General features: G+C 42.5%; 2 protein-coding genes across 2 annotated transcripts; both read left to right on the top strand.

Annotated features, from left to right (window-relative positions):
- The first annotated feature begins 7,989 nt into the window (after positions 1–7,989).
- Positions 7,990–9,877, top strand: LOC110803166 (uncharacterized). The gene is made up of 2 exons (XM_056839240.1): positions 7,990–8,510; positions 8,611–9,877. The coding sequence occupies exons 1-2, from the start codon at positions 7,990–7,992 to the stop codon at positions 9,875–9,877; spliced, it is 1,788 nt and encodes a 595-aa protein (XP_056695218.1).
- A 1,092-nt stretch (positions 9,878–10,969) lies between these two features.
- On the top strand, positions 10,970–12,572 carry LOC130469773 (uncharacterized). Its single transcript, XM_056839239.1, has 2 exons — positions 10,970–12,413; positions 12,478–12,572. The coding sequence occupies exons 1-2, from the start codon at positions 10,970–10,972 to the stop codon at positions 12,570–12,572; spliced, it is 1,539 nt and encodes a 512-aa protein (XP_056695217.1).
- The last annotated feature ends 48,376 nt before the right edge of the window (positions 12,573–60,948 follow it).

The following is a 60,948-nucleotide window of genomic DNA, read 5'->3' as shown; positions in this document are numbered from 1 at the left end:
GGACGGAAAACTAGAAATTTTCAAAGCTAGATTGGTTGCAAAAGGATACAGGCAAGTCTACGGTGTGGATTACGATGAAACCTTTTCACCAGTTGAAATGCTAAAGTATATTTGGATAATGTTAGTAATCGCTGCATATTACGATTGTGAAATATGGCAAATGGATGTCAAAACCGCTTTTTTACACAGCGTTTTAACAGAAACTGTGTTTATGACACAGCCTGAGGGTTTTGAGGATCCAAAGAATGCTAAAAAGGTATGCAAGCTTAAGAAATCCATTTATGGATTGAAGCAAGCATCAAGGAGCTGGAATATACGTTTTGATGAAGCAGTCAGTGACTTTGGCTTCGTCAAGAACGCAGACGAATCTTGTGTATACAAGAAGGTCAGTGGGAGCAAAACTGCTTTTCTAGTATTATATGTCGACGACATATTACTTATCGGAAATGACATTCCTATGTTGAACTCTTTCAAGAGTTGGCCTGGGAAATGTTTTTCAATGAAGAATCTAGGAGAAGCAGAGTACATACTGGGCATCAAGATCAACAGAGATAGATCTAAAAGGATGATTGGACTTAGTCAAAGCACTTATATCAATAAGGTGCTTGAAAGGTTCAATATGGCAGACTCCAAACGAGGCTACCTAACCATGTCTCATGGAATGACTCTAAGCAAGACTCAGTGCTCAAAAACACTGGATGATCGTAGACGAATGAGTGATATTCCATATGCATCATTGATTGGTTCAATAATGTATGCTATGATATGTACACAACCGGGTGTTTCGTATGCACTCAGTGCTATGAGTAGATACCAAGTCAGACCCATGAGAGGCACATTGGACTGCTACCAAGAACATTCTAAAGTACCTGAAAAGGCACAAAGATGATTTCTTGGTCTATGGTGGAGATGATGAATTGATTATTAAAGTTAACACGGATGCAAGCTTCCAAACCGACAAAGGTGATTTCATATCATAGTATGTGTTTGTTTTCTGCCACAACGGAGGAGAAGTAAGCTGGAAAAGTGCCAAGCAAAGCACTATTGCGAATTCTACAACTGAAGTGGAGTACATTGCTGCACATGAAGCAGCATAGGAAGGAATTTGGATAAGGAAGTTCATTGGTGAGCTTGGTGTAGTTCCCTCCATTAAAGGACTAGTAGCTCTATATTGTGACAATAGTGGAGCTATTGCACGGGAAAAGGAGCCTAGACACCACCAAAGAGTCAAACATGTACTTGGTAGATTTCACTTCTACGAGAATTCGTTGAAAGAAAAGAATTAGAGATAAGCAAGATTTGAACTGATGACAACATCTCAGATCCATTGACAACACCTCCGCCTCAAGTGAAGCACAACTCGCACAAAGAAGCTATGGGAATCAAGCATATTGGAGAATGGCTTTGATGTCGTTTAATGTTTTAAAGTGTTAAGTTTTAAATACTTTGTAAAATATTATGATTAACCATTCATAGAAATGAATTAAACTTCATTCCTCCGTTTGATTTTTATGGTTTTATTAAATGATGAGTCCTTTCAATTTGACAATATTCAAGATAGACTGCCAGGACCAGTCATGTGACTAAGAAATGTCTATCAAGTGGACTTGAATGTCAAAAGTTGAAAATGGTCCCTGGTCGGAAGTTTTCTATAAAGATGGATGCATAGAAAATGCTAGACGACTAGAATGAAAGATGACTAGTAGTTATGTTTCTTGAACTATGTGGACATGGCAATGTCATAATCATTTGCATAGATACTTACTTGACAAGACTAGTATCGGAAAAGACCTATGAAACTTTACTGTAAGAGATGAAAATCTGTCATAAGTAAATTTCATTATCTTATTAGACACCAATCCTCAATACCTGAGTGATTTGAGCTTACTTGTTTGAGAACTGGTTGCTTTGACGTTGTCAACCGCCGTACCGTAAAAAGAGACCATAACGACAGCGTTCGGGTAATCACCTATAAAACGAATTCTAAGCTCAAGATCACAAGATTGGGATTTTCCTCCCATAAATCGGGAAGAGATGCCAAAAGTTGTATAAGGCCACTCGGAGAGCCAAAAACTGTAATATGCATGGTCGTGCTCAGATGAATCATAGGCTATGATTATCTGTTTATTAGCCTTGTTGAACTCTGACACCGAGGAATACCTCTGACCGTAATAAGGATGACCAGTCTTACCTTGTGTTCATGAGCAGGCATCGAGCGACAAAGGAATTAGGAAATGACACTTGTCCCTAAGGACAAGTGGGAGACTTAAAGAAATAATGCCCTTGGTCCAAGTTTGCATTTAATTCATTTAATTTAATGCTATGTCTAATAAATGCGGTTCAGTATTAATTATGCAAGTTAATTATTCAGTGAGATCAAGTGATCTGAAGGCCTAGCTAGAGGTCGCTTCAGTTCTAGTGGAATTCATATAATTAATGCCACAACTTACACTTGACTAAACCCGTAGGGTCACACAAATATTTAGTTAAATATTATATTCAATAAATACTCTATTATAGATATCTTGAAATGACGGATGTTGGTTTCAGTCGGAGCTAAACAAACTGTCAGAAGGCAAAGAAAAAATATTTGCCGGAAATGAAGATATTGCCGGAAATGAAAATATGGTTCATAAAGGAAATATATAAATATTATCGAAGTCGAAGATATTACCGGAAACGGAAATATGCTTAGTGTCGGAGATATTATCGGAAATAGAAATATTGCCAGAATCGGAAATATTACCGGAAACGGAAATATTATCGGAATCGAAAATATTGTCGAAATTGGAAATATTGTTGGAATCGGAAATATTGTTGGAATCGGAAATGTAAATATTGTTGGAATCGGAAATAAATTCAGGAATCGGAAAAACGAATCAGAAGCACGATACAAGCGACGGACTATTGCACGAAGCAATGGCCCATCGCTCATGGGCAAAGGCACTCGCACACGGCAAGCCACAAAGGCCAGCGCTATTGGCCAGTGGGCATGGGCCATCGTAGTTGTGCCTTGCACACGGGACAGCGTTGCTGTGCATGTTGCTTGGCCAGCGCGCATGGGCTTCGTGCAAAGCAAGCATATAAGGGTTTGGGTTTTTGGTATATTCCTAAAACTTTCCTAAAAATTTCTAGGGTTTTGGCTCCCTAGGGTACGTTTTTCCTATTTCCTATAAATACATGGCCTATGGTCATGAATAAACACATCAATTGATCACAATTTAATACACTTTTCCTATCACCTAAAAGTGAGATCCCGAAATCATAAACCTTATATTATATCCTAGTTGGTACGATCTAAGGCGGATCCAAACGTACTGTGGACTTTCTACGGAGGGACGACGTTTGGCGTTCTAACTTGTTCTTGTCCGGTTCGGGAGCCGCTAGGGAAGGCACGTATCACAAAGTGTGTTCACTAAATTATGCTAGATGATTATGTGCATTTAATTTGGATTCTGACATTTATGGTTTTTCCGCATGACTTTAGATTGTTCATAACCTAGCACTGAACTTGTCTCTTCTAGCCTTGGGGTCAAATGTAGGCGTCTACAATGAGCCCCCACATTGATTGTGTCTGATTAAGACAAAGATCAAAGTATTCGTAGACCGAGTGCATCCAGCGTTGGGAAACTGATTCGGGTTTGAGGATCTCACAAACCCCTGAGTGATAACATTTGACTAAAGGGTCATCACTTGGAATGTCAACGTTTCTCCTCGCGAGTCATTGGAGTTTTTTTGGCCGAACTTATACCTCCTCACGATGTCATTGGAGGTGTTCGAATAGGGATGGAGTTTAATATAACTAAGGACCTATTGTGCTCATTATCCTTCGCCTTTTCTTGCTTACTTGCCATTTACATGTTTAATATAATTAATTTGAGATTTCCAAGACTCGTTCCAAGCTATTAATGCACATCTAAGGCTCGTTTGGGTCGTTATAGGTCATATGTGGTCTAAATAGGCATTTTCGCTCCCAACTTTCAACAAATAAAACTAATTGAACATTCTAAACCATTTACATATTTAATCTGATTAGTTTGAGGTTTCCAAGACTCATTCCAATCTATTTATGCACATTTAATGCACGTTTGGGTCGTTATTTGCCATATGTAGATTAAAATGGCATTTTTGTTCCCAACTTTCACAAAAATAACCTAACTAAAAATTCTAAAGAATTTAAAAGTTAAATATGATTAGTTTGAGGTTTATTATACTTTTCCAAGCTATTTATGCACATCTAACGCTCGTTTGAGTAGTTATAGGTCATATATAGGCAAAAATGACATTTTTGCTCCCAACTTTCAACAAACGAACCTAAGTAAACATTATAAACCATTCACATGATTAATACAATTATTTTTAGGTTCCTAAGACTCATTTCAAGTTATGTATGCACATCTAAGGCTCGTTTGGGTCGTTATAGGTCATATGTGGCCTAAAATGACATTTTCGTTCCCAACATTTACAAAATGAACCTAAGAACTAATTCTAAACCTTTAACATGCTTAATAAGATTACTTTTATGTTTTTAAGACTCATTCCAATCTATTTATGCACATTTAAGGCTCATTTGGGTCGTTATAGGTCATATGTAGCCTAAAGTTGGCATTTTCGCTCCCAACTTTCACAAAAAGAACCTACAGACTCATTCTAAACCCTTTACATGATTTATATGATTATTTATAGGTTTCTTAGATTGATTTATAGTTATTTATGCACATATAAGGCTCTTGGGTCGTTATAGGTCATATGTAGGTAAAAATGGCATTTTCGCTCCCAACATTCAACAAACGAACCTAAGTAAACATTATAAACCATTTACATGCTTTATATGATTATTTTTAGGTTTTAACAAGACTAATTTCAAGTTATTTATACACATCTAAGCTCATTTGGGTCGTTATAGGTCATATGAGGGAAAAAATGGCATTTTCGCTCTCAACTTTCACAAAACATACTTAATGACTCATTCTAAAACCTTTACATGCTTTATATGATTGTTTTTAGATTTCTAAGACTTATGTAAAGTTATTTATGCATATGTAAGGCTGATTTGGCCCGTTAAAGGTCATATATGTACAGGGACGAAACCATAAATTATACATAGGGAGGGCCAAAACTTAATATATTTATAACAATGTAAGACAAAAATAAATTAAAAATCCAAGTAATAAAAATGAGGGAGCTAAGATTTGAACCTTGCACCTCCAACAATCTCAAAATTTTATGGTAAAATAACCACTGAAACTATATTAGATATGTGCTTTTGTTGTGCATATTTATTGTTTAATTATTTGGCCAAAGTGTGACATATTAGCCCATAAGTAAAGACTGTTACGAAGGGGAGCAATTCCAAGATCTCGGATCGAATCAATAAGGTAGTTTACTTCAAAAAGAATCTCATTTAGGATCTCGCCTCTTTCTCTTTCAAAAAAAATTCGAGCGATCCCCGTAGATTAGAAAAAACCGGGAAATAGAAACTACTTAGGAAGTTTAATTTGACGTTGTCCATATAGCACTTTTTATCGCCGGAATCATAACATTGTCAGTAAATCCTGTAAAGAGAGAAGGTGCCCTTATTGATCATTGGGGGCCTGGCGGGGCCAACCCGCCAGCCCCCCTAATTCCGCCCCTGCATATGTAGGCAAAAATAGTTTCCCGCGCAGGCCCTCTAATTCCTCCCCTGCATATGTAGGCAAAAATGGTTTTCTGCTCACATGTAAGGAGAAAATGTGAGATGGTGCATGTAATATGTTCTAAAAAGTCATTATAGGTTTAATTTTTGAAAAAGTTAGAACATTTATAGGATATTTATCAATAATTATTGATTCCCGAATAAATCCCAAAACAAAAAAAATGCATGAAAATTATTAGGTGCATTCCGGTAAACCGTATATCCTAGGCTAATTATGTCCATTAGTGCGTCTTATCACAATTTTTGCTCACTTATAAGGAGAAATGTGAGAGAGTACATATAATATATTCTAAAAAATTTCATGCATCAAATTATATTTGCTCTTGTTGAAGATAGATAATTTAGGAATATACGAAGTACAAATTAAATTATACTTCTCATAAAAAAAATTGTTGATATAGGCTTAAACGAAACTATTACAAATTCAAGAGTAAACTAAAACTACCACTATGACCTTTTATTAGCTCTTACACACTGATATACAAAATAACAACATAAGCTTAGTATCCTCCGAAAGGTCTTGCATGTATAACGTATAGGATAACCGTTACCCAGTTATTTATAACTTTTACCTAATTTTTTTGTAACTTTTAATATGTATCGATTAATTTTTATATTATAAAAAATTAATAGATAAACATTTTAAAGGGTTGAATGATTAATTTTATACATTATGTAGTGACTTTGAAGAAATTATTTTATTAAAATGAATACTTATCACTAAAAAAGTAGATAATTTTACTCTGGTGTACAATATTTAATACACTACTTATAACTTGTAAGGGTAAATGTTAAGCATTTTAAGTTAACTTTTAATCTGATTTACAATATTTATTGTAAAACACTTGTAAATAAGAATTTGTGAAATCATCTTGATCGAGAATCATCGACTGCTATAAGCGAACAACGCTTACCTTTGTACATAACACCTACAAAAACAAAGATAGTCTTTGACTGTGCGATGCTAAACAGAGACACAATTGGGGAGAAGATAGGGGTAATGGAGTTTCTTGGATGGCCAAACATAACCCAACAAATTACTAACCCGCGACATTGAAGAGATGGAAGAAGGGGTAGGATTGATTCGTCCTGGCCTGATTACGCGATGCTAAACAATGTCATAATGACTTGTAACTTGGTACCCTTAACACAGGATACTCTATGTCTCTCCTCAAACGGACATGGACTCGTTGGAGTGCCATGAACCCTCAACATTTTCTGTTGAGAGCCTCCTTCGTATATGAAAATTTCAAGGCAATGAGAACCAACATCATTGCGGAGCGAAACCGAGAGTTCAAAAAAGAAACCTCTTCACACACTATTTGACTTGAACCTTTCAAGCTAATAGACCAAGACATCAACTTTGTTATCCCACTTTTTGGACTAACGACTTAACCGCTCTGACGTTTGATCATGTCGTGTCAACTAGGTTTGATCGTGTCACAGGTCGAGGTCGAGTCAAGAGGACATGTCAGACGCGACGTCGAACAACGAAGGATAAGCGATAGCCTATAGGCGACATAGGACCGACGACGTCGATGATTAGGACAAACAGGACTAGGGCAAAAGCCAGGCCCAAAGCCTAAGATCCACAGCGCCGTCATAAGGGAATAAAAGGTCCAAGAGACGGTGAGAAGATCACGGAAGTAGTTGAAAGGAATAGAAAATCATGGACAACGGATAACCCCTATCTTTTAGGGATTCTCCTAACCAACCAAGTGAAGAGACCAGCGTATAAAAGAAGAAGACGGTGACAAGCAAAGGGCACGTTAACTCAAGCTCTCATACTCTCAAGCTGTTAAAGCATTCATATTACTCTTGTATTCGCTCTTTAATTTTGTTACATTGATTTCTAGAATAACACACAAACAATCATATAGGAAACTTAGTGGATTGATAGCCTCATAGCTATCCGCGGTTTTTTACCTTATTCATGGGTTTTCCGCGTCAACACTTCTCTGTGTCGTGTCTCTTTTATCTTCCTTTATTTAATTCTTGGTTAGTTAGTGTCGACCCAAGCCAAAGGTCGCCCCTAGACCAAATTTGGCATAAACAGTTTGGCGCCGTCTGTGGGGACATTAACTAGGTTTCACACAAAATCACCCTACACACCATGACTACTGAAGAGATGACGCTCGCAGAGATGAAAGCGGCCTACGAGAAGGCCCAAGCAGAGCTGGCCCAAGAAAGGGCCTCCATTGAAAACCTCCAGAAGGTAGCTCGAATCTGTGAAAAGTACCAAGTATCAATCGCGTTTCAAGCCAGGTGCAAAACCGAAGAAATTGATATTCGAGATGACTGACGACTCCGAGGACCTGTCCGACGGCGAGGAGCCACGTGGGGAAGAGGATGAAGCAACGCTGGATCCCGTCACCAAGCGCCTAAATAAGATGGAAAATCACATGAAGAAGCGATGCTCGTTGATGATGAAGCTGATGACCAAACTGCCAGGAGCACCCACGCCCGTGGAAACCGAACCGACCGATGGATATGCAGCGTCGCCGTTCTGTGAAGCGATCGCTAGGGTGACGGTACCACACCAGCTCCGACTCCCTACCCGGACCACCCTGTACGACGGAACGTCTGATCCATACAGACACGTCAACTTCTACAAGCAGCGAATGTGGCAGATCGGCATCCCCTACGACCTGATCGAGCCCGTCATGTGCAAATCCTTCGGAGGAACCCTCGACGGAGCAGCCCTGGAATGGCTCATGAACATGCATAACACCTGGATCCATCTTCTGCCTGTCCGACCTCATCAACGCCTTCTACCAACAATTCGCCAGCAATCGCCAGTTGGAGAAACAAACAAGTGACCTCTATCGGTTGGTCCAAGGACCTACCGAGTCGGTACGCGATTATTTTAACCGTTTTAATTGTGAGAAAATTAGTATAAAAAACTGTGATGTCAGGACAGCCATCGAAGCATTCAAGAGAGGTCTCGTCCCCAACTCGGAGCTGTACCGGGAACTAACCAAATATCCCTGTGCAACCTTCAAAGAGGTCAGATCGAGGGCCACTGCCCAGATGCGGATTAAAGACGACGAGATTACGCGAATGGCTTCTCAGCGACCAGCAGGGGGCAGCAGCGACATGAGGTCGTACACCCCAAGGAACAACAGCTGGAGGCACCAACCATACAACCGCCAGAATCAGGAACAAAATGTTAATCAATATGATGATACTAACAGTGTTTACAGGAATGAACGGGTCGTCTATCCCCCCATCTCCGAGTATGGCTTCAACGTCGACATCGGTGGCGTGGTGAACGCCCTTCAAAGTGTAGGTGGTACCGTCAGATGGCCTAAGAAGAGCGACAGACCAGACTCTACGAAGGACATGAGCAGGTGGTGCGACTTCCACCGCGACAATGGCCACACAACCGAGGAATGCATCTCCCTCAAGAAGGAGGTAGCGTATCTACTGAAAAGGGGCCACCTGAAGGACCTACTGAGCGACAAAGGAAAGGAGACGTACAACAAGGACAGCAACTCCCAACCCAACCCAGCACTAAGCGGCGACCGACCGGCCCCGCCCACGTTCGAAAAAGTGGTAAACGTTATTTCTGGTGGTTCAGATATATGTGGACTAACTTCTTCTGCAGCTAAAAAAATCAACAGAGGCGAATCTGAAGCCGTCAAAGAGGGGCAGACCGAAGATGAAATAGCGCTCGACAAGTCATTAGCAGCGATGATAATAACCTTCAACGACTCAGATTCAACCGACACACAACAGGAACATCATGACGGTCTAGTCATATCGCTCCCAATAGGCAACGCTCTCATCAAAAGGATATTGATCGACAACGGCAGTTCATCAAACGTATTGTTCCTAGAGGCTCTGCAAGAAATGGGACTAAACGAAAAGAGTATAGTCAGAAGATCGACAGTCCTAGTAGGATTCAGTGGAGAATCGCTACGAACAATAGGAGAGATATCGCTGCCTACATACGCAGAAGGTGTTAATGTGATGACCAAGTTCAACGTCGCCGACTGCCCATCAGCATACAACGTCATTTTGGGACGACCATGGATCCACAAAATGAAGGCGGTGCCGTCGACGTACCACCAGTCAATCAAGTTCCCAACCAAATGGGGAGTCATGGAAATCAAAGGACAACAAAGGGACGCAAAGAAATGTTATGAAACGGCGCTGAAACCATCAAAGTCATCCATCTAGCAATTACAGCCAGGGTCGACGGTAGACGACCCCGACGACCAACAGATCGATGAGATAATACTAGATCAGGCAAAGCCAGACCAATTAGTAAGGATCGGAGCGTCGCTGCCTGACAACATCAAAAGTCAGATAGTGTCATTCCTAAGAGAGAACTCAGACTGTTTCGCTTGGTCGCACGAGGACATGACAGGAATCAGTCCAGACGTCATCACCCACAAACTCAATGTCGACCCCAACTTTAAGCCAGTGAAGCAGAAACGACGAAAATTCGCACCTGAGAGAAATAAAATCATAGACGAAGAGGTCCAAAAACTGATAGACTCCGGGAAAGTCAGAGAAGTCAAGTATCCAGATTGGTTAGCAAATGTCGTCGTCGTCAGTAAAAAGAATGGAAAGTGGAGAGTCTGTATCGATTTCACAGACATCAACAAAGCATGCCCTAAAGACCCATTCCCACTGCCGCACATCGACGCCCTGGTCGACGCCACTGCTGGGCACGAGCTACTAACATTTATGGACGCCTACTCCGGATACAACCAGATCCTTATGCACCCAGACGACCAGGAGAAAACAACTTTTGTAACAGACAGAGGAATTTATTGTTATAAAGTCATGCCTTTTGGTCTTAAAAATGCAGGTGCGACGTACCAACGATTGGTCAACAAAATGTTCAAAGACCAACTTGGAGACACGATGGAGGTCTACATCGACGACATGCTCGTAAAATCAAGGAAAGCTGACGACCATGTCGAACACCTACGACAATCCTTCGACATATTAAGGAAATACGGTATGAAACTTAACCCAACTAAATGTTCTTTCGGAGTGTCTGCAGGGAAATTCTTAGGTTACATCGTCACCCAAAGAGGAATCGAGGCCAGCCCCGACCAGGTGCGCGCAATCATCAACATTCAATCCCCCAGGAACATAAAAGACGTACAACGCTTGACAGGAAGAGTGGCGGCGCTAAATCGTTTTATCTCGCGGTCGTCGGACAAGTGTCGTCTATTCTACGACGTCTTGCGCAAAAAGAAAGGTTTTAGCTGGTCCGACGACCACGAAACAGCCTTGCAAAACCTCAAAAAATACATGATGTCGCCACCCCTCTTGTCCAAGCCCAAAGAAGGCGAAGTCCTACAACTCTACCTAGCAGTCAGCTCCACATCAGTCAGCGCGGTCCTAGCTCGAGAAGATGAAACGCAACAGCTACCTATTTACTACATAAGTAAGTCGCTATTAGAGGCGGAAACCAGGTATTCCTCCCTCGAAAAACTCGTTTTAGCACTCCTTACTGCAGCCAGAAAACTAAGGCATTATTTCGAAACTCACCAAATAGTGGTGATGACTAATTATCCAATCAAGTCTGTGATGCGTAGACCAGAACTAACAGGTCGAATGGAGGAATGGACGATGGCGCTAGGAAGCTTCGACATCAAATACCAACCAAGAACGGCGGTGAAATCGCAGGCCCTAGCAGACTTTGTGGCAGACTTTAGCCCCGACTTGGAGAAAATAGCAGACGACGAAGTCAAACTCATCAATAACGTAGAAGAGGTATGGACGCTCTTCGTCGACGGTTCGTCTAACTTTCGCGGTGCAGGTCTAGGCGTCGTGCTAAAATCACCACAAGGGGACATGATAGCACAAGCCATATGCTGCGATTTCAAAGCGACAAACAACGAAGCAGAATACGAGGCCTTAATCGCCGGATTGACGCTAGCTGAAGAATTGGGGGCAAGCGGACTCAACATATTTAGCGACTCACAATTAATCGTCAACCAGATCAACGGCGACTATGAGGCTAAAGACCTGAAAATGACCTTATACCTCGAAAAAGCAAAAAAGCTAGCCTCCAAATTCAAACCCCTCTCCATCAAACAAGTGCCACGAGACTTGAACACACAAGCCGACGCCCTTGCCAATCTAGGATCCGCACTCAGAAAGTCACCATTCTCGACCATACCCCTAGTACACCTATTGTCACCCGCTATTGAAAAAGACATACCACAAGATGCCAGCCTCGTCCTATCAGCCACAAACACAGACAGCTGGACCAAGCCCATCCTCGACTACCTAACACACGAAACCCTACCCGACGACAAGCTCGAGGCCAGGAAGATACTTTTCAAAGCGTCACGATATGTTATTTTGCAGGGTATACTATTTAAAAGATCAGCGAACGGAATGTTGATGCGATGCGCAGAAAAAACAGAATGGGAAAAATTACAAAAGCAATACCACGAAGGAGAATGCGGCGGACATGAAGGAGGACGAAGCCTGTCAACCAGAATCAAAAGAAACGGATACTATTGGCCAACAATGCTCAAAGACGCAATGAGGTACGTAGCTAAGTGCGACAAATGTCAACGACACGCAGGTATGACACATAAACCATCTGAATTCTTACACCCCACCTTAACTCCGTGGCCTTTCATGAAATGGGGGATGGACATCGTCGGTAAACTACCCGTCGCCCCAGAACAAAAGGTCTTCATGCTAGCTCTAACAGATTATTTTTCTAAGTGGATAGAAGCAGGTGCGTTCCAACAAGTAAGAGACAAAGAGGTATGTTCGTTCATATGGACTAATATTATATGCAGATTCGGAGTGCCATCAGAAATCATATGCGACAACGGATCCCAATTCATCAGCGACAAGACTAGGGCTTTCTGCAAGACGTGGAACATCGAGCTAAAGACGTCGACGCCAAGATACCCCCAAGCAAATGGACAGGCGGAATCCAGCAACAAAACAATCATCGCATCACTAAAAAAGCGACTGGACGATAAGAAGGGACGATGGGCAGAAGAGCTGCCATCCATCCTATGGGCCAATATGACGACGCCTAGGACGGCGACGGGACAGACTCCCTTCTCACTCGTTTACGGGTGCGAAGCAGTACTACCCCCTGAAGTGACACTGCCCAGTGCACGATATGGACTCATGACACCAGAACAGAACGACGTCGAACTTAGTGAAAATCTCGACAACACAGAAGACTTCAGTGAAGCAGCGTTGATAAGAATGGCGTCGCAACAACAGATCGTGGCAAAATGCTTCAACAAAAACGTCAAAGTAAAAATGTTCAAGGAAGGCGACTGGGTGCTGCGCAAGGTATTCCAAAATACAAAGGAACTAAACGCAGGTAAGCTCGCACCAGCTTGGGAAGGACCGTACTTGATCGACAAAATCGTCGGAAAGGGGGCATACAGACTCGCCACCATAGACGGCAAGTCAGTCCCCCGAAGCTGGAACGCTACGCATCTTAAACTCTATCACTTCTAAACGTTCGTCGTATCCAGTTTTATCAGTTGTCGTACCATCGTATTTACCTTTGTCATTTCTTTTTATAGCTTTATTTTTTTTAGAACCATTACTGACTTAGGCATCGGAGGGCCGTTGGCATCCCCAACGGCCAATCCTCCTAGCAACCCATGTTTTCTTTTTGCAGGAAAGTGACACACAACGAATGTCAATTAGAATCGACGACGTACGATGGAAAGTAAATCCCAAGTAACAAAACGATGGACAAACGACACAGGTACTGTTTTACATGCATATAATTCTACCACCTTCAATACATGTTTTTCGTAAAACACACGTTGCACGACACACGACAAAAACTGTGAAGCACAAATGCAAAAGCCACACACAAGAGAAAAAAGAACACACTTATATCACAAATTACAAACTACGCGACCCCTGGGGCCACGACCTACAAAATGCAAACACAAATACCATCCAAACACCTCGCCGCCGCCACCGACGACGAGTAAAAACATTCAAGTTACGAAAATAAAACACAAGTTATCCAAACCACCTCGTCGTCACCATCGACGACGAGTAAAGAAATTCACAAACAAAACACAAAAAACCAAAAAATATTCAAACTACGAACTATTACATCCCTTCTTCTTGGGTGGAAGCCTGAATCTCCACCTGAATCTCTTCCTGGGTAGAAGTCTGGCCTGGGGGCACGACGACGTCAGTCACGTCCAACGTCTTCTCCAAAGACACCTCCTGAGCGGCGACGACAAGTGCGTCTCCCTCATGCTGCCCATCTAAAGGTTCCCCCCTTGCTCCAACATAGGAGTGCCCTCGACCAGAGGAGTAACGTCGGCGTCAGTCGCGGCAGTATCCGCCTCCACCTCGTCCACGTCCACCACAGGAACCGATAACTCCGCCATGGTACCACCGTTAGCCAGAAAGTCATCCACCTCCTTCTGACATGGCCAAATACTGGTCTCCCCTATCATACAAGAGTACATCATTTGCGCCCTTGTCCTCCATATGGCCAGAGCCTTGACATCCTTAGCCTCTTCCTGCAAAGCTTCATACAAACTCCGCAGCCCCTTCATCTCCTCTGAAGTCGAGACCAACTCCTCCTTCACCTTCTTCAACTCATTCGTCGCGTCAGCTAGCTGCTCGTCCTTGGTCTTCAGCTGCTCGTTCTTCGTTTTAACCACTGCAGTCAGGTCGACCACTTTCTTCTCAGCAACCTTCCATTTAGCCTCCCACGACGCAGCCGCCTTCTTCGTCGCCGCCAACTGCTTTCCAGCGTTGGTCAATTCGTCACACAGTAGCGAACATTGCCTACGCACAGCCAACGCAGCTTGAGACGCCTGCGCACAACGCATACCCAAAACAATATCAACACAATGAACATTTTACACACGACAAACGAAAATAACATAATACTCACCCGCAAGCTAAGTTCAGCAGCGTCCGACGCAACAGGAAGAGGATCCACCTCGTGGTATCGCTGATATGTCGTAGGCAGAATCAAACGATCAGCGTAAGGCCAAATAACGGTCGCCTCACCGTCGCCCAAGAAGTATGAGGGCAAGGAAATAACCGTGTCCTTGACAACGCTCTTCTCGACCGAACACTTCTTGGCCGACCCGGCAGACACACCACCAACAGCAGCAGCGACAGGCGACAGCGCCTTGAACGGTTTCGGAGGCGACGACGAAGCAATAGGATGGAAACCTTCACCACCTATGACGACGGGCGTATCAGGCGACGCCCCAATCTTAGAATGGCGAAAGACGACAGACATGGCCCGACTGCCAGACGCAGCAGACGAACCCTGCCCACCAGCGGCAGCCGTCAACCTCAGATGCTTCCTCGCCCTCTCCATCACTTCACTCTGCGACATCCGCGACACTGGCCTACTTGACAACGTGTGCTCTTCAAAAAACAAAAACACAACATCATAAAACACAAACCCCCAAACACTTAACCAAAAAGCCAAAAAATACACAAACCTGAAGTGTCAGCCATATCTTCTTCTTCCTCAGCAGACGACGAATTTGCTACCACCTCCTCAGCCAAATCCAATTTCTTGCGACGACGAACCAAGGGAGCTACCTCCTCCTCTACCTCCTCCTCTGCACCTTCGACGTCGTCTGGCCCAGCCTCCTCCTGCCCGTCTAGGAAACCACCGTCGCGACTAAAAGATCTAGCCTCGACACGATAACTTAAAAACTTCTTGTATTTGTCGATCGAGTCAGCGTTCAACTCAGTCAGGGACGATGCCTTGACAACTAAAAAAAAAACCAAGTAAGGCAACGTTCAGTAAAATAACGAGAAACAAAAACAAGAAAAACCACCTTTACCTTCCATCGTCCACCCTTCAACCAAAAAATGCCCTTTATCTCCCAAAGAATCCTTGCTCACATAGACAAAACGACTTTGCCAACCCCTGTCGTTCACAGCTAAGCCAACGCCTAAATTCTTCTTCCCCTTCTTTGTGACTAGTGTATATCTACAACACTCCTTCAGCGCCAGGCCGTAAGAAAACATCAAGTCAGACAAGTCAAAAGGCACTTGCCAGTCTGCGGTAACTCCTTGCACCACCGCGAACACCCGCCAGATCTGGGGCATCAACTGACCCGGACTCAAATGAAAAAGTTCAATGAAGGACCTAGCTAACGGAGTGAAAGGAAATTTAAAACCGATTGTGAACGGATACTCGTACATGACGACGTACCCCTCAGGACAGTTAAGAGCTTCTTCGTCTGAAGCTGGAATCCTCACCTCCGCCGACGGCGGCAAACCAGCCAGCTCGATAAACGCCGCCGGATCCAGCATGGTAGAGTATATCGGATTAAGGGACTTAACTTGAACAGATCCCGACTCCCCCTTCGCTCTAGCTACAATGGATTTAGATCTAACCATCTTATTTATGACATTCTACAGGAAAATCGAAAAAAACAAGTGAACTTTACCTGAATTCAGACGAACTCAGTGCGAAAACCGAATTCTTCTTTCTCCTTTTCTCTCTCTCGTTTTCGGATCTGGAAACTTTTTCGGAAACTCTTTGTGAAGAAACTTTATTGCATGTCATAGATTAGTATTTATTGCTCTGGAATTTCAAACGGTTTTTGTCCCACGAACTAAACAGTTATAGACGGTTTATTTTTCAAAAATTGAAATTGTTTCTTTGGCTTTGAATGGCTCCGCAAAATCACAATTGGGGGCAAACTGTTATCCCACTTTTTGGACTAACGACTTAACCGCTCTGACGTTTGATCATGTCGTGTCAACTAGGTTTGATCGTGTCACAGGTCGAGGTCGAGTCAAGAGGACATGTCAGACGCAACGTCGAACAACGAAGGATAAGAGATAGCCTATAGGCGACATAGGACCGACGACGTCGATGATTGGGACAAACAGGACTAGGGCAAAAGCCAGGCCCAAAGCCTAAGATCCACAGCGCCGTGATAAGGGAAGAAAAGGTCCAAGAGACGGTGATAAGATCATGGAAGTAGTTGAAAGGAATAGAAAATCATGGACAACGGATAACCCCTATCTTTTAGGGATTCTCCTAACCAACCAAGTGAAGAGACCAGCGTATAAAAGAAGAAGACGGGGACAAGCAAAGGGCACGTTAACTCAAGCTCTCATACTCTTAAGTTGTTAAAGCATTCATATTACTCTTGTATTCGCTCTTTAGTTTTGTTACATTGATTTCTAGAATAACACACAAACAATCATATAGGAAACTTAGTGGATTGATAGCCTCATAGCTATCCGCGGTTTTTTACCTGATTCCTGGATTTTCCGCGTCAACACTTCTCTGTGTCGTGTCTCTTTTATCTTCCTTTATTTAATTCTTGCTTAGTTAGTGTCGACCCAAGCCAAAGGTCGCCCCTAGACGAAATTTGGCATAAACAAACTTCATTAACCCACTAAACCAACAAACGAGAGTACCTGATAGGAGGCAAATCTTGCTGGAAAAGACCTTCTCCTTCACCTTCCATTCGAGACCTACACACACCTAAGTTACACTAATTAAAACCTAACTTTTCCAAGTAAACTTAATCAACCCACCAAACCAGCATCATAGTAAACCTAATGATATTAATCAACAGAGCCAAATTGTCTATTTCAAACACGATTACTATTTCCCTTATCTCGCCCAACACCTACAACAAAGTTGTATCTCGTCAAGAACAAAAGTAACTATCTCGATCGGTTCTAACTCCTTCGAGAAAGATTAGCAACTCGATCGGTTCTAAGACATACTTTAAGCTAAATACAGTTGTTATAAGAATTATATTGTATACTCCCAAAATGACGGTAACTCAAATTCTCCGATATTTGAGAGATTGAGACCTTAAGGTCTCCTTTTGGTTTGGTGTTAAATTTTAAGTGCGAAATGATTTTACATGAAACACATTTTTCAAGGAAAAATATATTTTCAAACTAATTTTCTTTGTTTGGTTCCTTAAAAGAAAAGGGGAGAAGATGGTGAATTTTGAGGGGACGAATAAAGGAGGTATGGATGAATCTAGAGGTGAGTCTAGAGTATGAGTCTTGGGATAATGTGATGAAAGACTACTTCAAGTTTGGAAGATATTTAATTCAAAACACACTCAAGATCATTCAAGGCTCTATTTTTTTCTCCCACCAAATCAAATCATGACACATAAAAATAGATATATACATAATTTATAATTTGAGGCCAAAGTTAGGTGATTCCGAGGTGAGTCTGGGGGATAAGGGTGAGTTTATCCTCAAACTCAACCCAAATTTTCAGACTTTGTCACATAAGCTTTCCACTAACTTTCACCTATTTTTTCATTATTCGGACTCACACAATACTTTCTCTATTTTTACACATTATTCCTAGATTGAAATGTCAGTGGGGCGAGTTTCATGGGAGAATCATCTCGCATCCGCCCCCAAGTAAGCGGGGATGGGGAAGGGTTGGCGGGTGATGGTGTAACGATGAGTATAAAATTTTATCCGCCATGGGTGATGGGGCGGGTGTGGATTTTGTGTTGGACCCGCACCATTCCTCCCCCCCGCCTCGCCTCGCCTCATCCGCACCCACCCTCTCCATCCCCTCCCACCTTGCTTTATACCGTCAAGCTAACCCAAATCTCATATAGTAAACGAAATTAAATTTATTTTAAAAAAATCTAAGTTGAACACTTTTTTTTTGTGTTTAGATGTGTTTGTATGTGATAACATAAATTTAAGTGATACTTTTAAGTTTGTTTGGTTGGATTTTTCTTTATGTAAAATAACTTTTTTCCATTATAAGTAATTTTTAGTTGTCAAGTATTTTTTTTCTATTGCCGTGGGTACGCCCGGGTGGGGATGGATACCCGTGTGTGGTGGGGTGGAAATTTATTTTTGTTTGTATCCATCGGGATGGGCATGAATTTTGTACCCGCCATGGGTGATGGGGCAGGGACGGGAATGGGGATGAGGATGGGGATGGAGAGACCTACGTCTGCATCTGTCCCAGGCAGTCTTACGGAAGACAGAAGGATACTAGAAGATAGTCTGAATACTCATAAGGTTGGGTCGACGCTCGCCACCAGAAAGAAGCGATGAGGGCTGTCTACGAAGCTCCTCTCTGACATCCTTAATTATCTCCAGACTCTCCTCATACTCAAATAAGCTCCTAAAAGAAAGATAATGAAATAGGATAAAGTATGATGATGTAACATAATTTGATTTGGTTGGAAAAAAAAGTGGAGTTTTACGTGAGTCTTGAGCGAGTCTTGTATTTTCATACTTGCCTTTAGACTTGTTGCAGTCTTTTACTACATTATCCCAAGAGTCTAACTTCAAACTCTCTTCACATCCCCTTCAATACTAGGGATAAATTCACTTGTGTAAAATTAGGGAGAGTCTTGTATGAGCCTGGATAATAAAAAGTAGGAAAAAAAAGTTAGTACAAAGATGAACTCGCCCTAAGGAGGAAAGGAGGAAATGTGAAAAAGTAGGTTCCCTCCCTTTCAAATGGAAAAGATTTTCCACCTTTGAGAGAATTACGGAAAATTGTTTCCATCTATTGCCAAACCAAACAACGTAAAATGGTTGAAAAGGGAAAAATCGTTTTTCATGAAAACATTTTATACCATACCAAACGAAGCCTTGACTAGAGCAATAGCTGAAGCTTGAAAATAGAGTTTCTTTATATACTTCTATTGATTAATTGTTTAACAAATTGTTCTTCCCCCGTTTCATAAGTCTATCACTTTTATTCATGTGATAAATGTTTTTAAACTTTAACCGTAATTAGTATTTGAGATATTAGAGAAAAAATTATTGTGTATATCATTAAATTCGATTCAATAATTTTGAAATATGAATTTTTATACTTTTAAGGATATTTTGGTATTTACTACCTTAAAAATACACCTCTTTTGTATTTACTACCTTATAAAAATTTTATTTTAAATTACTACCTTAAAGTTCCAATTTATTTTCATTTACTACAACTTTACAGTTTGCTCATTTTAAAATTGAGATATCTCTTTCGTTTCTTAATCATTTTAAGTGATTCAAAGCCCATTCTTCTCATTTATGTGTAAGGATTCCATAGGGATCTAGGTTTTAAAATTTTGTAAAAGGTAAAAAAAATTAAAATATTATTTTTAAAAGTTTAAAATATATATGAATTATCAAACTAATTGTTTTGAAATGTCGTTCTCAATGAAATCCCTATAGAACAAGGAAAATAATGAACTTTGAATCACTTTAAATAATTAAGAAACGGAAGAGATATCTTAATTTTAAAATGAGAAAACTATAAAGTGGTAGTAAATAAATAAAAATTGGAAGTTTAAGGTAGTAACTTAAAATAAAAATTTCATAAGGTAGTAAATACAAATGTGGTGTATTTTTAAGGTAGTAAATACCAAAATTTCCTACTTTTAACTAATACAAATTATATAATTAAAGATGTTAGTGACTAAAGGAGTGTAATGGAGACCGATCATATATAATGCCGAATTTTATGATCAGATGAGATATTTTTTTTTTTGAGGGGATCAGATGAGATAGGTACTTCATGACATTATAATAACTCTCCCATGAAAGATAGGGTTCCTCTCCTTTGAAGCGAGCCGAACCTCCGTCGCGAACGACTCCACTCCGGCAATATGGCCGATGAACTGGCTTTACAATGCTCTTCGTTAAGACTAAATGACGACGAAGGCGGATTGATTGATGTAGGAGATATTGAATGTGAGGAAACAGATGAGAAACTGGCTTTATTATTGGTGGGGAAATTGCTTACAGAACGTCCATATAACATTGAAACTTTCAAACGAACTATGGCTAAGGTATGGGCAACTTCGAATAATCTGATAATTAGGGTTCTTGGACCTAATTTTTTTTCTTTTCAATTTTTTCATTGGAGGGATAAGGAAAAGGTTATGAACGGGAGGCCATGGTGTTGGGAAAATAATCTCCTAGTTCTGGAAGAGGTGGAAGGGGATGAACAACCTGAAAATGTATTGATTAAACTCTCACCTTTCTGGATTAGGGTATGCAAATTATCGCTCAATTGTAGGTCGAACAACTATGTGAAAGCCCTAACAGAAGATATGGGAGATTTTTGGAAATAGAAGACGATGTTTTGGGTTTGGATAGGTATCGACGTATTCGTAGGATGATTGATGTTAGCAAGCCATTATGTCGTTACCAATGGATGAAAGATAGGAAGGGGAATGAAGTTAAGATTGAATATAAGTACGAGAGGCTCCCTTATTTCTGTCTTGCGTGTGGCATATGTGGCCACTCGAAAAGGGATTGTGTGAATGTATCTGAGGAAGATAAGAAGAAAAGGCTAGGGTGGGGCCTAAGTCTTCGAGCATCACCTCCAAAAGGCCATGCACGAGACTTTGAGGAACTGGCTCAAATTACATCGGGTCGGCAACAGCTCTTTGTGACGAAGGAGAAGGATACTAATGCCCCGAGACTGGTGGAGGGTGTAATTAAAGAAAGGGTGGGGGGAGAGGATGTAGTTGAGGGAAGTAAGAACATGAGAGACAAAGCTGAGATTGAAGGGTTGGATGGTATAGTACGGAAGGTGGTAATTATAGACGATGTAGTGGGGAAGGTAGGGGAGTTAATGCTTAAGATGGGTGGTGAAGCAGTGGGTGGCAATGTGAGTGACATTGTGAATGAGGGTGAGTTACTTGATCAAAGAAGAGTTGGTGAGAAGTATGTTAGGGAGGTGGGAGCTTTTAATATGGGACATGGCACTAACCCAACTGTCAGGAAGTTTAAGAGAGTAAAGAAAAGTGGGATTGAGGTGGTCGTTAATAGGGGGTCAGATGAGAAAGAGTTTAAATGTTATAAGATATAAAGGAAAATATGGAAATTGATGGTGAGGATGATGGGGGTAAGAGATTGAAACAAGCAAGCTTAGCCGGGCTTGTTAAAGTAGCGGAGGTTGGTCATATCCAACCCGCAAACAACAATGAAAATCTTAAGCTGGAACTGCCAAGGTGTAGGGGGTATTTTTTCGTACTTTTTTTGATTCCCCTACGGAAAGCTTGGAGCTTTGTATGTTTTTGGATTTCGAAGGAGTCGCCACCAAACAATTTTAAGGGTCCCGTTTAAAAGATCAAAGTTGACTCTTTAGTGGATAAGGCATTGAATCATAGAAACGGATGGGTGAGATCCGGGCAAGGGAACGAGATGCTTATTCCGCGAGCCTTAAAAATTGTATTCAAGTGCATGGAAAAGAACATTTTGGAATAACCCTAGTCATGACACTATTTGGTTTGAACTTGGAATTTTAGCACATAGAATTTCTACTTGTATTGTGACCACTTCGCTTTAAAGTTAATTTAAGGGAACCTAAGGCCGGTTAGTCCAAGAAATTATCTTTGTAAAGCATGTGTAACTTTGCATTTTGTTGTATTTAGCATGTGAGGTGATGAAAGAAATAAACAAGTAAAGCAACATCACAATAAATAAAGGAATTATCGAAAGTGCATACAAAACCACATCATCTCAAAGTGAGATGAGTAAAGAATGCGGAATTAAAATAGCAAATAATAAAGGTGCGAAATTGAAGTGCAATATTGAAAGGTGCGATATTGAAATGCGTTATTGAAATTGCAATATTGAAATGACGATATTGAAATTGCGATATTGAAATTGCGATATTGAAATTGAACTATTGTATTTGAGTTCCGAACGCCAAACCACTACTTAATAATAAGTGCATCCGACACGGATTCAAGTCTAAAAATCTAAACTTTAGGACAAGTTGCTCATCCAAAAGTGTCTTAGATTTTGGGCATAGGAATTGAACTTGAAATATTGAATCTTGAATATTGAATCTTGAACATTGAACTTAGGAGTCTTGAATCTCAAAGATTAGACCTTTTCATGTAAAAAAGGTTTCATCTTTGATATGCTCCATAACTTGAGATGATTCTAGTTTAAGGAAGTGATTACAAACAACCTTAAACAACATAGAATCTTGAAAATGAAACTTGCACTTGAATATTGAAATGAGGAGTCTTGAATCTCAAAGATTAGACCTTTTAATGTCAAAAAGGTTTCACCTTTGATGTGCTCCATAAATTGAAATTATTCTAGTTTAAGAAAGTGAATACAAACAACCTTAAACATCATGGAATCTTGAAAATGGAACTTTACTTGAATATTGAAAAGAGGAGTCTTTAATCTCAAAGATTAGACCTTTAAATGTTAAAAAGGCCTCACCTTTGATTTTCTCCATATCTTGAAAATGATTCTAGTTTAAGGAAGTCATTACAAACAACCTTAAACATCATGGAATCCATAACTTTGTATTTGAATCATAGAAAGTGTTGATTTTGTAAAAATATGTGATTGTTGTAAGTGACACTTTTGAGAGCAAAAGTGTCAACTTTACTAATCATTTTGAAAGAAGAATTGTAGAACACATAGTAGATTAGGATTAGGATTCAGAATTACCTAGTTATGATTAGGTTAGAATTCCTCTTGGAGCTCCCAATTGCTTGAACACTTCAGATTTGTATGAGAATTTGATCTTTGAGGGGGAATTTCAGAATTATGACGTTCTGATTGTAATTTGGTGCCCTAAAATTCTTAGAAATCAGGGTTTAAATAGAAAATTGGATGGCTAAACGCCAAGTGCCAGCTGCGCCCAGCGCAGGCTGTGGCGTCTGGCGCCGCTGACGTGGCAAAGGAAACGCCAACGCAAGGACGATGACGCCGTCCTTGCATTTGTCTTTTTTCAATCTACCATTGTACGAAATGTAGAATTTGCTTAATGATTAAGGCTTTGATTTTGCGACTAAAAACTAGCCGTTTTCGGGTTTTTGAATTCGGTTTTACGGGACGAGGCCCGGTTTGCTCGGTTTTGTAGGTCGGCGCCCGAATTTGGATTGCTTAGTGTCATTTTGACTGGAAAATGTCTTGAAAAACCAATGGAGAGGTCCATTGGGTGAGATTGTGTTTGTATTTTGAAATTTGTTTTTGGAAATTGAATTTTGTACCGAGTTCCGGAATGGGAACGGGCTCGGGAATTGGACTTTGGATCATGGACTTTGGAATATGTTTTAGCAATTGGGACTTCCGCACGGAGTTGTACAAACCACCTAGCAAGGATAATAGTATCGTCATCATCCCATAGGAGAGACAATATTTAGGTGTCTACAGAAGCCCCCACTTTGACTGAGCGTCCGGTTAGGAAAGCGCAAGTCAAAGTTTTCGACTAGGGATGGAGAACGGTCAAGATGTTCTGCAATCAAGACCATGTTTTGTACGCCGGTACCTACACAAGCCAAGCGTTAGGAAAAAGGATAGAGTCTACCTCCGTGCGGTTGGGTCGACTATGATTTGTACTTGTATTGCTTTTCCGTCTTTGGTTTAGGACGGAGCTTGGCTTCGAAAATTTTGAATCTTGAATTTTTGGAATTTTGAATTCCGAATTTTGAATACCCGGAGTTGATCCGCTGGCGATATGCTCATTGGGAGAAGAGCTTTTTATTGACTCTTAAAATTTCGGCTAACTTTCCTGGAGCTTGGGTCCGTTTGGAGTCGAACTCTTGAATTCTTGTATTTTTCGGACTTTGCATTCTTGAACTATTCATCTGTTGTCGTTTGGAGAAACATATACATGCCAGTAATTTCTGAAGGTAGCATCATTTGATGTTTGATGCCTGGTGCAGAAAACTGTAGCAGCAAGGAACGCGCAATCAGCACGGAGGACCGTGCGAAGAAGATTCCACGCATGCAGAAGTGCGGCGCCCGACGCAGGGTATGATGTTTGGCGCGAGGCTGGGCTATAAATGCCGCCCTTGTCGTGCCTTTAGAAGAGCAACTACACTCATTTTTCTTGCTTTTCTCTCTTAAAGGTCGACTACTCTCCCCTTGATCTTGTTGTTCTTGCCTTGTCCATGTAAGTGTTTCATGTTTTGTTTACGAAATAACCTCTAGGATTGCATGTAGTTTCAATTTTTTTACTTTGAAATGCTTGTTGATATGATGCTTGTACAATATTAGGCTTCTTGAATCTTGTAGGAGAAAATTGTTTGGTAGCCACTTGAACTTGAACTGTTGAAACTTGTGGAATTTTGAACTGTTGGAACTTGTAGAATTTTGAATTTTTCCTTGAATTTCGTACTTGGTATTTGTAGATAGTGACCCCATTGGTGATCTCGTTGGGTCTTGTAGGAGAGTAGGCTAGGATGGCCTAGATGTTGTTGTAGAATTTATGAATATTGGCTTCGACATGGATAGCCTAGGCGTTGGTGTAGGACTTGTATTCCTGCTTCGGCATGGATAGCCTAGGCGTTGGTATAGAACTTATATTCCCGCTTCGGCGTGGATAGCCTAGGCGTTGTGGTAGAATTATCTTTTGAAGTAGAGGTCCCTGCTACACTTGTATGGCCATTGGGGATTTTTTGGACTTTGATATTTGTATGGGATAGTATAAGATAGCCCCCCAAGCTTGAATGTTGATTTTTTGTATTTCGAATGATTTAGCATGCCTCGTCATACCCGGAGGAAGCTCGCCGAACGTTCGACAGTTCGAGCAGCTATGGAGGACGCTTCGGATAATGAAGCGGCGGCAACGAACGTGCCGGGGCCAGGCATGGTACCACGGGCAGTGCCCACCTTCGACGGCACTGGCTGGCGGCCTTCCGATCTTGCATTTCGACCAGAGTTTCATCTGTCCCAGCGGCCACGCGCTAGCTTGGTGATTCTTGTACTGTGTTTTGAACTTGTGTAGATCTTTAATTGATCCACCCATTAGTAGGCTGACGGGGAGCCGATGCGCACATTTTGGTCTTTGAGGGATCTTTGTACTGCTCTCCCGACTGTCCATGACGATGAGGAGGCTCGATCGATCTGGACGGAGACGAGTCTGGTTGATTTTTGGAATGCCTTGGGAGACGCCCAAGGGAGGACGGGCGTAAAAGCCCGACTACAGGCCCTGCTGGAGCGGTGGTGGGATACCACCAATACTTTCCATATGGTCTGGGGGGGGGGGGGAGATCACCATTACCCCTTTCGAGTTCGCCATGATCACAGGCCTCCCCTTTTTTGAGAGGGAGGTGACTTTCGACCCCAAATTGACATGGCATTCGGATGGTGTCAGGGAATTGATTGACCCTTTTTTTGATTTGACTATGGATGATACCCGTGCTTCTGTGACGGTGATTATGGATGGGATCCAAAGGAAGGACATATCTGCGGAGCAGAGGGTTCAGCTCTTCCTCCTGTAGTAGAGTGATGGCCCCGGGCAAGAGTAGCCGGGTACTGGTTGGTGTCCTGGGGTCTTTGAGAGACTCGAGGGTTGTCTCAGACCTCAACTAGGGTGGTCTGGCATACAACCACCTTTTGTATGAAATGAAGAACGCCTCCCGGACTGCACCGGTGAGCAAGGCGAGTGTCGCTGCTTTGTGGAGCGTGCTGGAGGTATTTAAGACTCCTTGTATTTTGTATTTGTATCTTGAATTTTGTATGCGTAGAATTTGACTGATGCTTTTGCATATTTTTTGAAGATCTGGGCGTACGAGCATTTTCCGACCTTGGCGCCAGCTCGTCCGGGGGTTGCGGCTTATCCGTATGCTGCCTCTTGGGTAGGAGCGGTGCGCAGGGATGTGTTTTTGGCGACCTTCCGCAGAGCTTTACGAGTTTTGCCTGTTGGACAGGTATGCCTTTGTACTGTTCTGGACCTTTGTATTTGTTGCACTTGTTTATTTGTCTGAGTTGTCTGTTTTGTAGGTGGTTTTGCGTCCTTTTGCTGGTGCGCCTACACTGGCTTCGGCCATGCAAGCCTACTTCTTGTATGGGCGGCGGGCCTTGCTTCCGGGGGTTGAATCTTGTATTTGGTGAGTACTCCCTTGGTGGGGAATTGCTGCTATGAGACATGCACCTGGCTCTACTGCTTTGAGGGTGCCTAGCCTCACAATGTTAGTCTTCTACTCGCCTGCTCGAGTGATGAGACAATATGGCTTGAAGCAAGAAATTCCGGATTGTGCGGAGGAGCATCCGAAACCTGTTGTACTGAAAGCTAATCGACTTGAAGTTTGGAGGCGGTATTGGGTTGCCAAACTATTCTTGAGTATTCAATTCCCACCCGAGCCTGTTACTCTGCCTGCCGGGTATATTATATGGATGAAAGGCCCAAGCCAAAGGGACATTTCTCTCTCCGGGCCAGCGGGAGCCCGGGGTTCTAGGGCTAGACGCCCTGCATCAATTGATTATGAAGAAGGTGACGGGAGTGTAGCCCGTCCGGTGCTTGACCGTTCTGGGTTCAAAGGAGGTTCGTCATCCTCCTGTCTTGGAAGACTAGCAAGTTCCTTCTCCCGCCGCTTGGGCAAGGCGAAGATTGATGAAGGATTGCGGGGAGAGCCAGGGGATAGTACTCAAGGTGCCAAGACTCAAGAGCATACTCGCCCGACTCCAGACCTTTGTAGGCTAAATGTGTTTGAAGTTGTATTAGTAGGAAGTGTGTTTAAGAGTGTGTTTAGAAGATGTGTTTAGCAATTGTGTATAGTGGAAGTGAGAAGGCTTTGAACTTTGCTTCACTTTGATTCCAACTTTGTACTTTGAATTAGCTTTGAAGGCTTTAGAGCCAAATAAAAGTTATTGGGTTAAATTTCGCTTGAACATGCTTTACATTTGCACATTTGGAATAAAACCCAAACAACAATTGAATTTTGAATTTTGATTTGATTTTTAGGATGCCCTTAATTGAGGAAATTTTGAATTTTTTTTTGGATTAAAGTGGCCGGGCCTCGGAATGAGGTTACCTAGGTGTCCCGTTAAGGAATCAGGCCGAACGTAGTTCTAACTTACAGAACCTTTTGAGTTTGACTTTGAATTTTGAATCTATAACTTAGACATAGAACTTCTTGAGCTGATCGGGGTCTGTCAAGGAACGGAACTCTGTCCCATCGACATCTGTTAATTCGACTGCTCCTCGGGGGCGGATTTTCTTGACAATGTATGGTCCTGCCCAGTTGGCTTTGAATTTTCCCCTTGGGTCCATGACGCTCTTGCGAAGGGCTTTCAGGACAAGCTCGCCTTCCTTGATGTTTCGGGTTCTAACCCTCTTGATGAATTGTCTGGCCACTCGGCGCTGATAGACTTGTACATGGTGAGCGGCTTGAAGCTGACGCTCATCGAGCATGACTAGCTCGTCATATCTTGCTTGTACCCATGCAGGTTCTGGGATTTTTCTTTCGAGGACTATCCTTAGAGAAGGTATCTCCAGCTCAATAGGTTGGACTACTTCCATTACATAAACCAATGAAAATGGGGTTGCGCCCGTTGAAGTGCGGATTGAAGTTTGATACCCCCACAATGCAAAGTGTAACTTTTGGGGCCAGTCTTTGTAATTGGTTGTCATTTTCATGATGATGGCTTTGACATTCTTGTTGGCTGCTTCGACTGCCCCATTAGTTTGCGGGCGATAAGGCGAAGAACGGTGATGTTGAATTTTGTACTCGGTGAATAGATCTTCACACTCTCCTTGAAAATGGGTTCCCTGGTCACTAATGAACTCGTGAGGAACACCGTATCTGCATATGATGTTTTCTTGTATGAACTGGGCCAATTCCTTGGAACCCAACACTTTGAATGACCTGGCTTCGACCCACTTAGTGAAATAGTCGATTGCGACCAATATGAACTCATGACCCCCGCTGCATGTTGGAGTGACTTTGCCGATGACGTCGATACCCCAAGCTGAGAATGGCCATGGTGATGATTGAGAATATAGCAAGGATGGGGAATGTGCTTTAGGTTCGCACACTTTTGGCAGGTAGGACATTTCTTGACGAAGAAGTAACAATCCCATTCGAGGGTGGTCCAGTAATACCGAGCCCTGATGACTTTGAGGGCCAACATCTTTCCATTCATGTGAGTACCACAGACCCTGGCATGCATGGTGTCCATGACTCTTTGTGCTTCTTTGTTGTCGACACATCGGAGGTTGGGGCCGCTAGGGGACCTCTTGTATAGAACATCGCCTTCTATGAAGAAATTGGCTGATTGTAGGCGTAAAGCTCTTTGACTCTTGCTTGAAAAGTGCGGGGGATACTCAGAGTTTTGCAGATACGTTTAAATGTCTGTAAACCAAGGCTCATCTTTGTCAGGCTCGACGTCGTCAATAGCATGGACATATGCTGCTTCTTGACGCGTTTCAATTGTAAGTGGCATTTCAGCCATGCCATTTGGAATGTTGATCATTGATGCCAGTTTTGCCAGTGCGTCGGCGAATTGATTCTCCTCTCTCGGGAGGTATGTGTAGCGAAGCTCTTCTACTTGCTCAGACAACTTCTCAAGATAGGACTGGTATGGAGCCAAGCTTTCGCTCCTAAATTTCCACTTGCCGGAAATTTGATTGATGATTAGGGAGGAATCCCCGTACACTCGAAGTTTCTGGTCACCCAATGCTAAGGCGGCTTCCAGGCCCATAATGCATGCTTCATATTCTGCCGCATTATTCGTGACATTGAATTGCAATTTTGCTGACATATGAATGTGAGTGCCGCCTGGGGCTACTAGAATCACTCCAACACCACATCCGTTCTGATTTGAGGCACCGTCAAAGTGCAGCGACCAACTGTCATCGCTTGTCATTAGAATTTGCTCATCGGGTAAGTCATAATCTTCCTCTTCTGCCTCAATGGGACAGTCGGCTAGGAAGTCTGAGACCGTCGAACCCTTGATAGATTTTTGAGGAATGTACTTGAGATCGAATTCTGCTAACATGACCAACCATCTAGACAACCATCCGTTGAGAGCTGGCTTTTCAAATAGGTACTTCAGAGGATCCGCTTTGCTAATTACATACACCGTATGTGAGAGCATGTAGTGCCGTAGTTTCTTTGTGGCCCAAACAAAGGCAATACTGAGCCTTTCGAGTTGAGTATATCTGGTTTCGTACTCGAGCAGCTTCTTGCTTATGTAGTATACGGCATTTTCTTGGCCTTCAATCTCCTGGGAAAGCATGGCCCCTACTGCTGAATTAGTTGCTGTAAGGTAAATCCTGAGGGGAGCCCCCCGTATGGCTAGCTTTAACACTGGCGGATTGGAAAGGTAGTCTTTCATAGTGTCAATCGCATGTTGACAGTCTTCGTCCCATACCTTGGGCTCACTCTTGCGGATTTTTCGAAATACTGGTTCACAGATCGTAGTGAGCTTTGAGATGAACCTACTAATGTATTGTAACCTGCCAAGGAACCCCCGAATTTCTTTCTCATTCGTCGGCGGTTTCATATCTAGAATGGCCTTGTTTTTTGAAGGATCAGCCTCGAAGCCCCGAGAGTTGATGACATACCCGAGCAACTTGCCTGACGTTACCCCGAATTCACATTTTTGAGGATTGAGCCTCATATTGTATTGCCTAAGCCTATTGAAGAATTTTCAAAGTATTGTTGTATGCTCACGTGTCTCTTTGGATTTGACGATCATGTCGTCGACATATACCTCGATTTCTCTGTGAATCATGTCGCTCTTAATGGTTGTGGTTGTTCTTTGATATGTAGCCCCCGCGTTCTTCAGTCCGAACGGCATAACTGTATAGCAATATGACCCCCACTAAGTGATGAAGGTTGCCTTCTCTATATCTTCCTCTGCTATGGGAATCTGATTGTAGCCCGCATACCCGTCCATAAAAGAGAGTAAGGCATGATTTGCGGTGTTGTCGACCAAGATGTCGATGTGAGGAAATGGAAAACCGTCTTAAGGGCTAGCCCTGTTAAGATCTCTGTAATCAACGCACATTCATACTTTGCCGTCTTTCTTTGGAACTGGGACGACATTTGCAATCCAATCCTGATACTTGCCTTCTCGAATAAACCCGGCCTCTAGCTGCTTAGAGACTTCTTCTTTAATTTTGAGGGAAACATCCGGTTTCATTCGACGGAGTTTCTGTTTCATGGGCTTTGAACCCTGGATAAGGGGAATTGTATGCTGACCGATGCTTGGATCAACCCCTGGAATATCATGGTAGGACCACGCGAAGACGTCTATGTACTCTGAAAGTAGCCTGATAAGATCATCCCGCTCTTCTTGAGATAGAGTCAAACCAATCTGAACTAGTTTTGGATCACTGTTGTTATAAAGGTTAACTTTTTCTGTTTCCTCAATTATGGGAGTCCTGTTTTCATGATTTTCAATTAGCTTTTAAGATTTCAAGGTCAGTTTCTTGTGAAGCAAAGTTGTTTGGATTAGGAGTGTGTTTTGAATTTGGACTTGAAGAGTGGGAGGAAATTGAAGTATTATTGATTAGCAATCATTACATCGACAGCTTTAACTTGAAGTTCGGACTTTAGAGGCTCTTGATTGATGCAAGACTCTAGCCCTAGACTCTTAGACTCATCACTAGACTCGAAAATTGAAAGACGGACTCTGGACTTGAACATAAGACACTAATCATAGAGGTGGTTCTCGGGGTACTCCCAAACGTCTTAATCACCATCATCATCATAGACGAGGCTACATCCACATATCTGTAAGAATTGATGCCAGACTTGATTCCAGGTGCTGTAGGGAAATGCAGCGAAGCGTCTCGTGCACTGAGTATTGAGGCCTAGGAGAAACCATCTTCCCTTCTGGTAGCTCAGCCTGGACCACAAAAGCAGAGGCATTCCACCTGTGGTAGTATTCTTAAACACATTCATTCCTCTCTTGGCGCAAGGCCGGTGTATGCTTGATAGAAGTGTCATGGAACCTAAAACCTTGGGTGTGAGACAGGCAGAGCCATCCAACAGCTCCTCGAACCAAGGTTCTCCAAATAGCAGGTTGAAGTCGGCAGGCACATCGATGACCAGGAATTCAGCATTGTTGTAGTAAGTCTCAAAAGAAAAGACCAGATCGAGGACCGCAGGATTTTGTATGCAATGCCCTAGAACTTGATGGTTTGCTTGGTGGTTAGAATTAGATCGTACCCGGAGAAGCCCAAAGATTTCAGGGTGGCTAGGGGACAGATGTTTTCTTGAATGTCAGTGGTTACCCTGGGTTCGGGAATCACCCAGTCTTGAGTATGGGGAATGAGATGGTAAAAGCTTGGAACCATCATTTCGAAGCCTGGCTTGTACATTGTAGAGATTAATTAAGTTTCATGGAAAATCCTCCTCTTCATCTTCACAGGCATAGGAGATAGCTTGCACCGAAGGAGATTGCTTGGCTCCTGGAGGTAGAGGCAAATTCTTGTTGTCGACCATATTCTGGATTAGATGAACTTGCAAAATGCCTTTGGGTCCCATCTTTTGGACCTTTTGTCAGTTGGCGGATTTGGTGTGGGACAAATGGGAGTGATGACTTGCTTCTCGGCCAATCGGTCAAAGGCGTCACAATAGGACATCCCGAGGTTGGTAAAGACCCTTTGAGGCCTACTTTGGAAATCACGCTGATTGGTGTTGTTCTTGAAGTTGCTTGGCTTTGGTCCTTGAGGAGCTTCTAAGGCGTTGACCTCGTGGACCTTATGTGTTGTTTCCGTTTTCTTGCCCTTCCACTTTTCAACTTGTGGAGTTAGTGCTACCGGTGCTTTCATCAGATCATCTTCTATGTCAACCCCGATGTCATATGTTCCCTTGAATCTTTCCAGGCCTAGGTATTTCATATGAGTGTTGTACTTTGGAAGGAGCCTAGCAATAAAATCTGGACCAATTCTCTCTCGGAGGGCCGAATCACCATCTGGGATGCCATTTCCCTCCAACGGTTCAGGTAGTTAGTGAAACCTTCTTGGGGTCCTTGCCTGAGAACCTCCAATCCTTGAAGAGTGGTTTGAAGTTGAATGCTGGGTTGATACTGCTCCATAAATGCTTGAGATACCGCTTCCCAAGTGCTGGTTTGATGTTCTTTGAGGGAGTAATACCACTTCTGGAAGACCGGTTCTAGGGACATAGGGAACACCACGGGGTACAACTCATGTTCAACCCCCTTAATGGCCATTGTGGCTCTGAAGTTCTTGAGATGATACTTGGGATTGTCAGTCGACTTGAATTTTGGAATATCATTGGCAGAGAATTTGTCTGGCAAGTTTGCCTTCCCCTTGAGATTGTCCTCCATCGAAGTGTCGAAATAGTTCTCTTGATTGGTAACCTTGTTAACCATGGTTTCAATCTTTTTGGTCAGGTCGTCCGGGGGTGCGGCCTGCTCCACCACACCCAAACGGTTGCTCACATTCTCTAGGTTGGTGTTGAGGTTGGCTATAGCGATTTGACGGTGGCCATTTGAATTGATTCCTGAAAGGGCCTAGAAGCTTGATTTGTAGAAGGCGAACTTGTTGCTTGTTCGATGCCGGCTATAAGGGAGGCTAGGGATGATGGAGCTCTCTTCAACCTTTCTCCTCTTCGGCGAACCCACAAGATGTTTGGACTCCTAGTTAGGATACATGACATGAATTTAGAACTTGGAATTCCCGACACATGATATGATATGCATGCAATGAATGAGACCTTGACTTGACTGTAAGTGCCACTCCGAAGATTCGGGATTTTGAATCTTGTATTTGTATTCGGGATTTGCAACACGTTGGAAATATTTGAAAGGAGCTTCATTCTTTTGTGGAGGTTTCTCCTTGTACTAGAACTTGGGATATTGAAAGGGAATTTCAACCCATTGGATTTTGTATATTATGAGGGAGTTTTGACCCATCATAGAGCATGAAATATTTTTAAGGGAATTTCAACCCAATAGAAATTTAGAAATTGAACTTGTATTATCTCAAGGGACTTTCAACCCGGAAAGAGATTTCGGATTCGGGTTTGTATTATTTCAGGGGATTTTCAACCCAATAGGAATTGCATGAGGTTTCGATTATTTCAAGGGATTTTCATCCCGTCAATGGAACTTGAAATATTTTAGGGGACTTTCAACCCGTTGGAATTTGGAATGTATCAAGGGAATTTCAACCCGTTGGAATTTGGAATGTGGAAATCGAATTTGATTATTTCTAGGGGATTTCAACTCGTAATCGGATTCAGACTATTTTAGGGAAATTTCAACCCATTGGATTTTGTACTATTTCTAGAGATTTTCAACCCATTGGAATTTGGACTATTTTAGGGGAATTTCAACCCATTATAGAATTTGGAAATTGGACTTGTATTATTTCAAGGGATTTTCAACCCATTGGAATTTGGACTATTTTAGGGGAATTTCAACCCATTATAGAATTTGGAAATTGGACTTGTATTATTTCAAGGGATTTTCAACCCATTGGAATTTGGACTATTTTAGGGGAATTTCAACCCATTATAGAATTTTGATATTGGACTTGTATTATTTCAAGGGATTTTCAACTCATTAGAAATGTTTTTGAATTTTGTATTTGGGAGCAATAGAAGGTAAGAGTTTTTGTAGTTTGAAAGTGAATTGGAAGTTCGAATTTGATTCGGAATTTGAATTTGGAAATGGAAAAGAGGCATTTTGTATAGAATATGAGGCCTTCGATTTGAAAATTTCGGCATTACGCCTCCATGGATTTGAGGCATTGGATTTGGAATTCTTGATTTTTTAAAGAGGGGATGTGAATAGGGACTTAAAAGTTGAAAGTCCGGCATTATGCCGTCGTGGACTTAGAATTTTGAGGTGTTGGTCATAAAATGGGGAAATTCGGCATTACGCCATCATGGATTTGGAATTTGAAATTTTTGAATATAGGACTTGAAATTTGAAAGATTGAATTTAGAAATTCGAACTTGAAGTTTGAAAGGTTGAATTGAAAAGTCGGCATTATGCCATCATAAGTTTGGACATTTGAACTTGAGGTTTTGAGGTTGGGATAGAAGGTTTGAGTATTTGAATTGAGAAATCCGGCATTATGACGCCGTTGGATTGAATTTTGAATTGTGGAATTGGAAATTTGGACTAGAAAATCCGGCATTATGACGCTGCTGGATTGGATTTTGAATTTTGGAATTGGAATTTGGACTAGAAAATCCGGCATTATGACGCCGTTGGATTGAATTTTGAATTTTGGAATTGGAATTTGGACTAGAAAATCCGGCATTATGATGCCGTTGGATTGGGTTTTGAATTTTGGAATTGGAATTTGGACTAGAAAATCCGGCATTATGACGTCGTTGGATTGGGTTTTTAATTTTGGAATTGGAATTTGGACTAGAAAATCCGGCATTATGACGCCGTTGGATTGAATTTTGAATTTGGCATTTGTGCGTGAGGTGTGTTTAAGGGTTTTGAATCGAATGGAGTGGCACTCCTAAAAGACTTTAAATCGACGATTTTGGATGCATGAAGTTTGAATGATGCTCCTAGGGGTTTGGTTTCCTAGTTGGAGGCTAATGGTTTTGGCAAAGCTAGAACTTGAGGTTAGTCATTCACGCGTGCAAAGACGCCCACACAATGCACAAATAGCACGTTGTCACACTAACATGGATATGAATGCGACATGCAAAGTTCTCAACCTAAGGTCGGTCTAAGTTTTGTATGATGCAAGTGGTAGGCTTTGGGTGTCAAAAGGGTACTTGACTAAGAGGCAGATCCGGCAACAACTGTGCACCCCTCAAAGTAGAGGTGTTGGTTGGCAGACGACCTCCATACTTGACATCGGGAATGTCAAGTAAATGTCAAGTTTCGGTAGGCGCGGAAATGGTCACACACTTTGGTCAGGAACCGTATGGAGAGTCACCATTTCGTTACCCTCGGGGCTAGCCCGAATGTAGAACACATCCGTATTGGGCAAGGTAGAAATTCATTTTGCACAAATATAGTTTTCGAAATATGCATGACATGCCTAGAAATTGAAAATTAAAAATCGCAATCAAATATTGTATTTGAAAGGCTCGTTTTTTTATATTCGTTCTGCAGGTTTGGGAGTGTCCTTCAAAATTCAAAAACAGAACCGACTCCCACTCGAAAACTAGGGCAGCATGGGCAACCAGCCACTGGAAGCCACTGTGTTGGATGCAGGCAGCGGCGTCTGGCGCAGGGGCCTGCGCCCAGCGCCGGAGCTGGCATCCAGAACTTGAGAATGGCAGTGGCTTGTTGCTCAAAACATGCTCGGATTATCGAATTTGAAATCAGAACTCCCCAGTGGAGTCGCAAGAATTATAGGGGGTATTTTTCCGTACTATTTTTGATTCCCCTGCGGAAGGCTTGGAGCTTTGTATGTTTTTGGATTTCGAAGGAGTCGCCACCAAACAATTTTAAGGGTCCCGTTTGGAAAGACCAAAGTTGACTCTTTAGTGGATAAGGCATTGAATCTTAGAAACGGATGGGTGAGATCCGGGCAAGGGAACGAGATTCTTATTCCGCGAGCTTTAAAAATTGTATTCGAGTGCATGGAAAAGAGAATTTTCGAATAACCCTAGTCATGAAACTATGTGGGTTTGAACTTAAAATTTTAGCACATATAATTTCTACTTGTCTGGTGACCACTTCGCTTTAAAGTTAATTTAAGGGAACCTACGGCCGGTTAGTCCAAGAAATTATCTTTGTTAAGCGTGGTGTAACTTTGCATTTTGTTGTATTTAGCATGTGAGTTGATGAAAGCAATAAACAAGTAAAGAAACATCACAATAAATAAAGGAATTATCGAAAGTGCATACAAAACCACATCATCTCAAAGTGAGATGAGTAAAGAATGCGGAACTGAAATAGCAGATAAAAAAGGTGCGAAATTGAAGTGCAATATTGAAAGGTGCGATATTGAAATGCGTTATTGAAATTGCAATATTGAAATGACGATATTCAAATTGCGATATTGAAATTGAACTATTGTATTTGAGATCCGAACGCCAAACGACTAATTAATAATAAGTGCCTCCAACACGGATTCAAGTCTAAAAATCTCAACTTTAGGACAAGTTGCTCATCCAAAAGTGTCTTAAATTTTGGGTATAGGAATTGAACTTGAAATATTGAATCTTGAATATTGAACTTGAACATTGAACTTAGGAGTCTTGAATCTCAAAGATTAGACCTTTTAATGTTAAAAAGGTTTCATCTTTGATATGCTCCATAACTTGAGATGATTCTAGTTTAAGGAAGTGATTACAAACAACCTTAAACATCATAGAATCTTGAAAATGAAACTTGCACTTGAATATTGAAATGAGGAGTCTTGAATCTCAAAGATTAGACCTTTTAATGTCAAAAAGGTTTCACCTGTGATGTGCTCCATAACTTGAAATGATTCTAGTTTAAGGAAGTGATTACAAACAACCTTAAACATCATGGAATCTTGAAAATGGAACTTGTACTTGAATATTGAAAAGAGGAGTCTTGAATCTCAAAGATTAGACCTTAAATGTTAAAAAGGCCTCACCTTTAATTTTCTCCATATCTTGAAAATGATTATAGTTTAAGGAAGTGATTACAAACAACCTTAAACATCATGGAATCCATAACTTTGTATTTGAATCATAGAAAGTGTTGATTTTGTAAAAATATGTGATTGTTGTAAGTGACACTTTTGAGAGAAAAAGTGTCAACTTTACTAATCATATTGAAAGAAGAATTGTAGAACACATAGTAGATTAGGATTGGGATTCGGAATTACCTAGTTAGGATTAGGTTAGAATTCCTCTTGAAGCCCCCAATTACTTGAACACTTGAGATTTGTATGAGAATTTGAAGTTTTTGTATTTGATTTTTGAGGGTGAATTTTAGAATTACGACGTTCTGATTGTAATTTGGTCTCCTAAAATCCTTGGAAATCAGGGTTTAAATAGAAAATTGGATGGCTAAACGCCAAGTGCCAGCTGCGCCCAGCGCAGGCTGTGGCGTCTGGCACCGCTGACGTGGCACAGGAAACTCCAACGCAAGGACGATGACGTCGTCCTTGCATTTGTCTTTTGTGAATATACCATTGTACGAAATGTACGAACTTTGGCACCTAGCATTTTCTTAATGATTAAGGCTTTGATTTTGCGACTAAAAACTAGCCGTTTTTGGGTTTTTGAATTCGGTTTTACGGGACGAGGCCCGGCTTGCTCGGTTTTGTGGGTCGGCGCCCGAATTTGGATTTCTTAGTGTCATTTTGACTGGAAAAGGTCTTGTAAAACCAATGGAGAGGTCCATTGGGTGAGATTGTGTTTGTATTTTTAAATTGATTTTTGGAAATTGAATTTTGTACCGAGTTCCGGAATAGGAATGGGATCGGGAATTGGACATTGGATCTTGTACTTTGGAATATGTTTTAGCAATTGGGACTTCCGCACAGAGTTGTACCAACCAGCCAACAAGGATAGTAGTATCGTCATCATCCCATAGGGGAGACACGATTTAGGTGTCTACACAAGGGCTTGGCAACCCTTGGACAGTGAGTATTCTCCGTGATTGGTGTTGGAGAGAGAGGCCGAACATTGTGTTTTTGATGGAGACGATGATGATTCTATTAAATTAGAGAGGGTGTTGTTCCTAAGTTTTGGTTGATGACACACACATATTGCAAACTTCCTGATTATGGTTGCTAAATGACTTTGAACAGGCATATGCCCAAGTTTCTATTAGGATAGGAACTTGAATAAACTGGTGAAGTTCCTGAGGTACACTTGGAACAGTCAATGGAGTTTCAGAGCTGGAAGTTGTATCTGTTCCAGTTTGAAGTCACAAGAGGAGCAACACAGTTACATATCAAGAGTTCCGAATATCCACAAGAACTATTACAGACTCATAGCCAAGAGTTCCTGTGTTAGCTAGAGAGGAACTCATCAATGTTCCTTGACTGGAACGTCTGAAGCTTCTGAGTTGCAAGTTCCAGACAAAGGGAAGACATAAAGTCTAGGTAGTCCACTGTACTTAGAATTTTATGTAAATATTAATTATGCTAATGGTATATAGAGTACCCAAGGAACTTATGATTTAATTAGGTCATTTATTTTATTGGAAGCAATTTTTATGGAAAACATTTTCATAAATAAAAACAAGTTTTGCATATTTAATATAAAATAGATTTACGTTTTATTTTATTTAAACAAAACTTATTTTCCTAAAAATTCTCCTAAGTTTTTGTAGATAAATAAAATCTGTTTTAGAGAAATATTTTAGGGTTTGATTGAGTCAAATCACTAACTGCTTTATGGCTGAACGTGGGAAGTGGTCTTCCCCTTGTTCCTCAAGTCAAGGGACGTGGAGACCAAAGTGCTGGCAGTTAGCAGTTGAGGTTTTGAAGGGAACTAACCCTAAGGATAAACACTATAAAAGGGAAATCGTTTTTGGTTTAAAGTACACAAACATTCTGAGAGTTCTTGCTTTCCTAAAAACGTTTTGTCTAAGATTTTCTAAAACAGTTTGTGTCCTAGTTAATTCAAAGTTCCTAAGTTCCTTATATCCACACAAAAGCATTATTAATATCTAGAGTTATCCAAACACCAATTATATTTTGTATTAGTAAGGATAGAGTTATCCTGTTTAGACTTAGAGTTTAAGTCTGAGAGAGAGAAGTTAAGGAGTTGTAATCGAAGTAGATTACTGTGAGGAACACGAGTTTGAGAGGAACTTGTGTTGGAGAGATTATTGTAATCGAGGCATTACCATAATAAAAGAATTCTCTTCTTGATTAGTATCAAGAAGTTTTCACAATTGTTGTTATTGTCTTCTCTATTCTCAGTTTCTTGATTGTTTCTTAAGTTCCGCAAGAAACTTTATCAAAGTTCTAATTACAATTCACCCCCCCCCTCTTGTGCGTGTTCCTACTGGAATAACAGTTGGTATCAGAGCCAGTACTCACCAAAACACAGGAAACCCTGTTTGAGTCAAGTTCCTGAAAGTATGAACTCACAAGAGAAACTGGAAGAAGGTTACTCGACACAAAGGCCACCTATGTTCAATGGCAAGTTCTACTCATACTGGAAGAATAGAATGGAGATATTCATCAAAGCTGAAAATTACCAAGTTTGGCGTGTAATTGAAGTTGGAGACTTCGAGGTAACAAAGACCAATGCTGAAAACGAGGTAGTTCCTAAACCAATGTCTGAATTTTCTAAAGAAGACTTTGATAAATATGAGATGAATGCCATGGCTGTCAAAATCTTGCATTGCGGGCTTGGACCTCATGAACACAACAGAGTCATGGGGTGCAAGAACGCAAAACAGATTTGGGAACTACTTCAAGTAACCCACGAAGGAACTAATGAAGTTAAGCGTTCCAAAATTGACCTTTTGATGTCTAAATATGAAAGATTTGAGATGCTTCCAAAAGAAACTATTCAAGAAATGTTCACTAGATTTACTAACATAACCAATGAATTAGTTTCTCTTGGTAGAATCATTCCCACAGATGAACAGGTAAGAAAAATACTAAGAAGCATGCCACAAGATGATCGCTGGAGAACAAAGGTCACTGCACTGTTTGAGACCAAGGACTTCACCAAGTTCAACATTGAACAACTTGCTGGTTCCTTGATGACACACGAACTGCATCTTGGAGCTGCTGTTCCCGAGAGCTCAAGAAGTCGAGGACTTGCTCTAAAGGCTGAGGAACTCGATGAATCTGAACCAGATGAAGAAGAGGCTGCCATGCTGGTCAGAAGAATGAGAAAGCTCTATAGGAACTTCAAACCAGGAAACCAGAAAGGAAGGAACTTTGCCAAGAAAATCACTAGTTCCAAAACTGAGCAAGGTTGCTTCAAATGTGGAGAAACTGATCATCAAATTCGTGAATGCCCTCTGTGGGAGAACGACAAGACCAGAGGAAAAGGGAAGGAACAGGTCAAAGATCGCTTTAACAAGTCTACCTTCAACAGACCAAACTTCAAAAAGGCCATGATAGCTGCATGGGGCGAAGCAACAGACTCAGAAGACGATGAGGAACAACCAAATGAAGAAACTGCAAATCTCTGCCTTATGGCTAGAACAGAAGGAACTGATCAAGTTCCATCAGAAGAAGTAAGTTCCTCCACTCTTCAGTGTCTCTCAAAGTCAAAACTAATTGAACTGTTGCTAGAAACTCTAGATGATTACAAAAAGCTAAGTATATTAAAAGCACAAAGTGATAGAGCCTTGGAACTCAGTAAAGACCACATAAATTATCTGAACAATATTAGATCTGATGTCCAAGGCAGGTTCTTTGAATTACTAGATAGAAATACCTCTATTAATGAGTCATTCGAAAAAATTAGAAATGAAAACATCCTTCTACAAGTTCAACTCAGTCAATATAAGATGTTTAATTTAAGTTTAGATCCTACAAAATCCTTGGAAATCAACATGGGAATTTTTAACATCGACTTAGAAAATTTAAACAAAGATCTGATCACCACAAAGGAACAAAAAGAGAAACTGGAAAGGGAACTATCCATGGCCAGGGCACAGAGACAACCACCTAAAGTTCCTCCCAAATGGATTGAGAATGCTCAATCTAAGAGAACAGAAGGATTGGGCTTTAACCATAAAAATAGTCATAAGAAGAAGTATGTGGATCTTCCTAGTGTAAAAGTCTGCTTCTCATGTGGAAGTGGAAGTCACATAAGTACTGAGTGTTCCAAGATGAAGGAACAGGATCAAAGAAACATAAATTATATAAAGCAAAAATGGGTTAAGAAGTCTGAAGTTATAGTTGAAAAGGAACTCGAGGAAACCCGAGTTCCTGTAACTAACCTTTGATCTCTTTACAGATTCTAGTGAAGGGGAACAGCTCGTGGTATCTCGACAGCGGGTGTTCCAAACACATGACAGGAGACAAATCTAAATTCCTCTCACTAGAAGCCTACAATGGAGGAACTGTGACCTTTGGAGACAACATGAAAGGAGAAATTATTGGAATTGGAAAAGTTGGAAGGTCAAGTTCCTACGCCATTGAAAATGTATTTTTAGTCGAGGGTTTGATGCACAGTCTACTAAGCATCTCTCAATTCTGTGACAAAGGAAACTCTGTAAGTTTTACTTCTGAAAACTGTCAAATCATAAACAATAACACTGGGAAGGTTATTTTGGAAGGAACTCGTAAAGGGAACACATATTCTGTGGATCTCAATACAGTTCCCAGGAACAATCTAACCTGCCTCAGTGCCCTTGAAGAAAATTCCCTACTATGGCACAGGAGGTTTGGACATGCTAGTTTCTCGCTGCTTGACAAACTAAGATCAAAGGAACTGGTTCGAGGACTCCCCTCAATCAAGTTCCTAACTGATAAAGTGTGTGATGCATGTGCAAAAGGCAAGCATGTCCGAAGTTCCTTTAAATCTAAGAAATTGGTAAGCACCACAAAACCATTGGAACTCATCCATATGGACTCATGTGGACCAATGAGGATTCAAAGCAGAAGTGGGAAAAAATATGTATTAGTTATTGTTGATGATTACTCTCGCTTTACTTGGGTCATATTTCTAACAAGCAAGGATGAAACGTTTGATGAGTTTGTTACATTTTCAAAGAAAATCCAGAAAACCACAGGTCACCAACTGATCCATATAAGATCAGATCATGGAACAGAATTTGAAAACTACAAATTCGATGAATACTGCAAGGAACAAGGTATGGACCACAATTTCTCAGCTCCCAGAACTCCACAACAAAATGGAGTTGTTGAGAGGAAAAATAGAACCCTAGAGGACATGGCAAGAACCATGCTAATAGCCAGTTCCTTGCCTAGGAACTTCTGGGCTGAAGCAGTCAATACTGCTTGTTACATTATAAATAGAGTTATGATTCGAGCAATCCTAAACAAAACCCCCTATGAGCTACTAAAAGGTATAAAACCCAACATCTCTTACTTTAGAGCCTTTGGGAGCAAATGTTTTGTCCACAACAATGGAAAAAGGAACTTGGGGAAGTTTGATGAAAGAAGCGACGAGGCAGTGTTCCTAGGATATGCCTTAAATAGCAAGGCTTATAGAGTTTATAACAAAAGATCTATGTGTGTTGAGGAAAGTGTACATATAATATTTGATGAATCTAACAAAACTGACATAGTACAGGAACAAGAATTTTTCGAGATTGGTTTATCTCGTGCTGCAGAAAATGATGAGGAGTTCCAAATAAGCAAACACACAGCAAGAGGAACTGCTCAACAAAATCAAGAAGTTCCCGTACTAGAGGAACAAGCAGAAAACCAAGAAGATCCAGAAACAACACCAGAGGAACCCCAACAGGGAACTCAGGTCATAGAAGGAACTGACGAAAATGCCACAACACCAGTAGCTCAATTTCAACCTAAACCTTGGAAGCATCTAAAGTCCCACCCAATGGAACTCATTGTGAGTGACATCAGAAAAGGAACTCAGACAAGGTCACAACTAAGGAACTTTTGCGCATTCCACGCGTTCCTCTCCATATTTGAGCCAAGAAATCACACTGAGGCTCTGGAAGATGCTGACTGGATCATTGCCATGCAAGAAGAATTAAATGAATTCAAAAGAAACAAGGTATGGCACTTGGAACCCAAACCAAAGCACCAGAAGGTGATAGGGCTAAAATGGGTGTTCCGGAACAAGAAAGATGAACATGCAACAATCATAAGGAACAAAGCAAGGTTAGTGGTCAAAGGTTATAATCAACAGGAAGGCATTGACTTTGAAGAAACATTTGCACCTGTTGCTAGATTAGAAGCCATTAGAATCTTAATTGCTTTTGCTGCTTTCATGGGTTTTAAACTTTATCAAATGGATGTTAAATGTGCTTTCTTAAACGGTTTCTTAGAGGAAGATGTTTATGTGGAACAGCCCCCTGGATTTGAAAATCCCGAATTTCCAAATCACATTTACAAATTAGATAAGGCTCTCTATGGACTAAAACAAGCCCCTAGATCTTGGTACGAGAGATTATCAAAGTTCCTCCTTCAAAATGATTTTAAAAGAGGTAGAATAGACAAAACCTTATTCTTAAAATCTAGAGGAACTGACTTGTTAGTAGTTCAAATTTATGTTGATGATATATTATTTGGAGCAACTAATGAAAATTTGTGCAAGGATTTTGCAAGCTTGATGAGCAGTGAATTTGAAATGAGTATGATGGGGGAACTCAACTTCTTCCTTGGTTTACAAATCAAGCAAACCGAGGAGGGAATCATGATACACCAACAAAAGTATGTGAAGGAACTCCTAAAGAAATATGAGCTAGAATCAGCCAAAGTAAATCACACTCCCATGGGAACTGCTACCAGATTAGACACTGATCCAAATGGGAAAAGTGTGAATCAAACAAAATACAGAGGTATGATTGGATCTCTATTATATTTAACAGCCAGTAGACCTGACATTTCTTTTAGTGTAGGACTATGTGCAAGATTTCAATCAAATCCAAAAGAGTCCCATCTAACTGCGGTGAAAAGAATACTAAGATATCTCAAAGGAACTGATGACCTATGCCTTTACTATCCAAGAAGTGGATCCTTCGAGCTAAGAGGATATGCAGATGCTGATTATGCAGGTGACTTAGTGAATAGAAAAAGCACATCAGGTATGGTACAGTTCCTAGGTCCATGCATGGTTTCTTGGGGTTCCAAGAAACAGAATACTGTTGCTCTATCCACAGCTGAAGCTGAGTATGTAGCTGCTGCAGCTTGTTGCTCACAAATTCTATGGATAAAACAACAGCTAAGAGATTTTGGTATTATCTATGATTGTGTTCCTATCTATTGTGATAACACTAGTGCTATTTGTATTTCAAAAGATCCGGTTCATCATTCCCGAGTCAAACACATCCACATCAGACACCATTTCCTTAAAGATAATGTTGAGAAAGGTTTGATCAAATTAGATTTTTGCCAAACTGATCACCAAATTGCTGATATTTTAACTAAGCCTTTGAACAGAGAGAAACATGAGAAAATGAGAATGGAACTCGGAATGATCAAGCTAAGGTATTTGCCAAATTGGAGTTCCTCTAAGGCAAAAGCAAAAATCATGGTACATATAGACTATTACAAACACAAAATCTTGTGTGCAAACATAGTTGAAGCTTACCATCGTGGCAAATTCACTCACACTTCAAATGAGCAAGGTAAGCAGTTCCTTTCAAACTAGTTAAGTCAGAGATACGAAATTAAGCAAGTCAAAGTCAAACACAATTTTTTTTCATTTTCCTTTTATTTTTATCTATTTATTTTTTTAATTAAAAACCGAATACCCATATTCAAAGAATGTTTGGAACGGTTCCATTGGCAATAAATAGGAGAAACTCTTCACTTTCCACAATCAATCCATGCAACCCCCTTTCTCTCTCACACGCCTTCTCCACTGACATCACCTCTCCTTCCACCTATAAAAACCTCCACCATGGTTCTCACAAGCAACAACACTGATCTCACATCCCTCAAACGAAAGAGAAACCCTTCATCTCCTGTTCCCATGGATACCTCACCCATTCAATCGCCAATTCCTCTTCGATCCCACAATCCAATGCTCGCAATCACTCAGGGGGAACAAACCAACACTGACATCGAAATGAAATCCCCAATCTCAAACCCTAGATCCTCCACAAGAAAATCCAAAAAACGACGAGTGGAAGCTTCTGGTGAAAACATCGAGGAAACAGAGGAGAATGCTCAAACTCAGGGGGAAGCAAAAGGGTCCAAGAAACTCACTGCAAAGGAAAACAATCTGGTCGAGGGGTTCGCAATCAACTCAACATGGTGTGAAGCCACGAAATTTAAAGAGTTGATGGAAATCCTTGAACAACAAAAGTGGGTAAGTCTGTTGAGTACCTATGCCAAATCCCCCTTAATTCCTGAAGCTATGAAAGAATTCTGCAAGAACTTTGCATGTGTTGATAATGTATGTTCAAGTAAAGTGAATGGAACTCGCATCGAATTTGATGCCTCTTATCTGGAACAGCTGTTTGGTACACCCAATAGGGGTTTTGATATGTGGCTCAAAGGTCAAATCACAATGACCATAGATAATGTAGATGAGAAAGATATAGTTGGTTCCATTGGAGGAGATTCTAAAGTATCCACCTCCACCTCACACAACTGCTTTTCACCTCTTCAAAAATTACTGTTTAATATTGTGTGGAGAGGTGTAGTTCCTCGAACTCAGAAAAGGAACATAGCAAGTCTGTTTGATGCATGTCTCATGTATTGTCTTGAAAGGAAAATTCCCATAAACTTTCCTGCAATCATGATCAAACACTTATCCACCTGTATCCCCAAATTCAAAATTCCATACTCCTCCCTTCTTACAGAAATCTTCAAAAGCTTCTCAGTTGACCTTAGCCCATACTTTGTGATTCCCTTAAAATCCACCCAAATCCTTCAACTTGAAATGCTCCATCTATTAAATCTTAAAGTGGTTCAGGGTAAAGTCATTAGGGCTGGAAAGGAAGAGAAACAAGATGAGGAAGATCAGGAAGGAATTGCAGTTAAAGAAGAAGTGGAGGAGGAGGAGGAACTCGAACAAATAGAGGTCCCTTTACCTCGAGGGAACAGGAAGAGTGTAGGAAAAAGAAAGAGCATGAGGGTAGCAATGAAGGAGAACAAGAAAAGAGGGCCTGTCTTCATGGAAATAAATGAGGAAGGGGATGTCAAGGAGATGCCCATAGAGGAGGATGCTGTTCCACTGAATCAAGAGGAACTGCCTGAAACTGTTAGGCCAAGAAAAAGGACACCCAGATCCTCCAAAAAGTCCAAAGCTCGTCGTGTTCCATCTGAACAGGAACATGTTCAAGATCATGGGGGTGCCTGGAACACAAAGGATGATCAGATATTGGAGCTAAAGGCAACAGTTGCTCGTCTGGTGGAACTACAGGAGGGAACAGATCACAGGATTAGCTCAATGCAGGCCCACATAGGTGCATTGGTTACAAGTGTCAAGACTCTCCAAAACGATCTTCACCACTACTCAGAACAAGCCAATGCAACTCGTGCCACAATCCTCACCAAGATCAACAATCTGGAATCTTTTGAGGAGACTGTGATAGAAGAAACTGCTGGTTCTGGTTCCCCATCCCAAGCCTAAATCACCCTATCCCATGTTTCTTTTATCTTTTACCATGGAACAATCTTTTTAATTTGCTTTCGGTTTGTATAATTTTTAAACTTGGGTATTTGTTCCATCTTATTTTGACTTGCTTGGTTACACATATCTATGCTTTCTAGTCTTGATCATTACTGCTTGCTTTCAATTTATTGTATGAGTTAGTTTAATACTTTGAGGCTAGCTTAACTTGCCAAACGTTGATCGTGGGGCACTGTGTTTGGAATGGCTATATTTCGTGCTATGCTTTTTGTTGATGTCAACAGGGGGAAGTCATGGGTGCAAACTTCCAAGGCACACTCAATCCAGTTCCTGAATCAATCTCTCTGAATCTCTCTGTAAGCCAAGGGTGCTCCTCTTTCTTCTCTCTAATCTTTCTCTTTTGTTTTTCAATTTTTATGTTCTGTTTCACAATAGTCTGTATAAGTTCTTGTTTGTTTGTACTTACTCTCTTTGTAAAAAGTTTGCAAGTGTTGTCATCACCAAAAAGGGGGAATATTGTTGTTCCTAAGTTTTGGTTGATGACACACACATATTGCAAACTTCCTGATTATGGTTGCTAAATGACTTTGAACAGGCATATGCCCAAGTTTCTATTAGGATAGGAACTTGAATAAACTGGTGAAGTTCCTGAGGTACACTTGGAACAGTCAATGGAGTTTCAGAGCTGGAAGTTGTATCTGTTCCAGTTTGAAGTCACAAGAGGAGCAACACAGTTACATATCAAGAGTTCCGAATATCCACAAGAACTATTACAGACTCATAGCCAAGAGTTCCTGTGTTAGCTAGAGAGGAACTCATCAATGTTCCTTGACTGGAACGTCTGAAGCTTCTGAGTTGCAAGTTCCAGACAAAGGGAAGACATAAAGTCTAGGTAGTCCACTGTACTTAGAATTTTATGTAAATATTAATTATGCTAATGGTATATAGAGTACCCAAGGAACTTATGATTTAATTAGGTCATTTATTTTATTGGAAGCAATTTTTATGGAAAACATTTTCATAAATAAAAACAAGTTTTGCATATTTAATATAAAATAGATTTACGTTTTATTTTATTTAAACAAAACTTATTTTCCTAAAAATTCTCCTAAGTTTTTGTAGATAAATAAAATCTGTTTTAGAGAAATATTTTAGGGTTTGATTGAGTCAAATCACTAACTGCTTTATGGCTGAACGTGGGAAGTGGTCTTCCCCTTGTTCCTCAAGTCAAGGGACGTGGAGACCAAAGTGCTGGCAGTTAGCAGTTGAGGTTTTGAAGGGAACTAACCCTAAGGATAAACACTATAAAAGGGAAATCGTTTTTGGTTTAAAGTACACAAACATTCTGAGAGTTCTTGCTTTCCTAAAAACGTTTTGTCTAAGATTTTCTAAAACAGTTTGTGTCCTAGTTAATTCAAAGTTCCTAAGTTCCTTATATCCACACAAAAGCATTATTAATATCTAGAGTTATCCAAACACCAATTATATTTTGTATTAGTAAGGATAGAGTTATCCTGTTTAGACTTAGAGTTTAAGTCTGAGAGAGAGAAGTTAAGGAGTTGTAATCGAAGTAGATTACTGTGAGGAACACGAGTTTGAGAGGAACTTGTGTTGGAGAGATTATTGTAATCGAGGCATTACCATAATAAAAGAATTCTCTTCTTGATTAGTATCAAGAAGTTTTCACAATTGTTGTTATTGTCTTCTCTATTCTCAGTTTCTTGATTGTTTCTTAAGTTCTGCAAGAAACTTTATCAAAGTTCTAATTACAATTCACCCCCCCCCCCCCTCTTGTGCGTGTTCCTACTGGAATAACAGAGGGTTCGTAATATTTGTGGATTTAGTGAGGGCATTTGTGTTAGTAGTAATGGGAATCCTGGGGGAATGGGGTTTTGGTGGAAGGATATTAATGTAGTTGTGCGATCGTACTCGGTCCATCACTTTTTAACAGACATTTGTGACCATAATTGTTGTGGGATTTTTTGTGGTGATGACGTGTCACGCGTTCCTCGGAGGTATCAAGTATGCGCTGGCACGATCTTCCTACAACCTGCAAAACAAGAATATTCCTGTAGGACTATTCCCTCCGATGCCTAAGTAAGTATTGGCTAGAGAGAGAAGTAATTTGTAGAGAGAAGGCAGAGCAAAGATAGTTTTAGGTTGGTGGGAATGAATTGAATGCCCCTTTTACCTTTGGGATTGGACTATATATAGGGCTAGGGTTTTTGGGAAATGTCCAAAAACCCTAGCTATATGACTGGCTGATCTTTAGAGATGAAGACATGTGTCCTTATCTGGTGCGTTTTGAAATAAAGGGCTTTAAGGTGCCTTTTAAGGACTGGGCCTGTCAAACAAGTTGGGCCTTCGTGGCATTTATGGAGGACATGTGTCAAGCTATCATTAGGACACGATGTCCAATTATTTTTTGCCACATCATTTGCCCCTCAAAGGGGGTCTTATCTTATTTACAAGGTAAATCGCCTTTGAAAATTTAATGAGCGACTCAACTAGTACCTTATGGCGGGAGGCAACATTTTTTCAGTTGCGACTCAACTTGGGGCACATTTAGAGAGAAACTTGGGCTCTAACATGTGGCTAGACATGAGTCATGATGGGAGTTTGCAAGTCATGATAGGTGTTAGGGGGGAAAATACCCTCTTGGTGACATGGGCATATGTGGAAAGCATTGCATACGTGGCTGCCAACAAGACGCAAGGTGGCATTATTCGAACGGTATTCCCAACTGCTGGGCTCAAAACGAACGTTACAAACCCTTGATGAAGGCGGCCTTCATTATGCATTTATTATCTAATTATGAGCAATTAAGCATAAACGTTACACTCTTGTTGTAAATGCCTATAAAATGGCTTAGTCTTGTCTATTTTACATACATGATTTCTAAGCAATAAACCTAGGATTATCTTATGCTATTACAACTTGCTCTCACCATTCTCAATTATCTAGCTCGATCGATTGTTAGCACCTTCATCAAGGCAAGTTCGTCTCTAAGTCGAATTTGCCCAAAATAATTTGGCGCCCACCGTGGGGCTGACAATCAAAAGCAGCTCGATAATACCATTCCAATCACCATGGCCGGAAATGCTAGCTCATCCGACGACATTACTCGTCGCTTCGAAGCCATGGAGCAGCGCATCAACATCCTCCAAAGAGAATGAAGCATTGCACTCTCAAGTCAGGTCCACCGCCTCCATCGCCACCAGATCCAGGTTCCAGTACCGGCGAGAGACCTTCGGGTTAAACCGCCGTTTGGATCTTGACGCCGCTCCAGAACATCCCCTCCATATACCTTTTGGCGAACCTGGGGGCCCTGTCCTCGAACAGATCCGCAAGTTCGATCCGCTACCAAATCCGCCCCGCCCTAACCCGAGTTGGCTTCCGCCACCTCCAATTCGACAATCCTCTGCAGGAACATCGGCAACAGTTGTCACCACGACGGCTGCCCGGGTCACCCCACCTCAAGTCGGTATGACGACATCCACCATGGTGACGGCTCCCACCTCCGTTCCGGTGTCTCGTCTGTTGCCCCCCCCCCCAATGGTGACCATGTCAATGCCTCTGCCCGTTACGCTTCCGGCGCAAGGATCAGCGCCAGCGACTCAAATTCCATGGGACCAACTCTTCTCTCAGCAAGTCGTCCAACCTGTTGTCAACCTGGTCACTCCGGCGCCAGGAGCACCCCCCAGTTGATGACGGTTCCTTTAGCCAGCCAGGCGCCGCAAGCAGCGTTTCCTAATGCCCTAATGCGCCCTGACTCTTCTCGAAACTACTCTCCATACACTCCTATTAACAGGTCAGTCGTTCCGGTTAGTCACGGTTTCGTAACTCCTTTCCCTTATGTTGCAGGTACCCACGCTACTCAAGGAACGCCCCCTTACATGCAACAAGTGGTGCCGCAGTTCACTTCTCACCAACCTCATGGCGCATACCCACAGAGTACCTATTATCAACATCTCCAAGCCAGCCTTCCCGAAACATTTAGCCCCCTCGTTCCGGTGCTCAACAGCATCTGTGAGAACACCAATCACCAACTCCAACAAATCATGACTATGATAAACAAAATCCCTGGTGTACCAACACCAATCAAAGAAGCTAGCCTAGACAGTTATGCCGACTCCCCATATGTTGATCCCATTGATGCAATAGACATCCCAAAACGATTTAGCCCACCCAACATGCCCATGTACGACGGGACGCCCGACCCAAGAGAACATATCTTGACCTACAAACAACGGATAATGACCATTCCAGTCCCCAAACACATGAGAGAAGCCAGCCTTTGCAAGGGGTTCGGTTCGACATTGGTTGGGCCCGCCTTGAAGTGGTTGACTAGCCTACCAAATGGGTGCATTACCTCTTTTGCTCACCTCGACAACATGTTCAACCAACAGTTCGCTAGCAGCAGGTGTTTAGAGAAGCAGACAAGCGACTTATACCGAGTAATCCAACGTCCTGACGAACCCCTGAAGGATTATATAGCCCGGTTCATCAGGGAGAAGGTGACTGTTCCTGAATGTGATGTCCCGACAACTATCGAAGCGTTCAGGCAGGGATTATATGGCGAAACCGACCTCTGGAGGGATTTAATCAAATACCCCTGCAAGACGTTCGAAGATGCTCAAGCCAAAGCAATGGCCCAAGTTAGGTTGGAAGAAACTCTCCATTCTCGGAAAGGGGGTAATGACTACTTGAAGACGGAAAGACGGCTGCCCTATCCCAAGAGGAGCAACGATCGCCCTGCTACTTATTCCCGACCTCAACATGTAGCAGTGGTGGAGGAAGACGACGACTCCGACTAGAAGAACAGCCTGGATCTGCCTCCAAAAATTAACGAATATTCTTTCTGTGTTGACACTGTAGGTCTGATGAACCACCTCTCGAAGATGGGGAAAGCAGTGCAATGGCTGCCAAAGTCCAGCAAACCCGAGTCGAAGAGGGATCCCTCTAAATGGTGTGATTTCCATGCCGACATCGGTCACACAACCAACGACTGCGTTGCGTTGAGGAGAGAAGTAGCCTACCTGCTGAAAAATGGTTACCTCAAGGACGTCATGTCAGATAAAGCTCGTGGCATTGTCAGCAAAGACAACTCTAACTCTCCATCTCGACCTCCTCCACCTCCCCCTCATACTAAAACTGTGAATTTTATTCCTGGAGGTTCTGCCATTTGTGGTTTAACTTATTCTGCAGCAAAGAGACACGCCTGAGAAAATGAGATAGACAGGCCAGTCCGAGCCGTAGCCTCCAAATACCTAACCCCCATATCTTTTGATGAATCTGCTGCAGGGGACATCTCGGACAAACATCACGACGGCTTGGTAATATCTATTCCTGTTGGAAACTGCATGATCAAACGAGTCCTTGTCGACAATGGCAGCTCAACTAATGTGATGATGCTCGACGCCCTCAAGGAGATGGGGCTCAACCCAGACACAGATGTCGTCAAAAAATCCACCGTGCTAATAGGGTTCAGTGGCGAAGCAAAAACCACCTTCGGAGAAGTTACCCTACCCGTTTACGCACAAGGAATTAACCAACAGGTAAAGTTTTGTGTTATTGATTGCCCTTCATCTTACAACATTATTTTGGGCAGGCCCTGGATCCACGACATGAAGGCCATCCCTTCGACATATCACCAAACCATCAAGTTTCCGGCTCGATGGGGGGTTCAAGAAATCAAAGGCGATCAACAAGAGTCCAAAGAATGCTACAAGGCGGCCCTAAAACCGTCGGCCACAAATAAATCCTCATTATAGAAATTACAGTCCAATTCCGAACCAGTGAGCTACGAAGAGACCAAATCCGAACAACTCGACGAGATCATCTTGGATCCCGCGAAGCCAGAACAGGTCGTTTTTATTGGATGTGATGTACCCGGCGACATCAGGTCGGAACTTGTTACATTCCTCAAAGCCAACACGGATTGCTTTGTATGGTCACATGAAGATATGCCAGTCATCAGTCCAGACGTCATCACTCACAAACTCAGTGTCGACCCCCGACACAAGCCCGTCAAACAAAAGCGGCGGAAGTTCGCTCCAAAACGCAACCAAATTATCAACGATGAAGTTCAGCAGCTACTAGATACAGGAAAGATCAGGGAAGTAAAATACCCAGACTGGTTGGCCAATGTCGTCGTAGTCAGGAAAAAGAATGGGAAATGGCGAGTGTGCATAGATTTCACCGACATCAACAAACCATGCCCTAAAGATTCTTTTCCCTTACCCCACATCGACGCCATGGTTGATGCTACCGCGGGACATGAGATGCTCACATTCATGGACGCGTTTAGTGGATACAACCAGATTTTGATGCACCCAGAAGATCAAGAGAAAACTGCTTTCATCACGGTGCTGGGAACTTATTGTTACAAGGTCATGCCGTTCGATTTAAGGAACGCAGGCGCCACCTATCAGCGCCTGGTCAACAAAATGTTCAGAAAACAGCTGGGCGACACAATGGAAGTCTACATCGACGACATGCTCGTAAAATCCAAGAAAGCCTTGGATCACATCAAGCATCTTCAACAAGCCTTCGACGTATTGCGAGAGTACAGCATGAAGCTCAACCCCACCAAATGCTCGTTCGGAGTCTCTTCAGGAAAATTCTTAGGTTACATGGTTACTCAAAGAGGCATCGAAGCTAGTCCTGATCAGATCCGCGCAATCATCAACCTATAATCACCTCGAAACCAGAAGGATGTACAAAAATTAGCAGGCAGAGTGGCTGCCTTCAACCGCTTCATCTCCAGGTTGTCCGACAAATGCACATTGTTTTACGACATCCTCAGGAAGAATGAGAAGTTCAGCTGGACTGACCGACACGAAGCCGCATTGCAGCAACTCAAGCAATACCTGTCAAACCCCCCGTTACTGTCCAAACCAAACAACAATGAAGTACTACAAGTATACCTCGCAGTTACAGAGTCAACCATCAGTGCAGTGTTAGTACGGGAAGAAGACGGAAAGCAGCTACCTGTTTATTACGTCGGTAAGTCCTTACTTAGCGCCGAAACAAGGCACTCTCATCTCGAAAAACTTGTCCTTGCTTTAGTCGTCGCTTCTGTTAAATTGCGCCCTTATTTCGAATGTCATCCTATCACTGTTAGAACTAACTATCCCATGAAGTCAATCATGAGGAAACCCAAGTTGTCTGGCAGGATGTCCAAATTGGCAATACAATTAGGTTGTTACGACATCAGATATGAACCTCGCACAGCCATCAAGTCGCAAGCCCTGGCTGATTTTGTGGCTGACTTCAGCCCAAGCCTCCAACACGAAGTCGATCACGAAGTCAACACACTGACCAACAATGGATCCTCATCAACATGGACCCTACATACTGACGGCTCCTCCAACATACGGGGGACAGGCCTCAGCATCGTGCTAAAATCGCCACAAGGGGACACCATAGTACAATCTGTCTGTTGCGAGTTCAAAGCTACCAACAACGAAGCAGAGTACGAAGCTTTGATCATGGGGTTGTCATTAGCACTCGACATGAATATCCGCCGACTTGAGGTACGTTGCGATTGTTTATTAATTATCAGCCAAATTAACGGTTCGTATGCAGCGAAGGACTCAAAGATGCAGGCCTACTTGGAAATAGCAAAAAGGCTCGTGAACAAGTTCGACTCATGAACCTTACAACAAATACCAAGAGACCAAAACACCCAGGCTGATGCCTTAGCCAATCTTGGCTCAAACATGAAACCTAAACTCACCTCCATCCCCGTAGTCCACTTAATGTATCCGGCCATCACCAAAGATAACCTACCCATCACCGAACAGTCCCAACCTACTCAAATTCCCTCATGGCGCGACCCTTACATACACTGGCTTAAACACAACACCACCCCACCTGGAGTCACCCACGAAAAATCCTTCCGCATGAAAGCCTCCAGATTTATCCTAAGCCATGGAATATTGTTCAGAAAGTCGGTTGCAGGACCGTACCTGAGATGCCTCGATCATGACGAGATCGAGTCGACATTGCGCAACATACATGATGGAGAATGTGGAAACCACGCCGGAGGAAGAAGCTTAGCCCACAAAACCCTTACCATGGGATATTTCTGGCCCACCATGAAGAAAGACGCAATCACCTTTGCTAGAAAGTGCGACTCTTGCCAGCGGTTCGCTTCCATCTCTCATTAACCTTGTGAAGTACTCCACCCTATCTTGTCCCCTTGGCCCTTCACGAAATGGGGGATGGACATAGTAGGCCCCTTACCACAAGCATCAGGACAACGCGTCTTCATGTTTGCAATGACTGATTACTTCTCCAAATGGATCGAAGCAGAAGCTTTCAAGCGAGTTCAAAATACTGAAGTCATCTCGTTCATCAAACGAAATATCCTTAGTCGGTTCGGTATCCCTTCCGAGATCGTCTGCGACAATGGTCCTCAGTTCATCAGCAACAAAACCAAAGAATTCTGCAGTAGGTATAACATCACCTTGCACACCTCAACACCAAGATATCCTCAAGCGAATGGCCAAGCCGAGTCAAGTAACAAAATCATCATCAACAACCTCAAGAAGCGCCTCGACGACGCCAAAGGAAGATGGGTAGACGAGTTACCTATGATCCTTTGGGCCGACTGGACAACACCCAAGACGGCGACCAATCACACTCCTTTCTCCTTAGTCTTTGGTTGCGAGGCAGTCATCCCTCCTGAAGTCGAACTCCCCACAGAAATAAGCAGTTTCATGGCACCAGGAATGAACGACTCAGTCTTGGCTTATGACATCGATACTGTTGACGAACTTAGGGAAGCAGCACTGGTCAGGATGGCCTCCTACCAACAAGCTGTCGCAAACAGCTACAACAAGAATGTGAAGGTTCGGATATTTCAGTAGGGAGATTGGGTTCTGCGCAAAGTCTTCCCAAACAAAAAGGATCCTCGACACGGCAAACTAGCTCCGACATGGGAAGGTCCTTACCAGATCATGAGACGAACAGGTCATGGTGCATACGAGTTGGTTGATAGAGACGGCACATCCATTCCAAGAAGTTGGAATGCAACACACCTAAAACTGTATCATTTCTGAACACTCAAGCTCTTTTTCTTGCTTTTTAGTCTTTCCTAACACATAGGTGTACTGGCGTTCGCCGTCACTGTGACGACGCCCCGAAGTAGAGGGGGCACAATGTATCACAAAACCGAGATCATCTCGGATAGTATAGACTCACAAGTAACAAAAGTTAAGTCCCTTTCCTCTATATTTTTTACTTCTTTTTGTCTCCACATATTATTATCCTTACTGACTTAGGCATTCTCCCCTTGTTCTCCATCGCCTGGTGCCGCCATCGTCTCGACATTGGGGCTGGTTGCAGTTGCACCCTCCTCAACGTCTTCTTCATCGCTAACGGCACCAGGGGGGATATAGTCCTCGGGGAATGCAGTGTTGAACTGAGCAATGTCTTCGTCAGGAGTCCAGTTCGCATGTTTGCCCGCCTTGAACTCCTCCATCATCTCGGCCTTCATTTTCCAAGTGTAGTAACCAGCACACTCGTAAATCCTCGCCTTGAGTTTGGAGAGAGACGTCTTCAGCTCGTCGACCTCAGCCACCAGCGTCTCCTTCTCGGCGTTCAACTGTACGACCTCAGCAGCCCCCTTCTCTTGACTCACCTGCAGCGCCTCAGCTCTTGCCGTCACCTCCTTGGCCACACCGCCAAGACGGCCAGCTTCCTGCTTTGCCTTCTTCATGTCATTTTTCAGTTTTACTATTTGATCTTCTAACATGATGACATGATGACGTGTGGCTAGAGCAGATTGCAGGGCCTGTGCGAAAGCAAGTTATTTAAAGTCACTAAAATGACGAGATGAGGATGGAGGAGGCAAAGAAAATAAAAAGAAAAGAGCAAACACATACCCTCCATGCATCCGAGACGCTCTCGACAGTAGCAGCTACTGGGGACAAAGATTCTTGGCGCTCCCGGCTTGACGGCATCCAGAGGCGGTCGACTTCAGGCCAAAGCTGAACCCGTGGCGCATCTGCCGACCCATAGTCGTCAGGGAACTCCACTGCAAGCTTCCTCTTCCGGGATGGAGGCGACATCTTTTTCTCAGCAGGCAGAAGTGAGCTGGTCTCCCCCTTCACCGTGGCGTTAGTTGAAGCCTTTGGCGGCTTCGGTGGTGACAACACAGTGATGGGTTTGGCTCGAGACACACTCCCCAGGGACTCCAGCCTCTTCCTCAGCAATGCATCCGCAGATGGGGCCTTGCTAGAGCGTGTCGATGGGCCAGTACCTGTTGACAGCATTTATTCGACGACTCAGTCTCGTCACAGCAGTTGTAATTTGTATTTCGTATTGGAAAGGGCGACGAACCCAAAAAATGTAAACTAACCCTAATCCATGTTTGCCTGTTGATGTCGACATGTTCGCAGGTTCAGAAACTTCTTCTTCTTGAGAAGGCTCTTCGCGTTCGAACTTGAGGCCGATGAAAGCTCTGTCCTTTAGAGGGACCCCCAACAGCACAGCAGTCTTTTCTATGGCTTCGGCACCGACACCAACTGTGTCGAAAGATCCACCTATAAAAACACAAAAGTGAGACAAAGTCAAATCAACAAGCCCAAAAAACACCAAAAAACAAACAAAATACTTCTAGCCATCCACTCCCCCGTCAAGAAGTCGGAGTCGGGCCCTAAACTATCCAACTCCACAAAAAAGAACCGACCCATCCACCCGCGCTCGTTCGACTTGTCCGCACCAAGAAGAGCCTCCCTGTCATTTTTGACATGCAGCAAGTACCTACCAGCCCCATAATTTTGGACCTTGTAGGTGTACACAAGGTCCTCAACCCGGAACTCCATGTCCAGTTTGCCGGCCAGATGGTCGACCAAGTGCATTACCCTCCAGACCTGCGCATTCTTTCTGTCCAGAATGTGGGTAGGGCTGAAAATTGGCCCCTCAACCAGATCGCACTCCACCACCACTCTCTTGTTCTTCGCGCGGGTGGATTTTGTTCCCATTCGTTGCGACATAGAGAAAATCGAAGAAAGAAAGAAAGAAGAAGATGGAAGCCGAGCAGTTACCTGGAAAAAAGAGAGAGAAAGAGCGCCGATCTTTTTTCTGGGAAAGAGAATAGAGAGATTGCAGAAGTGATTGCGGATGGCTGGAAGCGTAGTCTTATTTATTGGCGCAGATGGACGGTTGGCTTCTCCAAGGCAAAAGTCATCATGACTCTAACGCCGTCAGTGTTGGGGAGGTTAAGAGGCGGTTTCCATTTTTCTTCCGTGAAACCCATTTTTCCTTTTTGAACTTCCCGGAATAAATTCAAAATGGGTTTGGGGACAATTGTTAGGGGGGAAAATACCCTCTTGGTGACATGGGCATACGTGGAAAGCATTGCATACGTGGCTGCCAACAAGACGCAAGGTGGCATTATTCGAACGGTATTCTCAACTGCTAGGCTCAAAACGAACGTTACAAACCCTTGATGAAGCCGGCCTTCATTACGCATTTATTATCTAATTATGAGCAATTAAGCATAAACGTTACACTCTTGTTGTAAATGCCTATAAAATGGCTTAGTCTTGTCTATTTTATATACATGATTTCTAAGCAATAAACCTACGATTATCTTATGCTATTACAACTTGCTCTCACCATTCTCAATTATCTAGCTCGATGGATTGTTAGCACCTTCATCAAGGCAAGTTCGTCTCTAAGTCGAATTTGCCCAAAACAATTGGAGCTTGCAAGTCCTGATTGGGAGGAGGAAGACGTGGAGGAAGAAGAAGTGAATTCCTCCGTCGGGCTGGACGTCCAGGATGGTAGTTTGACCGCTCCTTATCCTTAACCTTTTCTTTGACTGTTGGTTTTCGTTGCGCCGGCGCTTTGTATTAACATTGGTGCTTTTTGGCACTCTTTATTTTGGTTTTCGCGTTGCGTGCGCATGTAGGAATTTTTGTGCCTTCTGTGCACTTTTTATGTATTCATCCCTTTTTAGTCATATGCTGGTTTTTTGACATGATTTTTTTTGCCCATATGTGGACGGTAACCCCAATGTTTTAGGTGATCAATCTAATTTGGGGCGCTAATCTAGGCCACTCCTCAGGCCGTCAACCGATTAGTCTTTTCTGACGCCATCAATTAGAAGGCGTCGATATATATTGACTATCTTTATTGAGTCATGATGGAAGCAAGTCCCGATGGGGAGCAAGTCCATGAGGGAGTAAGTCCCGATGGGGAGCTTGCAAGTCTCTAGGGGAGCTTGCAAGTCATGACAAGGAGTTTTGACAAGGCGTCTTGTTGAGGCGCCTTAACGAGGAGCAAGTCCCGATGGGGAGAAAGTCCATGAGGGAGTAAGTCCCGATGGGGAGCTTGAAAGTCTTCAGGGGAGCTTGCAAGTCCTGACAAGGAGTTTTGACAAGGCGTCTTGATGAGGCGCCTTGACGAGGAGCAAGTCCATGAGGGAGTAAGTCCCGATAGGGAGCTTGCAAGTCTTGAGGAGAGCTTGTAAGTCCTGACAAGGAGTTTTGACAAGGCGTCTTGATGAGGCGCCTTGACGAGGAGCAAGTCCCGATGGGGAGCAAGTCCATGAAGGAGTAAGTCCCGATGGGGATCTTGCAAGTCTTGAGGGGAGCTTGCAAGTCCTGACAAGGAGTTTTGACAAGGCGTCTTGATGAGGCGCCTTGACGAAGAGCAAGTCCCGATGGGGAGCAAGTGTTGATGGGGAGCTTGCAAGTCTTGAGTAGAGCTTGCAAGTCCTGACAAGGAGTTTTAACAAGGCGTCTTGATGAGGCGCCTTGGCGAGGAGCAAGTCCCGATGGGGAGCTAGCAGTCCTGGGAGCTTGCTGACGCATCGAAGGGCACTCCGACTTCTTTGTTTAGAGAGGATGTCTCAATATCGGTGGTATGTCGTCTTCCTCCTGCGCCTTTCTGCAAACCAAGAATAGTGCTGAACGGGAGCAAGGCGTCCTGGCTGGGAGCTAGGCGTCCTGACTATGAGCTAGGCGTCTTGACTGGGAGCAAAGCGTCCTGATTGGGAGCAAGGCGTCCTGACTGGGAGTAAGGCGTCCTGATTGGGAGCTAGGCGTCCTGACTGGGAGCTAGGCGTCCTGACTGGGAGCTAGGCGTCCTGACTGGGAGCAAGGCGTCCTGATTGGGAGCAAGGCATCCTGACTGGGTGAAGGAAATAATGCCCTTGGTCCAAGTATGCATTCAATGTTAAGTCTAATAAATGCGGTTCAGTATTAATTAACAAGTTAATAATTCAGTGAGATCAAGTGAGCTGAATGCCTAGCTAGAGGCCGCTTCAGTTCAAGTGGAATTAATGGAATTAATCCACAGCTTACTCTTGACTGAACCCGTAGGGTCACACAAATAGTACGTAAACGGATCAAGTATTTAATGGCATTAAATACTCCATCTATGGATATTCGGAATCGACGGATCTTGGTTTCAGTGGGAGCTGAGATCGTCACAGGCAAGAAATGAATACTCCGGAAACGATGATATTGCCGGAAACGGAAATATGGATCGTATCGGAAATATAAATATTATCCAAGTCGTAGATGTTGCCGGAAACGGAAACATGGTACGTATCGGAAAATATTATCGGAAATGGAAATATTGCCGGAATCGGAAATATTGCCGGAAACGGAAATATTGTCAGAATCGGAAATATTATCGGAATCGGAAAATAATTCCGGAAACGGAAATATTAAATATTAGTTCGAAACGGAAATTGATTCCGGAATCGGAAATATTGAATATTGTTCGTATCGGAAATGAATTCCGGAATCGGAAAATTAATCGGAAGCGTATCGTACGAATTAGCATCGGACGAGGCCTGCCAGACGAAGGCCCAGCACGAAGCCGGGCCATCGCCCAGCAAGCCAGCGCGCCACAAACGCACCAGCCAAGGCTGCGCCAGGCCCACCGCAAGGCAGGCCCAGCGCACGCCAAGGCTGCGGCAGCGTGTGGGCTTGCGGCAGTGGGCTGCGAGCTCATTGGCTGCGCGCGCGCGCATGACGCCCCTCGTGGGCTGCTGTGCGTGCGTGTGTGTTTGTGTGCTACTCGAATCCTGAAGCTACCGGGATTTGTCATATGATTAAATCTAATCCGAAAAGATTTAGTTTATTTAATTAGAGTCCTAGTAGGATTATAATTAAATAAATTAGTATCCTAATAGGATTCCAAATCCTTTTCCATAACTTTATAAATAGGTGCCTAGGGTCACATATTTACATCGAGTATTCAAGTATTCAAAGTGAGTTTTTGAGAGCAAAATTCAATTACACAATTGCCTATAAAGTGCCGAAAATAATAGTACCTTAAGGGCGATTCTAGTTGGTCAATCTTAAGGCGGATCCGGACGTGCTGTGGACTATCTACGGAGGGACGACGCTTGGAGTCCTAAAGACATGTTCTTGTTCGGTTCGGGCGCAGCTAGGGAAGGCACGCAACAAAGAGTATGCATCTAAACTATGCTAAATGATTATG

This window comes from Spinacia oleracea, chromosome 3 (assembly GCF_020520425.1).
Source record: "Spinacia oleracea cultivar Varoflay chromosome 3, BTI_SOV_V1, whole genome shotgun sequence".
In the NCBI taxonomy this organism is placed as follows: Eukaryota; Viridiplantae; Streptophyta; class Magnoliopsida; order Caryophyllales; family Amaranthaceae; genus Spinacia; species Spinacia oleracea.
This window is presented reverse-complemented; position numbering and strand designations above follow the sequence as displayed.

Coding starts and splice junctions, on each gene's coding strand:
- LOC130469773 (XM_056839239.1), top strand. CDS start 10,970: ATGTCGCCACCCCTCTTGTCCAAGCCCAAAGAAGGCGAAGTCCTACAA. Junction 12,414..12,477: donor TTCTAAGTGGATAGAAGCAG/GTGCGTTCCAAC, acceptor TATTATATGCAG/ATTCGGAGTGCCATCAGAAA.
- LOC110803166 (XM_056839240.1), top strand. CDS start 7,990: ATGACTGACGACTCCGAGGACCTGTCCGACGGCGAGGAGCCACGTGGG. Junction 8,511..8,610: donor CCAGTTGGAGAAACAAACAA/GTGACCTCTATC, acceptor CTGTGATGTCAG/GACAGCCATCGAAGCATTCA.